Source organism: Lycium barbarum, chromosome 11 (assembly GCF_019175385.1).
Source record: "Lycium barbarum isolate Lr01 chromosome 11, ASM1917538v2, whole genome shotgun sequence".
NCBI classification, from domain to species: Eukaryota; Viridiplantae; Streptophyta; class Magnoliopsida; order Solanales; family Solanaceae; genus Lycium; species Lycium barbarum.
The window spans coordinates 111,732,037-111,788,145 of NC_083347.1; the positions used below are offsets into that span (position 1 = coordinate 111,732,037).

The 56,109-nt window shown below is 35.5% G+C and overlaps 5 protein-coding genes across 6 annotated transcripts; 4 read left to right on the top strand and 1 right to left on the bottom strand.

Moving 5' to 3' along the window:
* Positions 1-5,192: 5,192 nt before the first annotated feature.
* On the bottom strand, positions 5,193-11,165 carry LOC132620123 (uncharacterized). Its single transcript, XM_060334823.1, has 7 exons — positions 10,946-11,165; positions 10,466-10,861; positions 10,020-10,053; positions 8,256-8,322; positions 7,680-7,733; positions 5,869-7,599; positions 5,193-5,813 (listed from the first exon to the last, which is right to left on the bottom strand). The coding sequence occupies exons 1-7, from the start codon at positions 11,163-11,165 to the stop codon at positions 5,193-5,195; spliced, it is 3,123 nt and encodes a 1,040-aa protein (XP_060190806.1).
* Positions 11,166-27,509: 16,344 nt separating this feature from the next.
* Positions 27,510-30,390, top strand: LOC132620124 (protein FAR1-RELATED SEQUENCE 5-like). The gene is made up of 8 exons (XM_060334824.1): positions 27,510-28,098; positions 28,214-28,272; positions 28,315-28,616; positions 28,702-29,065; positions 29,161-29,679; positions 29,967-30,101; positions 30,187-30,249; positions 30,334-30,390. Exons 1-8 carry the CDS (start codon positions 27,510-27,512, stop codon positions 30,388-30,390), a joined length of 2,088 nt encoding a protein of 695 aa, XP_060190807.1.
* Positions 30,391-38,948: 8,558 nt separating this feature from the next.
* On the top strand, positions 38,949-40,254 carry LOC132620125 (uncharacterized). The gene is made up of 2 exons (XM_060334825.1): positions 38,949-40,092; positions 40,175-40,254. Exons 1-2 carry the CDS (start codon positions 38,949-38,951, stop codon positions 40,252-40,254), a joined length of 1,224 nt encoding a protein of 407 aa, XP_060190808.1.
* Positions 40,255-40,515: 261 nt separating this feature from the next.
* Positions 40,516-44,903, top strand: LOC132619066 (AAA-ATPase At3g50940-like). The gene is made up of 3 exons (XM_060334039.1): positions 40,516-41,047; positions 42,982-43,659; positions 44,164-44,903. Exons 1-3 carry the CDS (start codon positions 40,703-40,705, stop codon positions 44,650-44,652), a joined length of 1,512 nt encoding a protein of 503 aa, XP_060190022.1. The 5' UTR covers positions 40,516-40,702; the 3' UTR covers positions 44,653-44,903.
* Positions 44,904-45,822: 919 nt separating this feature from the next.
* On the top strand, positions 45,823-51,690 carry LOC132618395 (proteasome subunit beta type-1-like). 2 transcript variants are annotated; one of them, XM_060333454.1, is made up of 7 exons: positions 45,823-45,986; positions 46,635-46,742; positions 49,119-49,200; positions 50,147-50,276; positions 50,367-50,509; positions 50,644-50,730; positions 51,373-51,690. In XM_060333454.1, the coding sequence occupies exons 1-7, from the start codon at positions 45,940-45,942 to the stop codon at positions 51,445-51,447; spliced, it is 672 nt and encodes a 223-aa protein (XP_060189437.1). In that variant the 5' UTR covers positions 45,823-45,939; the 3' UTR covers positions 51,448-51,690. The 2 variants fall into 2 exon arrangements, with proteins under 2 accessions (XP_060189437.1, XP_060189438.1); XM_060333455.1 differs by lacking the exon at positions 45,823-45,986 and adding an exon at positions 46,474-46,522.
* The last annotated feature ends 4,419 nt before the right edge of the window (positions 51,691-56,109 follow it).

A 56,109-nucleotide genomic window follows, 5' to 3' on the forward strand; every position in this document is an offset into this window, starting at 1 on the left:
GATGAAAATCGCAGGTTGGATAGAGCTCGCAAGGAAGCCTTGGCGGCTGGAGTTGATAGAGATGATATAGACACCATGGTGGGGGTGCAGAGGTCGATGGAGGAGCAAATTGGGACCTTAGGCACAGATGGTGATCCTGCACAGTCCAGTGGGACTGGTACATCCGACTCCATTCAGGAGCCATTGGGCGGGTCGCCTGACCTCACACCACCATTGGAGGCGATCCCGGCTATCCCGATTCATGCTCCTGAGGCTGCTCGTCCGGACGCTTAAGGCGTCCCAGGGAGCTCCTTACCTCCTTATTTTGTGTATTAGATGCATATGGGGACATAACATATGTTTTTGTTGGGGGTGGGGTAGCTCATGCTTTTATCGTTATGGGGTTTTGAAAATCAAGATTTTATAGCTTTTAGGTTAAAGTATTGCAAAGCAACTTGACTTGTATAGTGATAGTTTAATTAGTTATAGCATATATACGTTCATTTGGGTGATATAAAAAAAATGTTTACATGATTCACTTGGTGACATAGTGTTTGCAGATAAGGATGTATTGGCCGCGAAGATCTGGTTGGGAAGTAATTAGAAAATAGTGTAGTAATCCATGTGCTATTTGTGTGAGGTTTTTATCATTCTTGTCTTGTACATAATTGTGATCCAGAACTTGCCCGGAAAGTATATCAAGGCGAAATCCTAAACTACACCTTGCTTCAAAGAGGATATTAGGCTTTCTTTGGATCGTCACTAAACCTTAAATTGCCTACCCTTTGCATATTTTTCCTAGTCAACCCCTTTGAGCCTTTAACCTTTTCTTTGGCAACCAAGTTACAAGCTTTAACTTTTTGTTCTTTATTGATCTATTTTTTGGCATCCTACCTCCCTAAGTGCTTTGAAAGTTTAAACATAGGCTAAAAGCCTAAGTTTGGGGGTGATGGTTGGAAAAGTTGTGATGTAAAAGTCGCTTAAAAGGTGAAAGGGTTTAAAAAAAAAGAATGAAGAAAAGCGAAGGAAGAATAAAGAATTGTGAATAAAAGTGAAGACTAGTTGGTGAAATGAAGAAAAGGATGGAAAAGTTTGAAAGGAAGTGTGCTTTGATTGTTGCAAATTGTAGTGCTTAGGGAGGTTTTGAGTCACTCTTACCCAAATTGTGCCCTACCTTAACCAAAAGCCTACATTACTACCCGAAAGCCCTAATTTATTTTGAATGAGGTGTGTTTACATTAGTGGAGAAATACTTAAAGAGCAAGCCTATGGCATCGTATTTGTGTGCTTGTACATATTCTTGGAGTGTGAGTTGTTCTCTTCTCTTTCGTCTGTTGTCCCATTTATTGTTGTGAATATGTGTATTCTGGAACTTTCTTTGGTCTTTTGTGAGGGCATGTGGATTACAAAGCTTGATGAAAGAATTGCTCCCAGACCATTCCCTTAAACTAAAATACATTGCACCACCGAGTGAAACGTTTGGTTATCACTCAACTTCTAAAAATGTGCACTGTTTTGCAAAAAGTAGAATGAGGGGTAATCATGTCTCGAATGCATGCTTGTAACTGATCACTATCACCATCGTAGCCAATGTTATCTTTGAAATACTTGAACACCTGTCATGTGTTTCGGTTGAGTTTTAGTTGCTTGAGAACAAGCAAAAGTTTAAGTTGGGGGTGTTGATGAGCCGCAGAATTACGGCACATTCGATACTTGTTTGTTAAGCTTTTGTGACTCTTCAAGCACTCTTGGTTTTACTTTTAGCATGTTTTTGTCACTTTGTAGGGAAAAATATTCAGAAAGCATAACGGAACAAAATGAGGCAAAATAGGCCAAGGACACACTTTGCACAACATGCGAACCGCATGTCATGCCTGCTGATCCACAATTGCACCGCATAGCATGACAGGCCACTGAAGAAGAGAGATGAAAGGTTGCGCAATCTGCGAGACCAACACGCGACTCATATGTTAAACTTGCAATACTACAGTGTTACCGCAAACTTTGTCCGAAATCTGGGAAGCCTGAAGTCAAGAGCACAATATGCGGCTGCTGAGCATGCTTCGCGTCTCGCATGTTTATCTTGCGACACAACATGCGAGACGCATGTTGCGTCTGCAGGGTAGTTTTTGTCTAACTTTATGCACGTTTTTGGTGGATATAAATACCCTCCTAGGGTTCTGAAAAAGACATTCTCTGCACTTATTATTGTCTTTTTGTGAAGGAGACATTTATGATTGGTTGTTGAAGCTTTAAAGAGGAATCTTGCAGTTTATTTTGTAGCTTTTCTCCCAAAAAGCTTTGTCAGCATTATGGCTATATTATTTATCTTTGTTTCTTACTTAATGCAAATGTTTAGCTAAACCCATTAGCTAAGGTTGTGGGACCAAATGTGTTAGTTATGTGATTGGGTTTCATATTTATACCTCATTTATATGTTAATGATGCATTCTATCAACTCTTCATACTTTAACGTCTCTTGATGGTTGCAAACATCATTTGCGCCTAAGTACTTTCACTTTTCTTGAGAAAGAAGGTAGAAGTTAGGAAAATGGTTAGATAGCAAGGATTTGGTTCATTAAACCCATCTAATAGCCTGAGCTAGAGATAGGATGGCTAACTTGTAGCATATTGGGTGTTTACTCTGTCCACATTCTAAGGCTTGAGAAAGCTTAGTAATGATATTTATTAATTTGGTCGAAAGACTTTTGATAAAATTAAGTAATCCATCGTTAATCGCATCTAGACATTTAAAGTGGTTGAATTGATACCCACTCTCATTACTTTCCATTCGAACCGCAACCTTAGTCCCTTTCTCCAATAGTTTACATCTTACAACAACACCTTTTAGTTATTAGTAAACAAACATCAAATCAATTACTATTATATCCCCCTCGCCCTTGAAATATAGACTAATAGTCGAGCGTTACACTTGATAAGCATATTTCTTCACTGTATTCTCTGTGGGATTCGACCTCAACCTCGTTGGGTTCTATATTTGACAACGACCGCTTACTCCTGATTTTTAAGGCGTAATTTGGGCGTATCAAAGGGTTAATGAATTTATCTATAAACTAATTTCATCTTGTAAGTGTTTAACCGGTGAAAATAATTATCTACTTGATGAAAATTAAAATGAACCACATTATTCTTTGTAATATGATAAAAAGATTAGGGGGTGGGGGGGGGGGGGGGTAGCAATGGCTTTATTGTGTCTTATACACAATAAAACTAAGTAAATAATTTAGTACAGTAAGCAAAGAGAGATTCCAAAGAGATTTGCATTGATGATGAGACAATGTGCTACTTCAAAGAGAACCAAAAGACGCTAACAACAGTCAATGTAATATAAACTGTAGTAATTAAATGAGTTAATTAAAATTATACAACCATTTAAAGCGACATTAATTGGTTATAATAATAAATATTTGAGTATTATTCCACATAAATTATATGTATAATAAAGATTTTTTCAATAAAAATGTATAATCTTATTTACCAAATATAGTGTATAAGTAAAAGTAAATAAAATAATGTATTTTAAGGAGATAAGATAATTATTTTTATTTATAAAGATGCATCATAAGTTAATTTTCATAATAAAACAATAAAAATGCAAAGACATTTTATTAATAGGTGAAAATTATTCATGGAGGAATGGAACAAACAATATATACATTGTTAGTGTAAAGAAGTTTATCACTATCAAATTTTATTTATTTATTGTGCGCAATCTGCCTTGTTTTAATATTATAAATCTCATTTTTTTAAAATGATGTGGATTGATGAATATCTTTTAAATATTTATTAGTATCTTTTTTATTATTCTATTACAGTAACTCTTTCGTATGGTAATTACATGTGCAAGTAACAGTTAATTCTAACTTTTCTGTATACATTTCGTTTCAATAAGACAAAATTGGAAATATCACCTCATTAAAAAATGGAATAAAAATGAGTATAATCAACAATGACACAAAGCATTTAAGAGGAGCACTTGCGATGGGTAACGTGGGGCCACATCAGATGTCACATAAATTGAGACACACTTGGCTTTTAGAAAAAGAGGCTTGAGTTTTTTGTCACGAGGAATTTATGTCCAAGCTTTGAGGCTTACAAGCACAAGTGTGCAATGCATGAATTTTTGTGAAATGACTGTGATGTCCTTGGTCGTCCAAGGCTTCACTCTTCCATATAATAAATAGAAATGTGATACCCTTTTTCTTTTTTAATTTGGTCTATATAAATTATAAAGGAGCCTATGTAATAAATTGTACAATTTTATATAAAATTAAATTGAGAATACATATCACTTAATCATGATTAAAATAATTATATAATTAATAATTTCCTGTTCTATAGGTCATAACTTGGGCATTCTTACCTCATGAAGGACCAAGTTGTGTGTCCCCTTAAAGAATATTATTATATTGATAAATGAACTTATATAATTAACTCGAATTTTGTGTCGCTATATTTGAATTTGGTTTATGAGTATTTTAGAGGAGAAAATGATCTCTTATATTCACTTACAATTTTAATGAAAAAATAATTTCACAACATTTTCCGGTATTTTATTTACAGATTTCCTGTGCTATTTTTAATTGACGTCGTGGAAAAACTGTTACTATAACTAAAATAACAAAACCAAATCTCTCAATCCTGACATAGCTTTGTGTAACTTATTACTCTTCACGCTAGTTTCCGTATATACTTTTTCTCTGAGCTGCAAGCAGTGGCGGAGGCAGGATTTCCATTCAGGGGGTTCAAAAAAATAAAATAAGCACGCTAGTATTGGCAAAAGAGCAGGTCGGATCAGGAAAAAAAACGGGTCGGATCAAAGTTCAATATTCATCATCCATGTAGAATTTTCAAAAAGAAAATTTATTTTTTCCAATCTGAAAGCATCATAAACTAAGTAAAAACTAACAAAGTAAAGCAGCCCAACAAAACCAATTACTTCTACGAAAAACCAAGCACAAGACAGGACATAAAAGTCCGACAGATATGCGACGAGAAACAATAATTAATAGCTTCACAAGTCACAATAAAATGCCTCAATAAAGGCTAACAAACTAAGCAAAAGCTAATAAGGTAAGAAGTTTTCATTAACAAAGGCAACTTGAAGATGCCATATTACAAAAGCAAAAGCTTGTGAGCTTTTGAAGCAAAAACAAGGAAACTAAGTTAGACTACATACGAACCATGGAGTTTTACAATTGTACTCTACGAGGTTTCATATCTTGAAATGTCTTAATAACAACATCATTAGAAACATTATCAAATATATCTTTTTCTAGATAAGGCACCAAACAACCACTAAAAAAATCATCACTCATTTGACTCCGCAAGTCATTCTTGATAAACTTCATTGCTGAAAAGGCTCTTTCAACGGATGCTGTGGCAACCGGCAGAAGCAAAGCAAGTTTCACTAAGCGGAATACAAGAGGATAATTTGAATGCTTCTTTGTTTGTACTAATTTTTTTGAAAGATCACAAAGCCCTTTTAGATTGGAGAACCTTTCATCAACATCACGAACATCAATAATGTAACTTGCAAGTTGATTCTCAAGAGAACCTATATTGAATTCATTAAAGTCATCAGGGTATAATTTAGCCATTTTCATTATTTTCCTGATGTCAAAACTTGAAAATGAGTCAATTGGATTCAAACAAGAAATTCCATGAAGCAAATCAGTCGTCGCTTCGCCAAAACGATCTTTAAGTTCTTGAAGTTGCCAATCAATAATATTGCAAAATACCTCAACACGATAATGATGTGAGACTGTATTGTCACCAAGTCTCCTTTGTGATCTTAAAGAGATAACATATGGCTCCTCAAAGTTAGGTACCAAAATGTCATGCTTGATACAAATTAAATAAAGACACCCTAGCAATAAGAGAATCCAATTCTTCATCCCTATACGCTTGCAACTTTATTTTTGCTACTTCAACAAGTAGCATGGCATTTGCCAAATCTTGCTCGTTTTTTTGTAAGCATTTATTAAGCTCATTTGTGATTGCTAAAACATCACTCATCAAATGCAACATGAACGCAACCTCATATGTTCGACTTGCTTCAAGATATCCCATTGCCTTGGCTCTTTCATCCAATAATCGTGCATCAAGAACAAGTGATTCAAGAATATTAAGAATAGAGCCAAACATAAGAATAAAATTGTTGAAAGATTTAAAATGAGATCCCCAACGCGTATCACAAGCTCTTGAAAGACCGAGTTCTTGATTCAAGCCCCTACCGGTTGTAAGCTCACCCAAATCTAATGCCTCTTGAATTCTTTCTTTTTGAGAATCTCGAAATTCATCCATACGCTTAAAAGAAGATCCCAATACATTCAAAATATTTGAAACTAATACTACAAGTTTTCCCACTTGAATACATTTTTTCGAGACCGCAACAAGAGTTAGTTGAAGTTGATGAGCAAAACAATGAATGGAATGGGCCGATCTACTTTCTTGCCTAATCAACATTTTAAGGCCATTGATTTCACCTTGCATATTGCTTTCCCCATCATAACATTGTCCACGCACATATGATAGACTTAAGGAATGTTGAGCAAGTAAATTAGCAATTGCCCTCTTTAGAGATAAAACACTAGTATCTTGAACATGAACAATGTCAAGAAGCCGCTCCATCACAAATCCATTTCTATCAATATATCGTAAGACAATAGCCATTTGCTCCTTGCGTGACACATCAAAAGACTCATCAACTAGTAAAGAAAAGTAGTCACCATTTAATTCCTCAAGAATAGCTTTAATTGTTTCTATCTTACAAGCCCTGACAATATCTTTATGAATTATTGGAGAAGTCATTTGATCATTTTGAGGAGCATGTTCTAGTACATAATCACGAATATTATCACACTTTTTCGCATACCATGAGAGAATTTGAAGAAAATTACCCCTACTAAGTGATGATTTAGATTCATCATGACCTCGAAATGCCAATCCTTGAGTTATAAGAAGTCTTACTACATCAACTGAAGCACTTAACCGGACCCAATATGCATGCTTAAATTGACTAAATTGCATCTCAAGTGCAAAATGAATAGACTGTTGTACCCGCAATAAATCTTGACATTTCTTTTTTGACTGGTTATGTGGGCTGTTCGGTAGACCAATATGTTTTCCAAGATTCTTCTTTTTCTGCCAACTCTTAAACCCAATAGTTGAAAATACTTCACCCCCACCTTGATTAGTGTTGTAGCCTTTAAATAGATAACAATACAAACAATAGACTGCATCTTTACTAACACTATACTCCAACCAATCATGATATACATCATCAAACCATTCAGAATTAAAACGACGCATTGATCTAGAAATATTCGTTTGAGGATACTCATGCTGAAGCAATCGAGGTTGACAAGGACCATTAATAAGGTATGCTCTTCTAATAACATCACGATGGTTTGGATGATAGTCCAAGATTGGGGTTCTTTCACCCGGATCATAATTTAAAGTACTCAAATCAAATTTTTGAGAAGAAGGTAATGGTATTTCTGAATGGTGGGCATTTGCTTCCTGGTTAGGTTGACTAGAAGAAGCTACACTGGATTTCGGTACTTTGGTAAAATACTTCTTTACTGAATGTTGAGACTGAATAGTAAAAAGTAAGAATGTTGTTAGAACTTAAAAAAAAAAATAGTTCTGTAGACAAGTTTTGTTCCTTGACTTACCAAGTTACTGTATTTTAAAGTGTTGTAAACATTTATACTTCTGTATATAACAAGCTGTAAAAACCAACATAGAGAAGAACATGGTTGCATAAACAATGTATATAAAGAGTACAATTAGTTGTAACAGATTGATTGAATCTTTATTTAATAATCCTATCGAGTTAATATATTAGTACTATTTATCTCCTCATTTATGAATGTATATTTGGGAAACTAGAATTATTGATAACAGTTATCAGTTTCAAGAAAAAAACTACAATTATTGATAAAGGTATGGAACTACAATATTAAATGCAAGAAGGCCGTTCTTCACACCAAAACATACATACATTCATTCATGTACAAAATGATCAAAGATGGAAAAATGGATAATCATACTCGACACTGTAGCTCTAGCTTCTATTAGTACTATTTCCCATATATATATTCATAAACAAAAAAGCAACAACTAAAACTGCTAATCTGCTTCTTCAAGGGACTGCATTAAGCTCCAATCATCGATTGGGGAGGGTAAGCAAATATATAGAATTTTAGAAAAGAAACAAAATAGAAAAAAAAAGGGAACTAAGAACTTACCGAGGAAGCCATTAACAGAGACCAGAGAGATGACCGACGGCCAGCAATGGCGAAATTATGGACAGAACTGAACAGAAAAAAAAAAAAAAAAAAAAAAAAAAAAAAAAAGAGAATGGCGAGGATAGTGGAGGAAGAGAGAAAGAAAACTAGCGGAAGAGAGAGAAAACGTAGTGGTTTTTTATTTAGTATTTGACTTTGAGCTTAGGGATTTGAGTCCAATTGGATCTGCCCACTGCCCCCTTACTACTAAACTACATCGTTTCATTTAGTGGACCTCTGAAAAAAATTGGCTGAAACAAATGTTGACAGCCAGGTTCGAACCCGCGCAACTTGTGCGAATCTGAACCCCCTGCGCCGCTGAGCTGCTCCTTTCATTTGTGTTGAGGGGGTTCAGTATTAAATATATACACATAAAATAAAAATTTGACTCTATATAAACAGCGTAATTTTTCGACTGAGGGGGTTCGGATGAACACCCTGGACTATACCTAGATCCGCCCCTGGCTGCAAGCTTGTAATTCATAAATAAAAATGCATGGTATTAACCAGCTAGTGTAGTCGGTTTGATACTATTTTATAGATAATATAATATTGTAAGTGTTATTTTATACATTTTTACGATTTCAAAGATTCGAGTAAGCTTATCTATTTTTACTTTAATTTAATCTTTGATATTATTCTTTATTCAATAAAATATTAGTACAGTCATTGAGGTAAGTATTTGTTTTCACTATCACTACGTTAATATGAAAATTAAATTATTATCAATTTTTTTTCCAATTAGATATTGTCAAATAAAGTGCGAAAAAGGTCCAAATATGCTCTTAAAGTATTTGAAATTGAGCAAATATGCCTTTTGTTGATAGTTTAACTGACATACGCCCTCACGTACAATAGTTGGTCCAAATATGCCCTGAATTTTACCGGAGAACTCAATTAACCTAATTAGCTTATCAATAAGCGAAAAAAAGGGCCAAATATCCCCCTAAAGTATGTGAAATTCTGTAGATATACCCTTCGTTAATATATGTTCAAATCAGAAACCATTCTTTTGTGTCTTTCTCTAGTCCTTCGTTCAATGCACGTACTCCGAACTCCTTGTGAAAATTTTTATTGGCACGTAGTCGCATTTCATTATTTACTAACTAGCTAGACTCCAAACTTAGGAGAAAAATTCTTCAAATTTAGCAGGACTTTACAGTAGTCATTAAGACTTCATTTACACAGATTCTTTAAATAGGGACAAAAGTTAAATAAGGGCACAAATCATCTTATTTTTGCAAATCACCCATGTAGTGACCCAAACAAATTTTAGATGGGTGCGAGCATTGATTAATTTTCTTCGTTCTAATACGTTCAAACCTGAAAATATCCATCAATTTAACACCCCTATTAACACTTAACTGAAAAAGACATACTACTTACTAGTTTGCTGGTGCGTATTTAGTAATCTGTGGGGTTTTGACTGAAAGGAGTGCTAATTTGCAAAATATTAAAAGTATTTTATTGCAATCCCGAAGCTTCTTCAACTTATTTTCCAAGAACCTCTGTTCATGTTGACTTTGCATTTTCCCCATATTGTCTTTTATTAATTGGCAAATAGAAACATGTCACCTTGACGCTGACGCTGACAGTAGTAAAGTCAGGAATTTCATTAACGAGTTTAAGATTTACTACTCCGTATAATATATGTTTGTGTAAACAAAGAGTAATTTTTGACCTATATACACAATATAATTTTTTGACGAAAGAATTTCAACTGACTAATCTTCAACAGTTGTAGCTCTGCCCGCAAATACTGCAATATATTGAAGACGTAAACTGCAAGCAGTAACCACTAACAGTTGCTACTGAATTACCCCTCCATTCTATAAGTTCATCGGGAAAATCAAAGGTTACTATTTTGGTTCTACAACCCACTGAGGCATAAGAAGTCTCTAACCAATCCATACCCATGATTATATCAAAGTCTACCACCTCTAATTCAATTAGATTTGCTATCGTACTGCGGTGGTAGATTAACACTGGACAACCCCTATAGATACATCTAACTATAACTGATTCCCCAACTGGTGTGGCTACTTCAAAGGGTTCATGCAACTTTTTGGGTTTTATCCCAAATTTCTTACCAATATAAGGGGTTACATAAGATAGAGTGGATCCTGGGTCAATAAGAGCAAAAACATCGAAGGTGAATACTGTTAGCATACTTATGACAACATCTCCACGAGTCTCTGTATCCTGATGTCCTGATAGTGCATACAGACGGTTCTGACCATGGCCTGTATTTCTAGACTTTGCTACACCACGCCCCTGCTGAGCTTGGGAATTTTGAGGAGCTATTGAATTAGTGGACTGAGCTACATTACTGTTACCTCTAGTATTCTGTCTTGGTAACGGATAATCCCGCAGAAAATGACCTAGCTGACCATACCCAAAACAACCATCCATGCCCGAATGGCATACTCCTGAATTTTCCTTACCACAAGTGTTGCAAGTAGGGTGTTGGAAACCACGGTTGATCACGTTGGCCTGTGACTGTGAGCCTGATGTCCCGAAGCTTCGACCCTTCTGATTAAAATTGGACCTTTGAGATGGGGCACTAGCTGTAGAGGAAGCAGGTCCTGAGGACCTATTCTTAAAGAACTGACGGTTTCCACCTCCTTTAGATCCTCCCTAACTGAAATTACTAATAGACTTAGCCCTCTTGTTGAACTCTCTATCTTTTTGCTTCTCCAGGGCTTCTTCTTCTTCCTGTAACCTAGTCTCGTTACCTTGCACAAATGCCAGTATCTTGGAAATAGTTATCTTATCATTCTGAGCAGCCGTATTGGTATCCCTGTGTAATTCGGGTTTAAGCCCAAGTATAAACCTTCTAGCCAGGGCCCTCATACGCCACGTGGGGAGCATGTCTGGACAATGACACGAACTTGAGATAATAGTCTTGAACAATCATGTCATTCTGCCTTAGATTCTCAAACTCTGTAGCCTTGGCTTCCCTGACCTCAATTGGCATGAAGTGCTCAATGAAAGCGTCTGCAAATGCATCCCAAGTAGCAGAAGGTTCATCCTCCCCTAGGTACTGTGATGTGTCGTGAAATTATGGCACATTCGATGCTTTTTGGCTATAAGTTTTACTTGTTTTTTAGCAATTCTTGGTCTTTTAATGTGTTTGTGATATGTTGCAGGTATATAACGTATTTTGAGAGCACGTCGTGGAAATGGGTTAAAAAGATGTTCAAGACAGACAATAACTCAAGCATGATTTTTACGGAGCAAAAGACGGACAGTATAATATTTACGGTCCGTCAATTCAATCGTAGATCCATGACAGAAAGGCCTCAGATGTGAAAGAGGAAGTCAAGGCAAAAGTACGGACCATACATTATTTACAGTCCGTAGATTGGTTCCAGCAAAGTCTCAAAGGAAAAAAGTTTGTACGGACCAGTTGCACGGACCGTATAATATTTACAGTTCGTAAAATTGGAACGTATATTTGGGCGAAAGAAGAAAATTGTACGGAGACCATTTTTAGATTCTACGGACCGTATAATATTTACGGTCCGTACATTGGTTCGTCAGGGCAATTTTGTCAAACGTATTTTGCACGATTTAGACTCTTATAAATACCTGATGTAGGTTTCTTGTAGGCTACTATTCACAAGATTTCAGTTTTATTTCTTTAAGCATTGAATACTCATAGTTTTTGAAGTCTTTTGGGATTGTAAACAATTGCAATTAGTTTCTCCTCAATTCCAATCAATCATTCATAAGCATTATGATCTCAATTATTTATTATTGTTCTTCTTCTTCTATGAGTGGCTAAATTTCCTTACTAGGGTTATGAACCCAAAAGATGAGTGTTTTGTTATTGGGTTTTGTAATTGATATGCACATAATGGATTGTTAGGGTTTATTTATTGTTCATTCTTCATTCATAATTAATGGTTGCAAACATTGATTAAAGCCATAGACCTTGATTTATTTGGGAAAATAATTAGGGTTGGTAAGAATAAATAACAAGGACTCAAAGCTTTAAACTTTGTTTAATAAATTCACTTAGGAATAAGACGAATTTACTTGGAATTATTAACCGTTTTTCATAGTTACTTTCTTATATTTGGGAAAATTATAGAAAGAGATAATCTTTATTTATTGGAAAATAGTAGAGATTCATATAGAGGTTAAGTGAATTCATATAATGATCCATTAGAAGTATATCAAGATTAATACCCATGATCATACACCTTATCTACAAGGGACACAATCTTGGTTTCTTTTACCATAAATTACAATCCAAAGCAATTAGCTAGCTATTAGTCATAAACAACCAACTTTTACAAAAATCATCGGATTAAGACATTAGACCTAAATTAAGCATTCTACGAGTTTAGTAACCTTTTCACACCATATTACCTGTGGGATTTGACCCCAACGTTGTTGGGTTACTATGTTTGACATCGTCAGCTTTACGTTAATTAAAGGTGTAATTTGAGTGTATCAAATTTTGGCGCCGTTGTCGGGGAATACGATTTTGAAATTATTAAATAGAGTTTCCTTTGATTGAAGTCTTTTGCTTATTCCATCACACCTTGTTTGCTATTCCTTGTAAACCAGGTGAACATGAATCAGAATCAGCAAAACCAACGTGCTGATAACCAAAGGGGTCGATTGAATAATCAGGCGAATGAATCAGATGTCGAGAATGTTTTCGTTGATCTTGGTCCTGAGGAGGTCTATGCATATGCTATTGTTCATCCTCGGGTTGGAGCTGCAACATCACAATTGACTCCTCTCTATACCAGTTGTTGAAGCTTGCGGGCTACTTTCGGAATTCTGCTGATAAGGACCCTCAACATCATGTGCAGAATTTTGTGGATGTATGTGCTAATCACATCCAAAACAACGTTTTACAGGATGTTATTCGACTGAGGCTTTTCAAATATTCCTTAGCTGGAGATGCAAGAGCATGGTTCGAGAAGCTGCCCCGGAATTCTATTACTACATGGGCAGAGATGGTAGCAGTCTTTCTCAAGAAATGGTACCCTCATAGTAAGAACGCTGAGATTCGTGACAAGATCTATGAATTTAAGCAGCGACTAGGGGAACAATTATATGAAGCTTGAGAGATATTTAAAGAGTATTTGCAAAAGATTCCAAATCATGGTTTTCAGGAGAACATATTAATGGAGAAGTGCTATTGAGGGCTGGATCTAGTGACGCAATCAATTGCAAACAATGCAGCTGATAGTTGTTTTATGAATAAATCTTACCGATGAGTGACCAACATACTTGACAGGCTGACTACGCACAATCAATCTTGGCACTCAAACAATGTTGATATTGTGCTTTATGGTAGAGTCATGATCCAGAATATGGTAAAGGAGAACCAAGATACCCAACAAACATTGGCTGAACTTGCAACGAATATTTCCTTGCTAACCAAGAAGTTTGATGAGACCCAGATTAAGAAGGTAAATATTTGTGAGGATGAGTCAGGTATGCCGAAAGGGATGTAGTAGACCCAAAAGGGTCCATTTCACGAGGCACCTCCTAGGCAGGTTGAGAATGTTGACTATGTGAATAATTCTCAAGGGAGTTATCAAAGACAGAACTACCAAGGTGGTTACCAGAATCAGAATCAATGAAGACCTCAACAGGGTCAGGGTGCCTACAACAATAACAACTCAGGGAACTACAATAATAATTATGGTGGTACAAAAGGGCAATCAATAGAGCAAGGTAGTTCGAGGGTTGAAGTAAGAAAGTTCTGGAAAATCAATCAAAGTCTGAAAGGACATTATCTGGGCTAACGGAGACAGTGGGTTCCCATACAGCAGCTATTCAGAAACTCGAGTCACAGGTGCATGATATTTCTAGAGAGCAGCACCCTCCTAAAAAGAGAGGACCTCCTAGTAACACTGTTCCAAATCCAAAGAACGGGGGAGGCGGTGTAGATCGTGTGTTTGCCATTAGTACTCGGAGTAGTAAATACTCCAATGTGCTGAGAAAAAAGTTGTTGAGCTCAAGCTGATAGATAAAGAGGTAGAGGTGCAGTCTGAAGCACCAATTATTGTTGATGAGAATACTACTGACAAGAAGGTTACTGATATTCCAAAGATTTTGAAGGAGGCTAATGCCAACAGCAAGCAAACTATAAAAGGGGCTCTCCGCCCTTTGACTCAGCTTTTCAAATCTAAACCTCCCTTTCCTCAGAGGTTGGTGAAGAAGAAGAAAGATGCTAAGATCGAAAAATTTTATCATTAGCTGAAGCAGTTGTCTCTAAATTTTCCTTTCATGGAAGCTGTCAAGGAGATGCCCGGTTTTGCTAAATATTTGAAGGACCTGCTGACCAAAAAGAAAACGGTGCAACATGAAACCATGAGTTTGACTCACACTGTGAGTTCCATCATTTCAACAACTACTGTTCAAAAAAAGGGGGAGATCCTGGGGTGTTCACCATTCCTTGTTATGTTGGGCACCAAGATTTTGCTCATGCTTTCTATGATAATAGGGCAAGTATTAATTTGATGTCACTTGCTATATACAAACAATCAGGTTTGGGGATGCCAAGGCCGACTAATATGAGGTTACAGATGGCTGACAGATCTATTAAAAAGCCTGTTGGAGTGGTTGATGATATTCTTGTACAGGTTATGTTGCCCGCGGATTTTGTGATTCTTGACTGTGCTGTTGATCGGGACATTCCTATTATTCTGGGGAGACCTTTCCTTGCTACTAGGAGAGCTCTAATAGATTCGGAGAAGAATGAAATCAAATTCCATGTCAATGAAGAGGAAGTTACTTTTCAGGTAAGCAAGGGGATGAAGTTACCAAGCACTTATGAGAGCATTTCGGTGATTGATTCTTTTGATGTTATTGATAAAGCGGTAGAGTTCAAGATGGAAGATAGAATAACTCCTCCAGCAAAGCCTTCGATCATTGAACCACCAAAGTTGGAGCTTAAACAACTCCCATTATATTTGAAGTACGAGTTACTTGGTCCGAAAAATACATTGCCAGTTATTGTTTCATCCCTACTGACTGAGGAGCAGATTGTGCGACTTATGGAGGTATTGCGTGAATATAGGCGTGCCATTAGTTGGACCATAGCAGACATTCAGGGATTTCTTCTAGGATGTGTGAACATAAAATCAGTTGGAGGAGGATAGCAAGCCGAGTGTAGAGCATCAAAGGAGACTGAATGAGAATATGCAAGAAGTTGTTAAGAAATAGATCATCAAATGGTTAGATGCTAGAGTGGTTTACCCGATTACTGACAGTAAATGGGTGAGCCCAGTCTAATGTGTTCCGAAAAAAGGTGGTATCACAGTGGCGCCCAATGCAAAGAATGAGCTGATTCTGATGAGGACTGTAACCGGATGGAGATTTTGCATGGACTATCGCAAGCTCAACACGGCCACTTGCAATGATTACTTCCCTATGCCTTTTATTGATCAAATGCTTGATCGGCTAGCGGGGCGATCTTATTATTTCTTCCTTGATGGTTATTCGGGCTACAATCAGATCAACATCGCCTTGGAGGATCAAGAGAAGACGACTTTTACTTATTCGTGTGGGACATTTTCTTTCAGCAGAATGCCGTTTGGTCTTTGCAATACGCTGGCTACGTTTCAGCAGTGTATGATGCCAATATTCTCTGATATGGTGGAAGACTTTCTCGAGGTATTTATGGATGACTTCTCGGTTGTTGGTGATCTGTTTGATGACTGTCTTGGCCATTTGGGTCAAGTACTTAAACATTGTGAGGAGACTAATTTGGTACTAAATTGGGAGAAGTGCCACTTTATGGTAAAGGAAGGGATCGTCCTCGGGCATAAAATCTCTGAAAAAGGGATTAAGTCGATCAAGCAAAGATTGATTTGATCTCGAAGCTTCCTCCGCCTATCTCAGTTAAGGGTGGCAGAGCTTTTTAGGACACGCTGGTTTCTATAGGCGTTTCATCAAGGATTTCTCAAATATCGCTAACTTGATGTATAAGCTTCTTGAAAAAAAGGCTAAGTTCAAATTTGATGAGAAGTTCTGCAAGGCATTCAATGAGTTGAAGCAGCGGCTGACCACGATGCCTATTACTGTGTCTCCTGACTGGTCTCTACCGTTCGAATTGATGTGTGATGCAAGTGGTTTTGCTATCGGTGTTGTTCTTGGCCAAAGACATAATAAAATCATGTATCGATCTATTATGCAAGCAGAACATTGAATGCTGCCCAGATAAATTACACAGTGACGGAGCAAGAGCTGCTTGCAATAGTTTTTGCTTTTGAGAAGTTTTGAGCCTATTTGTTGGGGTCCAAAGTTGAGGTATACACTGATCATGCAGCATTGAGATACCTGATGGCGAAGAAGGAAGCTAAGCCGTGATTGATCTGATGGGTGCTATTGCTGCAAGAGTTTGACTTTGAGGTGAAAGACCCCATGGGAACTGAGAATCAGGTTGCTGACCATCTCTCTCGGCTTGAAGAAGCTGGTAAGCCTTCAGATGAGCTAGATATCGATGATGTGTTTCCAGATGAGAGGATGTTGGCTGTGTCAATAGAGGTGGCACCCTGGTATGCAGACATTTGCAATTATTTGGTGACAGGCATACTTCCAGGGGAGATTAAAGCATAACAAAAGAAGAAGTCCTTGCGGGATTCTATTCAATATTATTGGGACGAGCCTTACTTGTTTAGAACATATACTGACAACATCATTCGGTGTTGTGTTCCCGAAAGTGAAGTGATGGTGATTCTAAAGGCATGCCATGACTTTCCTATTGGGGGTCATTTTAGTGGTAACCGGACTACTGCTAAAGTTCTTGAATGCGGTTATTACTGGCCGACTATCTTTTATGATGCAAATCTATTGGTGCGGTCTTGTGATCAATGTCAGAGGCAAGGGAGTATAGGCAGAAGGCAAGAGATGCCTATGAATTTTGTGATGGAGGTGGAGGTGTTTGATGTCTGGGGGATTGATTTTATGGGACCCTTTGTGAGCTCTAGTGGCATGAAGTATATCTTGGTTGCTGTGGACTATGTGTCGAAATGGGTAGAAGCGGTGGCTTTACCTAACAATGAGGCCAAGGGTGTCATGGGGTTCCTAAAGAAAAACATATTTACTCGCTTTAGTACTCCGAGAGCTATAATCAGTGATGGTGGTTCCCACTTTTGCAATAGAGCCTTCGCAGGATTAATGGAGAAGTATGGCGTCAAACATAGGGTGGCAACACACTATCATCCTCAGACAAGTGGGTAAGTTGAAGTCTCCAATCGGGAGATCAAGAGTATTCTAGCTAAAACGGTAAATGCAAATAGAACTGATTAGGCCCGCAAACTTGATAATGCTCTATGGGCGTACCAGACTGCTTTTAAGACTCCGATTAGGACTTCACCCTTCAAGCTCGTTTTCAGAAAAGCTTGCCACTTGCCGGTTAAACTTGAACATAAAGCTATGTGGGCCTTGAAGAAATTAAACATGGATTGGGAAGAGGCGGCCAAGCTCGGGTTGTTTCAACTCAATGAAATGGACGAATTCCAGTACCAAGCATATGAAAGTTCAACACTTTATAAAGAGAGGATGAACCAGTATCATGATAAGAAGATCCTGAAGCAAGAATTCTACAAGGGTGATCTTGTCTTGCTGTTTAACTCTCATTGAAACTACTACCGAGTAAGCTAAAGTCAAAGTGGTCCGGACCGTTTGAGGTGGTAAGTGTTTCACCCTATGGGGCGATTAAACTGAAGTCCGGAGATGGAACTCGGACATTTAAGGTGAACATGCAGAGGGTGAAGCACTATCATGGGATGGTTGATGGAGATAAAATTATTGATCGATACCGGTTGAAGCACCTAGGAAGAAATGCCGACTCAGCGAGTCCCGACCAAGAGTAAATTGGTAACACCGTCGTGCTGCGACATAAAATCAAGCGTTTCTTGGGAGGCAACCTATGTGTAATTTTTTCGTTTTTATTTTTGTAAATTAGATAGGATGTGTATAAGGTAACGTTTGTTTTGGTGCAGGATGCAAAGTGTAGAAACTGGAGTTGATCTACGCTAGAATCTACGGTCCATAGATGGAAGCGTAGATTGAGGTAGCAAAAATATGGTCCTCTATTGATGATTTACGCCAGAATCTACGGTCCGTAAAACTTTTATAGTCTATAGATGGAAGCGTAGAGTATGAGCCAGGTAAGAGATCTTTTTGTTCTTGATTTACGCTAACATTTACGGACCGTAGATGGAAGCGTAAAACAAGGACCGTCAGATCAAATCACCGTTGCAACATTTGTGCCATAACCTACGCTCCGTAAAATTTTTATGGGCATAGATTGACGGCGTAAAAGGACCAGGTAAGTTTAAGTGAAACGCGGCTAGGGTACAGAACAATTTTTATTTTGCTTCTAAGTCTACAACTCAATACAAAACTCCCTAAAACTCATTTTCCTTTTCAAACTCCACCACTATCCAATCACTACCCTAAATTCACTCCAATTTTCACTCCCCACAATCATACGTTACTTATTCCTTTCCTACACATAAACACAACTCCTCACCACAACACCCAAGCACAAACCCTTAGCAGTCGTTTGAGTTGATACAAGAAGCATTAATTTTCTCAATTGTGCTCTTTGTGTTTATTTGATTATCCACGTCTCTACGAGGTTTTCTGATTCTCTCATACCTTAGTTATGATCTAAAACTGCATATTAGCGAGATGGACGAATGCCCATTTGTCTCTCAATGACCTTGAAGTGCAAAAATCTTGAATTCTTATTGTATGGGGTATAGAATCTTGAAATTAGTTGGGGCGGGGATTTGGTTGTGATGTGTTTAACATTGGACTCATTGGGGGACGAGTAAGCGGAACCCTCATTAGGTCGGTGGGCATTTCGAGTGTCAATGTCGTAATTGACATAACAATTCGTTATGCCCACCAACTGTTCGATAAAATGCTTGAATCAGGAAAAGTGAAAATTGGGGTGAAGTCTGAGTAACCCCGACATGATACGAGCAAAATAACGGGGTTTCATGTATAAAAATTCATCTTGAGTGCATATAAGTCACTTGGGGAATTTGGGTAACTGATTATAGAGAGGGCATATTTACGGACGGATTTATGGACCGTAGAAATTTTACGGACCGTAAATTTGTGTCGTAGAATGCCTTATTGCATGACACTACCCTCTGTTCCTATTTTACGATACAACTTTCGGACCATAAAAATTTTACCAACCGTAACTTGTATCGTAAAACAGTTTCTTTAGTTCCCAAACGTACTGTCCCCAACCTACGATGAATTTTACGGACCATAGAACTCCATCGTAGAGTACTCTGTGAACATATATGCATCTTTGTTACCAACTTACGATCTCTTTTACGGACCATGTCTTTTACAGTCCGTACAAAATAAAAAAATAAAAAAATAAATTATTTGTAGTTGTAAATTATCATCCTTGTTTACACTTTTATTATTGTAGATATTAATATGTGATCCTCAGGTATGGCTCCAAAGAACACTGTCAGAAGGGGTCGTGCCCAGGCCACAGGACAGGGCGGGGGGCAAGGTCAGACCTAAATCAGGACCAGGCTCCGTGATCAGGACCATGTAAGTGATGAAGACCAGGCTCCTATGGTACGACTCACAAGGCCGCATAGAGCAACCCAATCTCCGACAAACCCCCAATCTGATAAGGGGTCCTCATCAAGGAACACCGGCTCCAGCAGTGATGGAGAGAAATCATCAAGCTCTCCTGATTTGCCAACTCAGAAAGAGGCGACTAACGTGTTGGAGGAGTCGGATGCTGAAGAGGCGGCACGCCTAAATGAGAACAGAATGAAAGAGAGGTCAGAACATTCTATTCGGTTCTCGGTCCAAGGTTCGAAAGATATATACGATAAAGGGCTGGAGCCCAAGGAAGGAGGACAGGGTTTCTGCCGGAACATCTATGAGGAAAGGCTGATCAGTTTCGAGGGTTGGAACATTTCCCCAACGTACAGGCTGTCATTGATCACCATGGATGGGGTTTCCTTAACCAACCATCTGGCACGTATATATCCTCTATTGTGAGAGAGTTTTATGCCAACTATGCCGCGGAGATAAAAAAAAAAAACCGGTACAAGCCAGCCCAACAAGAAAAGACAGTCATACGCCTCCAGAAGGTGACTATTAGGGGAGTGAAGATTGATTTCTCCAGCAAAGCCATCAACCGATTCTGCTTGGGGGACAACTATGAGCTGCCAGCAAATACTGATGAGTTAGACTACAGAATGGTGGGGAACAAAATTGATATATTGAGAGAATTACCATGGGTAGCTTCAGTGATTGCAAGAGAGAATCCAGCTTGGCGTACTAACTCTAGTGCGCAGATTAAAAAGAAAGATCTCTCAATGGAAGCCAAATTCTGGTGAAGTGTCCTACTAAACAGAATACACTCCACTCAGATAAATAATCAGCTTACTGTAAGCCATGAAATTCTAGTGGCTTCCATCATGTCCAGGTATGCAGTTGATATATGGAAACTGATAGCAGATGAGGTTCGTATGAAGGCAACCCAGGTTGGGCTTTCTTTGGTTTTCCTGTGCTTGATTACGACCCTTTATTTGAAGGCTGAGATCCAGAAATTTCCCTATTGGGACCACAGATATGAGGCAAAGCATGTCTACATCTTAATAAAGAGCCAAGATAAAGATGTTAAGGCCAGGCTGGCGGCAGCCCGAGGTGGTGTGGCGGCACCAGAATCTGTGCAATATGAGTCTGACCAAAATGAGGAAGAGGACACGACATTAGAGGAGACCCAAGAGGGTCTTGAGACTGCCACCATGACAGCACCAGGTCCCACAACGGTTCCAGAGTCATCTTTGGGTCCCACTTCTTCAACAGCCCCTGAGATTGCTACTGACCCGGTCTCCACGACTGCCCCACCTGCTATCAGAGTCACCTCCACATTTATAGCACTTCCTGGGGGTGTAGTGATTCCATTTAACAGGCAAAACTTCCATGACTCTTATGTAAAGGCAGATAGAGTCGATCGACAGATCGCTAGCTTAGTAGAGGAGTTGGAAGGGGTTATAGCACTGGAAGTCCTAAAGGAGATGGAGCCGTTAAAGGAGTCCCTTACCCAATCACACCATCAAATTCACTCCAAAATTGATAGCATAGAGAGGAGAGTCCTTGAGTTAGAAAAAGTGTCGTCAGCAGCTGAGATGAAAATAGTGAAGAAGGATATTACACAGTTGAAGGACGATGTCCTTGAGCTTCAAGTAAAGGAGGAGGAAGTGTTTGAGGATCCCCCTCAACCAGCAATGTCGATTGATTTAGCATCTTTGGTGCCAATGGTGCAACTATCGAGAGAGGAGCCTTCAGCCCAAGATAAAGGCAAGAGGACGAGATCTGGGGACGATGATGAGGAGCTAGACCCAGTTGAGCTAGAAGAGCACCAGATGAATAAAGCCACATGGCTATCTATTGTTGACTATCACTACACGAGGGCATCAAGCAGTATAGATCCCCCTGTTGAGCAGACGGTACCCAGCATTGTGGTACCTGAGGAGGCCGGGATGACTGTCCCAGCAGAGGACCCACTTCCACAAAGTCAATCTGAGCCTCCTAGCAGCACTATTGATCCAACACCCACTGATACTGATGCGGTGGGGGCACAGCAGGAAGAGCATAGCGCCTAGTGCGCCTCAGGTAGTCCTAACCCTTGTCTTATCTATGCCTACGTTGATGCACTGAGGGCAGTGCAGGATTTTCTAGTTGGAGGTAAGACTACTTGATGTTACTGTAGTGTAAATATGTGTTTAGGAACCCCCTCGGCTTTTCTTTGATAGAGTTCTTTACCTGGAGGGTTTTATTTTTTTGAAACCGGAATGTTTAGGGTGTTGTTTAGGTTGAGTAGAGTAGTTTTGACTTATTTGGTATTGTTCTGTAACTGTAGCATGTTGTTTGTGGTTTGTTAGAAATTTTGAACCCCTCGAACATTTGGAAAAATGCATACTTAGAACCAGCTATTGATTGACATGATTTGAATCTTTGTATGACATTATTATATTATTGGGGTATTGTGTGCAACGAATGAATACCTAGGAGGTCACAATTGTATATGATCATCCTTATGCCAATGTGTGTGTGAGCTGTTAGTTCTGTTCTATTTATGCATGTATAATCTAGAACTTTCCTAGTTAGTCATGTTTGAATCCGACAGTTGGTTTGGTTGTGATATGATCTTAGGCTTTCTTTGAGTAAATAGTCACTTTGCCTAAATAAGCCTGACCATATGATTGTAAATATGCCTAGTTTTCCCTTTTTGAGCCTTTTTAGCTTTTTCTTGTCTAGCCAATAATGAAACCTTACCCTTTGTGAAATGCCTAAGTTGGGGGTGAAATAAATGTGAAGTAGATGTTAAAAACATAAGTTGGAGGTGGTGGAGTTTGCTTGTTTCTTGTAGGCTACTATTCACAAGATTTCAGTTTTATTTCTTTAAGCATTGAATACTCATAGTTTTTTAAGTCTTTTGGGATTACAAACAATTGCAATTAGTTTCTCCTCAATTCCAATCAATCATTCGTAGGCATTATGATCTCAATTACTTATTATTGTTCTTCTTCTTCTTCTATGAGAAGCTAAATTTCCTTACTAGGGTTGTGAACCCAAATGATGGGTGTTTTGTGATTGGATGTTTTGATTGATCTACACATAATGGATTGTTAGGGTTTATTTATTGTTCATTCTCCATTCATAATTAATGGTTGCAAACATTGATTAAAGCCATAGACCTTGATTTATTTGGGAAAATAATTAGGGTTGGTAAGAATAAATAACAAGGACTCAAAGCTTTAAACTTTATTTAATAAATTCACTTAGGAATAAGACGAATTTACTTGGCATAATTAACCATTCTTCATAGTTACCTTCTTATATTTGGGAAAATTATAGAAAGAGATAATCTTTATTTATTGGGAAATAGTAGAGATTCATATAGAGGTTAAGTACATTCATATAATAATCCATCAGAAGTATATCAAGATCAATACCCATGATCATACACCTTATCTAAGGGGACACAACCATGATTTCTTTTACCATAAATTACAATCCAAAGCAATTAGCTAGCTATTAGTCATAAACAACCAACTTTTACAAAAATCATCGAATTAAGACATTAGACCTAAATTAAGCATTCAACGAGTTTAGTAACGTTTTCATACCATATTCCCTGTGGGATTCGACCCCAACTTTGTTGAGTTACTATATTTGACATCGCCCGCTTTATGCTAATTAAATGTGTCATTTGAGCGTATCAGACTATTCCTATGTCTCATACCAAATGTGGGACACATCTTGCAACTGGAAAGCTTTTAAATCTGCTGCCTCTGTACTAGTAGCATGCATCATATGAAGTACCTTCTGCAGCCCATCAATGAAATTATGCGGGTCTTCATCCTTCTTAGACCCTGTGAACACTAGGGACTTCATGCGAAGAAACTCTTGGGTTCTAGAACTGGTTGACCCACTACTAGCACCGGTAGGGGTCGTTTCTTATCGCTGGGCCTGATTAGCCAAAATCTAAGTGAGCAGCTGAATAGTTCCTCTAACATCCGCGTCCGAAGCATTGGGAGGTGTAGCGGTAGCATTAGTTGGGGCGGTTGTCTGAGCCTGAGCATTCTCTTCTGTAGCTGTGTCAACGGTAGCCCTCTGGCTAGTAGTTGTATTCCTCTTGTTGTACTTTCTTTTCGGAGCCATTTCTGAAATACGTAATTTGCACGAGTTAGAAGAATTCCCAAAAGTACTACTCTCACTGCATGAACTAGAGTATGAAAAAAGTGAAACAAATTTTGAATGTCTTGGTAGTCAACTGTTTATATGTGCGGGGCCCTCACACATATAAAGGCGACCCCACTAGACATGGCTTCATAGACTCCTAAGACACTTGAACCTAGTGCTCTGATACCAAGCTTTGTCACCCCGCGAACCATGGCCTAGGCGTAACATGGCACTTCATGCCTAACTGCATGTGACCAAGCGAACCCATAGGCTGGCTGAATCAACATGTGATATCAAAACATGTAATAATAAGGAAATAAGACTAACACATGCTGATCTACTACAAGTCTGACTAAAAAATATATTAAATGCGAAAATATTGTTTAAGTCTAAACATCTGAAATAAATGTCATCAAGGCTAACACATCAAAGTTTTGCTAATATCTGACTGACTAGAATATATATATGAAGCCTCTAAAGATAACTGTCTAAATGTTGGGAAGACTGAAACAGGATAACACCCCCGTGGAACTGGGGCTGACCAATCAGCTGATACGAGCAGTCCTAGTTAGTTGGATCTTCAAACTGTATATCGCATGATGCAGGCTCCCAAACAATAAAAAAGGACATCGGCACATTTGAATTGTACTGGTATGTAAAGTAACTGAAAGAAGAAATATAAGTACTGAAACTGAACTAAACAGGAAAGCAAGAATCTGAAGTACTCCCTGTTCTGAATGAAGAATCACCTGTATGACAGTAAATATAAACTGTGGCCTAGGGCCTAAATAATGTGCACAAAAACTATGGCCTCAGGCCCAAGCAATATGTATGCATAAACAGTGGCCTAGGGCCCAAAAATACATATACAACATTAAACAATTTACAAGACTAAGACTGGCTATAGTTGATAGCATGATAACTATTTCTGATTATGGAACTTGAACAAATAACTGATTATATACTGACTGAGACTCATGTGATGTCAATACATAAGTATATAATGATTACGTACTGAGTTCATGATATTCAAAGTGATCACTACGAACGAATTATGAAACTATAACCCTAGAAGATAGCAGTTCTACAACTATTCAAGAAACTAAGGCTAATCTGTATTATGAGTCAAATTACTGATAAGCATGTAGAATGAGGCGTAGGGAGAATCATAAATGCGCCCTAACGTAGACAATTCACCTCACATAAATTAGCTGCTTTAAAATCCACAATAAAAGTCTGAACTTTGAGAAGAATCCCAAAAGCTTGTGTCTCAAACCTTGAATATGGGTTTTCTTGAAAACCCTAGGTTAAGAACAATGATTCCCTAATTAGGTTAGATGAGCACATGATTTAATCCACTTGGAATAGGTTAGGATAGCTTACCTTAGTGTTCTTGATGGTGGAGGAGGAGAGCAGGTCGTTCTAGGGTGTAGGGACTTGTAAACATAAAAAATAAAACTAAAACTCGGTATTTATCGATTCTGGTGCCTATTGACTTTTACAGACTGAATTACGGTCAGTAATTCTTGGACAGTAATTTTTTATGTCTCAAAATAGAATGCCCGGTTAAACAGCTCTCCAATTACGGTCACGAATTATGGTCCGTAATTCGAATTACGGTTCGTAATTCCTGACCGTAATTTTCCATATCAAAACCAGTGAACAAATTAATAATTACGGACCGAATTACGGCCCGTAATTCTGGGCGTAAAATTCCATCTGCTGAACTGAAGGAAAATTCCAACTCCAACATCTAAGTCTAAAATCATGGTCAAAGCTTAAGTTAAAGGTCTGAGGTGTTACAATACACTTTCTTTTTTAGTTTGTCTCAAAAAGAATGATACATTTCTATATGTAGAAATAATTTAAGAGAAAATACATCATTACTCCTCTGAACTTGTACCTTATTTTCAAGAAGACACTCTAACTTTGTAGGGATCATATTACCCTGAACAATTTTGAACTAATATTATTACCTATTTTTTCGGTCAATCTCAGTTTTAAGGAAAAAGGTGATTTTCACGCACCAATCCCTGATGGCCACGTGTCAAATGCCATAAATTAAAAAAATATATATATATCTTTTATAAATAAGCAAATAAATAATTAAGACTTTCCAAACCCCTCCCCACCTACTTCTCCCCTTCCCTAACCTTCTTTACCAAACAACAACGACAGTACCGGAACTTAAGCCTTCATAAACGGAAATAAGAATCCGTTTTCCATTTTCCATTTTCCATTTTCCATTTTGTGCTATTGTTACTGTGAATTTAGGAAAATTATAATCATTTTATGCTATTTTTCTGTTCTTGATATTATGTAAATACATTTTACTATTTTTCTATTTTTCATGTCATATAACAACCACTATTCTTCTGTCTCTTAGTCATCGGAGAATGTTTTTTTGCCAAAAAATGGTGGCTGACAGTGACCATCTCCCTCTCCATTTTTTCTTTTCACTTTTTATTACCTCTTCATCATCTCCGTCGGAAAATAAACGCCGGCAGCGGTGAAACCCACAACCAGCTAATAACGAAGAAGAAGGGAGAAACAAAAGAAAGAAATGAAAAGAAAAGGCAAACAAGTAAAATAGTAAGAGAACAAAATAGAAATAGAAAAATCTATATAAAGCCTAGACATAAGTCTGCTGATGTGGCATGCCTCAAAAGCCAACATTTGTATTTATCCATTTTCTTAGAATTTTGTCTTTTAATCCTCTTATTAAAGTGCTCTAAAACTCATTAAACCCCTAAGCCTAACAGTCGCATCACTTCCAAGCGGTGAGGTCCAGCGTTTCGCATCAGTTACAAGCCGTGAAAATCGATTTTTTTTTCCACTAAAATCCCTATGTTGTATGTATGCAACACACAATCTCAACTATATGGTTTCAAACACTGGATAAAGATCCAGTCCAGTAGAAGTTGATCATGTAATGTTCAATGGCCCTATAGATTAATGACATGTGTACCATTAAAAAATACCTGGTGGAGATCCATTTTAACTCAAAGGAATATTAAAATAATTGAAAACAGTAAAATATACTAACGTTTGCCGTTAGTGTGTACACCCACGTTTCTTACCTTTTAAACTGCAAAATAAAGCCGCAAAGTGCACAATAATATTTTCTCAAAAAAAAAAAAAAAGTTAGATGGCGGGAATCTATGCCCGACTTTTTGACCCTCCAAAACTCTTTCCATTTGGAAAGATAATACATATCACTAAAAGATATGGGATTATTCATCTTTTACAAGTACCTTTTAATCTTTTCCTAAGAAATCCAAGATTTCCAGTGATTCTTCTGGAAAACAAGGTTTTACTCTCTTCTTCTCTTTTAATATTAGTTAATGTTTGATCTTGTATAATTTTGATTCCTTTATTTATTTTAAAGTTTGGTTATTTGATGTTGATCTAGTATCACGTTGATTCCTTGTTCGGAATTGAATAATGTGTTGATTTTTATTTTGAAGTATAATTGAGAATTTGGGGGAAAGCATGTGTGAAACTACTCCGGAAGAAATTTTACAAGGTAACTCTCACGGGCTAGTAGATTATGAGCCGAAACTTGGACTTGAGTTTGATAGTGATGAGAATCCACTTAATTTTTACAATGAGTATGCAAGAAGGGTTGGTTTTAGTGTTCGCAGAGAGTACCTCAATACAAATAAGAAATTAGGTTATGTGACGTCACGGAAGATTACATGTTACGAGGGTTTTCGTAGGAATGATAAACAAAAAGAACAAGTTAAAAAATCCCGAAGAGAAACTCGAACAGGGTGTCAAGCTCATATTATTGTTACCCGTCAGTCAACGGGAAAGTACCGTATTACTAAAGTTGAGTTGGAACATAATCATTCTCTTGTTCCACCGACAATGGTCCATATGTTGCCATCTCACAGAAAGATAAACGAAGTTCAGGCTCATGAAATAGATTTAGCAGAGGATGCTGTATTATTTTCTAAAGCGACATTTGATTTTATGAGTCTTCAAGCTGGCGGCAGAGTAAATTTGGGTTACACCAAGTTAGATCAGAAGAACTACCTCGGAACAAAACGACAAAAAGCTATGAGACAAGGGGAAGCAGGTAAATAAACTTACACACAATGTAGATAAGAAATATATGACAACTTCTTAATTCTACCAGATTCTAATATTAGAAAAATGGTAACTATGTTTTTTTTTTTTTTGGTTTCGTCCAGGAGTGCTATTAGAATGCTTTGAGAAGAAGAGAATTGACGACCCATCTTTCTTTTCTGCGGTACAGTTAGATGTTGATGACATGATCACAAATATATTTTAGGCAGATTCAAAAATGATAATAGACTATGAGATTTTTGGAGATGTGCTCTCATTTGATACCACTTACCAGACGAATAGAGAGCACCGACCCTTGGCTAGTTTCGTTGGATTGAACAATCATAGGAAAATGGTTGTTTTCGTAGGTGCTTTAATGTATGATGAGACTTCAGAGTCATTTCAGTGGTTGTTTGAGACATTTTTCAAAGCAATGTCCGGAAAAAAACCGATAACAATTTTTACAGATCAAGATGCTGCTATAAGTAAGGCTATCTCACTCGTGATGCCTGAAGTTCATCACAGTTTGTGCGTCTGGAACATGGAGCAAAAATGCAACTAAACATCTCAATCAAATTTATAAAAGGTACGCTTCCTTTCGTGGTGATTTTAGACGATGCATTTATGTGTATCTGGATGAGGACGAATTTATAAATGCTTGGAATAGCATTCTTGATGAATATAACCTTCATGAAAATGAATGGTTGCAAGGAATATATGCATTAAGAGAAAAATTATTTGCGGCATACGAAAAGAAATTTTTTTCAGGTGGTATGAATAGCACACAATTGAGTGAAAGTTTGAATGGTGATTTGAAGGATTACTTGCAGTCTGATTACAACATCGTGCAATTTTTTAAGCATTACGATCGAGCAATTGAGGATAAGAGATATAATGAGTTGCAAGATACTTGTGATGCATCACAACGATTTCCGGTATTAAAAGCACAAGTCCCTATTTTGGCTCATGCTAGAGAGGTATATACATCACATATTTTCAAGATGAATATATGAAATCTTTGTCAATGAAAGTGAATAGATGTGAGGAGAACGATTTATCCATCATGTATAAGGTCAGCAAGCATGGACATGCTCGAGAGTATTTTGTGAAGGTGACAGAGATAGGCCATATATCTTGTACTTGCTTGAAGTTTGAGTCCATGGGTATACTGTGTTGTCATATAATAAGAATTCTCGATATGGTAAGAGGAGTTAGTAGAAGTCCAACTGAGTACATTTTAAAAAGGTGGACAATAGATGCAAAAGCCGAAGATATTAAAGAAGTTGATGGGCAATACATAGAGATCAAGGATCCGAAGTTGATCACTATGAATCGTTATAGAGTTCTTTGTCCTATATTTGTTAGATTGGAGGCAAATGTTTCTGAAACAGATGATGGCTATAAGGAAGCAATAGCGTGTGCTAATGAGCTAAGTTCAAAATTGAAAGAAATCATGAAGGTGACAGCTCCATCTCTTTGTACTAGCAGCTCAGGAAAAGATTTATTAGAAGCAAATAATAGTAAAGATATCCTCACACAAGCCAAAGGCTTAAAAAAGAAAGATGGGACGCGACGTAAAAAAGGGCCAAAGGTTGTCTTGAGGCAAACGCAAATAGCAAGAAAGCTCGAGGAAACAAGTCAAGTCACGTTAACCAGATAGGATCGAGAGCCGATGATAGAACTCCATCTGATAATACAAATATTTTCAATCAGGTATATCAAATTTTATTTTTCAATGATTAGAATGTCTCATATATATATATATATATATATATATATATATATATATATATATATATATATATATATATATATATGAGACATTCTAATCATTGAAAATGTTTACTCAGTTACATTATTTTTTTTATTAATTGGTAGGATTCGGTATCAACGGGAACCATTTTCGAGAATTCTGATTTAAGTGCTTCTCAAAATATGACGTGTGCTAGCTTATCCCATAATTCAGTGTTTTCTCTTTCGATGGAATATCCCAGCTTTACTCAAATGCTTACGGTAATAGTAATGAACTGCTTTTAAAAAAAAATAGTCATATATATAATTTCATTTTCAATTAACTTCATGTTTGTCATTTGCATAGGAACCTCTTTGCTTTAATGTTGATGCACATTCACAAAGGTCTTATTCAGTTCCTCCTGATCAGGTTCATATTGGATGAAGTTTTTACTTTTATTTTTTAAAGTACACATTTAGCTGTTAACATTTTAAAATTGTCTACATTTTGCAGGCAAACCTTTTTGAGAGTCGAGGATCGCAAAAGTTTCAAGATAACAATACATTATGATCTCTGTTAATTTTGTTCGCGTTGACTTTTTTTTGGCACTCTATAGATTGAATGTTATGTATATTTAATCAACTTGAGTATCGTTTATACTCAATTTAATTGGATGGATAAAGAATGGTATTCTTACTTTCACCAATACTTGCAAAAAGGGTGATAGAAAGAGAAGGATATTGTGAATCCTCAGTAACATACTTGCAGCATTGCAAAATGATGAAACTTAATTTTGTTTTATATTTTAGATTTGAACCTTTTATAGCCTTAGTATAAGTCATTTGGAGCGTTCGCAATCTTGTGAGATGCCAAATATTTTGTGGAGTAGGGGTGTCAACGGTTTTTAAGAACCGATCGAACCGAACTGTAAATCGTGATATTGTGTTCCAACTTCTATTTGTGACTCTTATATTATAGTTTAAAGATATTATCAAATTGTACCGATACAAAAGAGAAATCGAGACGATGGGATGGGATGGGATGGGATGGTTTCGTAAAATCTAATTTTGATATTACAATAGCTAATAAATCATACCCATGACACTCCAATCGTGGAGTTGGATTAGTTAAAAAAATAAATAGCGTTGAGTACTATATTACTATGAGATAATTCATTAGTTTTTCTTTCTCTAAATGAGGTATCCATTGATTAAGGAAAAATTATTGGTAAGAAATTTGACAATATTTGACACCAAGTACCGAGAAAAGATTAATACTTGTATTTGTATTTTAACGTGCTATTATAAAATTTCTTTTCAAAAAGATAATTAAGAGAAGACCATTCCCATGGAATCCTTTAAGGAGAGGATGAAGGATTCCCAAGTATACATAATAACTGTTTGGTGCACTTTCCTTCAGTTTCCAGTTTAAAATAAGGAACATATTTGCAGTTTAAAAGGTAAGAAACGTGGGTGTACACACTAACGACTATTTTACTATTTTTAATTATTTTAATAATCCTTTGAGTTAAAATGGATCTCCATCATGTATTTTTTAATGGTACACATGTCATTAATCTATAGGGCCATTGAACATTACATGACCAACCTTCTACTGGACTGGATCTTTATCCTCAAACACTCGCTTCAAATGTTGAGTTGCAATATCCATTTCTGGAAAATTCTTAAGCAAGTATATCCTACGCAACGCTTCCGACAACATGGTTAGTGATGAGTCATGAGTGTTTAATTGATGGAAAATTGATTGCAGTATTGTAGTCCCTAAATTCATGCGGGAGAGGTTGTATTTGTATAATTATTCGCTTTGGCCAAGGAAAAGAAAGGAGATATTTAGCTTTTACAATGCAAAGGCCGGGGAAAAGTAAACCACCCTACAAAACTCCTTTAATTTGTTTTCGATGCAGCTTTAAATGTCAGAAACCTACTTTACAAGCATGTGAAATCCAGCATTAGAAGTGAGGACAGAGTTTTGGAAGCTAAGGTTAAAAGGTGAGTAACTTATACCCCATTCGTTACTTAAGATCGTGTTCTACCCTCTATTGAATTTTATTGAATTACTGGTTCTTTTAAAACGGTAAGTTTGACGAATAATTTAACTAGGTGTAAAAACTATTATTATTAGGGGTGATTATTGGTCGGCTCGGTTCGGTTCGGTTTATCAGTTTGTAAATATGCTTAAACGATAACCAAATCAATAAGATATTTGTTATTGATTTCTGATTAATCAGTTAGCGGTTCTTAACTGTTTGATTTTCAGTTTAACGGATAAGAAGTGCTTCTCTTTAATTCACTACACAAGATATTGTCATGTATGTCAATGTGTCACGAAATTTCGATGAATGATCAAACCATTCATTAGGTGAATGATCAAACCATATATGACAATTAAATTAAAGAGGTGTTCAGTTGAATTAAAATACTAATATTTGCAAGGGATTAGGCAGACAGTGCCCTTTTCAAGCATAAATGTCTAGGCAGAAGCAAATTCAAAATGTTGTTGCAACTTGCAAAAGGCTCTATATATAAAATAGAATTTAGGAAATAGGAAATAGGAAATTAGGAATACGATTTATAGTTAAAGACACTTTTACATAATTAGAGATAAGAATGTAATTTTAATATGATTTTATTGGGTTATCGGTTTAACGATTAATTAGAACCTAAAAATCGGAAACCGAGCAATAGTCTAATAAAAGTTTTACAAAATCGTTTTAAAACCGTTTACCCAATAAATCAATAACATTTTTTTCGTTTCGATTTATCGGTTAAACCAGTTTTTGCACACCCTCATATATAATGGCAATAATGAGGGTGATGCATAAGAGATTTCCAGAAGGGTATCCAGTTAATTAGTTTGTAGTTTGTTTGACAATTAAAAATAATTGAGGTTTTTGTCTGTGCTAGAGAGTAGAGATGATTGAAACTCACATCGTAAGCTATTTGAGAAGATTCAAATATGCCAATAATATAGAAGAGTACGAAGTCTAATCTTAGTATGAGGAAAAAGAACTACAATTATAGAGTAGGTGGTAATTATTTTTAATTGTTAGGATTTAAGTGAAATTGATTTTGGTTCCTTCTCTTCTTTAAGATTTAAACTATTAACGAATATTTTATATTTCAGTTGGTGAAGTGCATAATCAAATATCAGACAATTATCATGTTTCTTATTAACTGATATTTTTCAGTTTAAAATATTAGCTAGCTACTTAGTGATTATTATCTCTAATATATGTTGTAGTTGCTAAATTAAATGTATATATCTCATAAAAGCATGCTTTAAATGGCAAGATAAAACTTAAATAAGCTTCATTGATACTGATATATAACTAACTATACAATGCACAGAAGCGTGCAAAGGATATATAAATCAAATTGGAGTATATGTTATTTTTAAGTTTTTTTCTTTCTGATAATAAATTTAACGAAGCGCGGACAAATCTACTAGTAATTTTAATAAACGAAAGGATGTTCATTTTTTTATTTTTTATTTCTCTCACGCTCTTAAGGAGATTGAGCTACACTCACTATCCTAGGTGGCTTAAACGGTCTTTTTAAATATAACGTACAAGATCAACGGGGTAGCGATGTATTTTCTCAGTAATATAACTTAAAACTTCTCATTTTTACCCTTAATGAAATGATTTACAGCCACATAAATATTCATGACTTGTTTTAGATCACATATTTCAAAAGTTTCTTTTTTTTCTTAAACTATGTGCCTAGTCAAACTATATCTCACATAAATTGGGACGGGAGAGTAGATAGAGTGAAGATTATATTTAGAACACTGTCTTGCTCGGCATGACTTGTAAATAAGGTAAGTTTTGCCAATCCAGCAACATATGTGAACAATTTAAAGATAAATTGAATCCAATGGTTCGTCAATCCAATAAGGCGGCTGAACAGTTTAAACAGAGACAAGCTAAAGATCAATGAGAAATAATCCTATTTTTGTATTTATAAGTACCCAACCAAATTTTAGACGGGTCGAAATATGACTATTGATTAATTTTATTCGTTCTAGCGCGTTAAACTTGAACAGATCCATCAACTTAACACCCTATTTACACTTCAGAGAGTCCCTATTTAATTTAGAGTCAAGTCAAGAGAATAATAAATACACTAATTTTCTGGTGCTTATTGAGTAATCTGTGGGGTTTGACTAAAAGGAGTGCTAATTTACAAAATTTGTAAAGTATTATGTTGCAATCCCGAAGCTTCTTCGACTTATTTTCCAATAATCTCTGTTAGTGTTGACTTGGCATTTTCCCCTATTATCTTTTATGAATTGGCAAATAGAAACATGTCATACCAATAGTAGTAAAGTCCGGAATTTCGTTAAGGCATTCAAATTTACTATAATATCTGTCACTGCACTCAAAAAGTAATATTTGTCCTATAAACACTCTATAAAGATGTTCAACTGATTGTTCATCATCAGTTTTAACTCTGCTACGTAGACACTGCAATTGATTTATTGGCAAAAGACGTAATCCAATTATCTTTATTCATGTTGGCTCTGCATTTTCCCTTATTATCTTTTATGAATAGGCAAATAGAAATATGTTATGCCCATAGCAGTAAAGTCAGGAATTTTAGGGTCTTCAAGATTTACTATAATATGTATGTGTGTGCGAATGTAATATTTGACTTATACACATAATTTGTTTTAGCGAAAGGTGTTCAACTGATTATCCTTCGTCAGTTGTAGCTCTTGTTAGAATAAGGATGATAATAATAAAAGAAATCCAAAATAAACTTGCTTGGCTTAGAGGCACGTTAAGACGTTTCTTGAAGATAGTTGGAGTCTCTCCTACGAGCAAACAGAAGAATAAATAATAACTCTATCTTCGGGATTCAACTAAGCCACAACAAGTATTATTCAAGAAAGTTGCTCTTCTATTCTTGAATTGGTGATTTCACCTTTTGATCAATGTCTCTAAAGTTTTTAGGGGAAAATGTTTTCTTCAAGTGTTTGCCTTTTCCAAAAGAATGAAACACTATTTATAGGATAAAAATTACATAACATAAAAGTTTTCATTAAATAGGATTTAAAATAGGTTCATGAATTTTTCTTAAAATACATCCAACTTTCATGTAACTTTCAAGAACCTACAACGTAAAATACTAAATGAAGAATGTATTTTCAAATTCACATTCATTTAGTTTGAAAAACTTTTATCAGATGAAATGTTTCAAAATTAATTAAAACATTAACTTAACAATCCCCCACTTGTTTCAAGAAATTTTGAAAATATTTTTGAGACATTAATCTAGTAATATGCATCAATAATGGTGTCTTTTGGACTTGAACCATTAGCTAGTGAATACATTCTAAATCATTGACTACTTAGTGAACGAATCTTGAACTGAGTAGATCATTAAATGAAGTAGAAAAAATTATCAGTTGTTACTTTATTTTCAGAACTGTTTCTTCAATTCAAGAATAGAAGAGCAACTTTCTTGAATGTTACTTGTTGTGGCTTAGTTAAATCCCGAAGATAGAGTTGTTATTTATTCTTCAGTTCTCAATAAAATCAGATTTTATTGATTTTTGTGAAAAAGAAGGCATTGAAAAACAATTGACTACATCTTATACACCACAACAAAATGGTGTAGCAGAAAGAAAAAATAGGACTTTCATAGAAATGGTTAATTCTATGCTTTATGGATCTGGTATGCCTGGAAATTTGTGGACTGAAGCCTTATTTTCAGCCTGTCATATTTTGAATCGAATACCTTCCAAGAAACTTGAGGCATCCCCTTATGAACTTTGGAAGAACCGAAAGCCAAATATAAATTATTTTAAAGTATGGGGTTGTTTGGCTCATGTTAGATTACCAGATCAACATTTGGCTAAGGTTGGCTATAGAGGAGTAGATTGTGTGTTTATTGGTTATTCTCAGACCAGTAAGGCTTATAGATTCTTAAATCTTGAGATTCCAAGTCCTCACAATTATTGAATCCTTACATGCTAACTTTTTTGAGCATATATTTCCTAAGAAAAAATCTTTAGAACAAGATGCAAGTTCTTTTACATCTCCTCTTAAAAGGAAAACAGTAGAGTCCGTGGAAGAAAGTCATCTGAGGCGCAGTATAAGATCAGCCCAACCAAAGAACTTTGGACCTGATTTTCAAGTTTATTTGGTTGAAAAAGATCCTGAAAGTTACGCTGAAGCAGTATCTTCCCATGATGCTCCTTTTTGGCGTGAAGCTATTGATGATGAAATACATTCCATCATGTCAAATAATACATGGATTTTATCAAATCTTCCTCCTGGGTGTAAACCTATTGGTTGTAGATGGATATTTAGGAAGAAATTAAAATCTGATGGTACTATAGATAAGTACAAAGCTCGCTTGGTAGCAAAAGGTTTTACTCAAATGAAAGATATTGATTATTTTGATACCTTTGCACCTGTAGCTCGGATGACATCTATTTGGCTCTTGATTGCTTTAGCAGCAATTCATAATATAATAATTCATCAAATGGATGTGAAGACTGCGTTTTTGAATGGAGATCTAGATGAAGAAGTTTACATGAAACAACCAGAGGGGTTTATCATTCCTGGTCAGGAACATAAAGTTTGTAAGCTTCTTAAATCTCTTTATGGATTAAAACAAGCTCCAAAGCAATGGCATGAGAAATTTAGAAAAGGCCATAATTTCTAATGGCTACTCAATCAATGGTGGCGATATATGCATATTCAGTAAATTTCAAGAAAATTCTGGAGTTATAATCTGTCTCTATGTGGATGACATGTTGATCTTTGGAACTGATATTGAAAGAGTTAAAGAAACAAAATCATTTCTTGCTTCTCAATTTGAAATGATGGATCTTGGAGAAGTTGATGTAATTTTGGGCATTAAATTTGTGAGATCAGCTAATGGTTTAACTCTTACTCAAGCAAGTTATATTGAGAAAGTTCTGAAGAGGTTTGGTCATTTTGATGAAAAGTCTGCTCCTACACCATTTGATCCTAGCATTAAACTAGTGCGAAACTCTAGTGACGTTCTTAATCAATTGACGTATTCTCAGATTGTTGGGAGTCTTATCTATGCCATGCATTGTACCAGGCCAGATATTGGTTATGCAGTAGGAACTTTGAGCAAGTTTACCAGTAACCCCGGAGTTGAACATTGGAATGCCTTAATTCGTGTTTTAAGATATCTAAAGGGCACGATTAATAATGGCCTACATTATTCTACCTTTCCAGCAGTTATTGAAGGCTATAGTGATGCTACTTGGAATTCTGATCCAAATGACTCTAAATCTATTACTACTTGGATTTTCACTTTGGCCGGAGCAGCAATCTCTTGGAAATCAAAGAAGCAGACATGTATTACTCACTCAACCATGGAGTCAAAATTTATAGCTATGTCTTCTGCTGGAGAAGAAGCTGACTGGCTTCGAAGTATGCTAATAGATATTCCTATGTGGAGTAAGCCAATGCCACCTTTGACTATCTATTGTGATAATAAAGCTGCTATTTTTCGGGCTTCAAGTGATTGTTACAATGGCAAATCGAGGCAAGTTCGTCTCAAACACAATCATGTGAGAAGACTATTGGAGGATGGCATAATATCGCTTCAATATGTGAAGTCCAGATTTAATCTAGCAGATCCTTTGTCTAAAGGATTAGGCAAAGAGTTAGAAATGGAAACTTGTAAAGGGATGGGAATAAAGTCTGTCGTAAATTAATTGTACTTTATGGTAACCCTACCTAATGATGTAATCTTAGGTTCAAAGGGAAAAACAAGTAAAGTTACAATTGTGGAGCACATCAATAAAATTTCCATTTCTTCAAAGAGTGAGTAAATGTGCACAAATTGAGATTCTATTCTCTTAATAAATCTATAAGACCGATCTCGGTTGGAGTTAGTATGACGACTCTTGATAGATTTACCAATATTCCTACTGTAGAGGAGGATGAGATTATATTCTCTTAATAATTCTATAAACCGGTATCGGTTGGAGTGTGTAGGAACCCTCTTGATAGATTTACCGACACTTTGCTGTAAAGGAAGATGAGATTAAATTCTCTTAATGAATTCATAGACTATTTGGTCGGAGTATGCAAAGTTACTCTTGATGAATTCACCGCGCTTGCAAAGTTACTCTTGATGAATTCACCGCGCTAAGTGCGAAGTGAAGGCCGCTTCAATAAGATTTTTAACAGGGAAATCTTAAAGTACTTAGTTTAAAGGATTCAGGACACATGACCGTAAGGTGTCAAAGGATTACGATTTTCACCGGAACATAGTAATGTGCGTGGAAATTTTTCTACTTCATTTAATGATCTACTTAGTTCAAGATTCGTTCACTAAGTAGTCAATGATTTAGAATGTATTCACTAGCTAATGGTTCAAGTCCAAAAGACACCATTATTGATGCATATTACTAGATTAATGTCTCAAAAATATTTTCAAAAGTTCTTGAAACAAGTGGGGGGATTGTTAAGTTAATGTTTTAATTAATTTTGAAATATTTCATCTGATAAAAGTTTTCCAAACTAAATGAATGTGAATTTGAAGATACATTCTTCATTTAGTATTTTACGTTTTAGGTTCTTGAAAGTTACATGAAAGTTGCATGTATTTTAAGAAAAATTCATGAACCTATTTTAAATCCTATTTAATGAAAACTTTTATGTTGTGTAATTTTTATCCTATAAATAGTGTTTCATTCTTTTGGAAAAGGCAAGCACTTGAAGAAAACAATTTTCCCTTAAAACTTTAGAGAGACATTGATCAAAAGGTGAAATCACCAATTCAAGAATAGAAGAGCAACTTTCTTGAATGCTACTTGTTGTGGCTTAGTTGAATCCCGAAGATAGAGTTGTTATTTATTCTTCCGTTTGCTCGTGGGAGAGACTCCAACTATCTTCAAGAAACGTCTTAACGTGCCTCTAAGCCAAGCAAGTTTATTTTGAATTTCTTTTATTATTATCATTCTTATTCTAACAGTTCTCTTACAAAAGGTAAGAGATTTTAAATGAAGTAACAGTTCAAGATTCGTTCACTGAAGTAGAAAAAATTACCAGTTTTTACCATTCACTGTTACTTTATTTTAAATGAAGTAACAGTTTGAAGATAGTTGTCTCTATGGCTACTACATCAACATTGAATGGTGTTCCATCTCTACCTAATCCTAATTTTGAAATATTCGATGGCAAAGACTTTCCTAGATGGCGTGGAAAGATGGAATTCTTTTTAAGACGATTGAAGTTGGCATATGTTCTTGAACAACCTTGTCCTAATGCTCCTGGTTCCGAGGTAGCAACTGACGAGACTACTTTGATTAAAGAACAAATTGCCAAGTGGAAAGATGATGATTATTTATGTAAGAATTATATTCTTGAAGGAATGTCCAACAAATTTTATGATCAATATTATACCAAGTGCAAATTTTCTAAGGATATTTGGGACGCTCTCCAAAATATCTATTTGGCAGAAGAGGCGAGTTCAAAGAAATTTCTTGTTTCAAACTATATGGAGTTCAAACTGGTTGATGATAAGTCAATCACTGAACAAGTGCAAGAATTCCAACTTATAGCTAATAAAATTGCTATCTCTGGAATTGCTCTTGATGAAAATTTTCATGTTGGTGCTATTGTCTCGAAACTTCCTTCCTCTTGGAAAGAATACAAAAGCAAACTCTTACACAAGAAGGAAGATTTGACTCTTGAGCAATTGTTGCAGCATTTGCAAATTGAACAAGAGACTCGATATCGTGATAATAATATTTTGAAGGAACCCGTCATGAAAGCTCATGTGGTTGAAGAAAAATCAACCAAGAAGGAATCTGTTAATAAGAAAATTCCGAAGGCAAAGAGAAGTACGAATTTTAAGCGTACTAGTACCAATTCTAAGTCGGTTGAATGTTACCACTGTCACAAATTTGATCACTATGCGCGTGATTTTAAAATTCTTAAAGCTGAAAAGAAGAAAGAAAAGGCAAATAATCATGGAAAAGATGAATTTGTAGCAATGGCTACCGAAGCATTTGTAGTAGGAAATCAAGTGGAATGGTGGATAGACACTGGCACAACTCGTCATATATCAGGTGATCGAAATGCTTTCAAGACCTATGAATTAGTGGGGGACGATAAAGTTTTGTATATGGAAAACTCGTCCTCTGCTAAGGTTGTGGGAAAAGGAACTGTTGAATTGAAGTTTACTTCCGGAAAGATAGTCACGCTGATGGACGTATTGCATGTTCCTGAAATTCGGAAGAACTTGGTGTCAGGTACGCTTCTTTCGAAGCATGTTCCTAAGCCAAGCAAGTTTATTTTGGATTTCTTTTATTATTATCATTCTTGTTCTAACAGCTCTGCCCATAGATCCTGCAGTTGCAATATTGAAGATGTTAACTATAAGCTGTAATGCAGATCTAGCCCTTAAAATATGAATTCACGTGAACCCAGTAACATCTTTTAAGACCCTGTATTTATATTACGAAATTCAATTTTTTTTTTAATATATTGTTGACTGTGAAGTTTTTACTTATGTTAACTTACGTTAATTTTACGAACCCGATTGGCCTCTCCTCCCACTGCAAGAAATTCTAGTCGGCACATTTTTTCAAAGTCTACGCAGTCAATACCAACTACTACTATTGTTTGTCTTTTTCCAAGTTCCTCCGCCAAATTCTTCCTCAGTTTTTGTTATTTCCTTCACGTGATTTTCCTATAAATTTAGCATTTTCCTCAATTGCCATTGCACCCTATTTTCCTTCACCTTCAAAGAAGAGTAATCAAGAATCCACATATTGCTTACTATTTTATCACAAAATAGGCACATAACACCAACACTAATAGCAAAACTTGAACTCTCATTAGCCAAAAGCCCTTTAAAACATGTCCTCTTCATCGGCAGAATCGAAAATGGCCCTAACCAAGACTGTTTTATCGACAGTAGGCTCTGTTGCTGCGACAGCTATGTTGGTCCGTACGATAGTCCACGACTATATTCCCCCGGAACTCCATGAATATCTCTACTTTGGACTCAGAAATATCTTCACTAAGTTCTCAAATCAGCTGACGATGGTGATTGACGAATTTGATGGACTTGTCAACAACGAAATTTATGAAGCTGCTGTGATCTATTTGGGCAACAAGTTGTCCCCTAACATCCATCGACTCAAAGTCAGTAAGCCTGAGAAGGAGAAGAATTTCAACATCACGATGGAACGGAATGAGGAGGTAATGTCTTGCATATGTATATAAGGAAAAAGGGGCAAATATATCCCTCAATTTTGCTACAAAAATGGTGCAAATATACCTTTTCTGGTGACAGATTTTTTAAAATTATTTAATTTATTTTTTAATTAAAAAAAATACTACGTGGCTTTAAAAAAAATCTACCCTTTTTTTAGTAGACGTATTTTTCTAAAGCAACATGATAATTTTTTTCTGGTGAGTCGGGTATGATTCGTTTAAGAAAATTGGTAGACTTATCTTTTTTTAAAGTCACAGAGATGTTTTTTTAAATGAATCAGTCCCGATTCATCAAAAAACAAATTACCATGTGCCGTTAGATAAATATGTCTACTCTAGACCTTTTTTTAAAGCGACATGACATTTTTTTTTTAATTAAAACATAAGTTAAATGATTTTTTTTTAAAATTCTATTACGAAAAGGGTATATTTACACCATTTTGTAATAGTAAAGATATATACTACTTTTTTAACAGGTGTATATCTACCCTAAATGGCAAAGTTGAGGGGTATATTTGCACTTTTACCCTATATGTAACGATAGTTGCATGTTTAATACTATTTGTTATCATAAAAAGTTTGGCCTAAACAAAAAGTAGTTTGCTAATGTTTAAAGTTAAATGGATAAGGCATCGTTACCCTGAACTTAGGCCAAAGTTGTTACAATACACCTTATCTTTTCAGAGTCTTATTACCTCTTGAACTTTTTTAAAACAGAATAACTATCACCCTAAACGCTGACGTGACAAATAGAGTATATTTCACTCTTTTTGGTAGAGTTAGAAGTATAAAAATATGACACGTGTCATTTTTTAATTGGATTTTTCACATTTAATTACACCTAATTAATTATCATTAAAGTTTAAAGTTTTTTTCAAAACTGTTTTTTTTTTTTTTTACATCTGAAAAAAAATCTAGTTTTCCAGATTTAGTTTAAAAACGGGTTTTCCACATTTTAAAATAATAATTAGTTTTCCATTTTTTTTTATAAAAAATCAGTTTTTTCACACTTTGACAAGAACAAAAACTTTTTCCATATTTTATTTAAAAAATAAAAGTGTCCTAAAAAAATGAAATCATGATAATCTAGATTTAAAAAAAAAATTAAAATCTAGTTTTCCATTTTAAAAAAGAAATCTATTTTTTCCATATTTTAAAAAAATCAAAAAATTTCATTTTTTTAAAAGAAATTCAGTTTTTCAATTTTTTTTAAAAATTGCCACGTAAGAGAAAAGAATTATTAAAAAAATAGCAAACAATAAATATACATGTGCAAGGAAAGTGTATGTCACTCTCCTATAACAGAGTAAATATCTAGTTTCAGGGAGGTAATTATTCTGTTTTAAAAAAGTTTAGGAGGGTAATAGTACCCCTGAAAAGGTAAGGTGTGTCGTAGCAACTGCGATCAAAGTTCGGCGGTAATAGTGCCTTATATCCCTAAAGTTAAGTAAGCACAAGAGACATCATAAGGTATGTGTTTTTATGTGTAGATACGCTGATCTAATTTCTAATTTAATGATAGATCAGTTGAATTTGAATTAGAATTAAGTTAAATGAACATAAGACATACTTTAGACACATCATAATGTGTTTTATGTGTAGATTTGCCAGCTTAATTTGCTAAATTAGAAACGAAGAAACTATGTATGTATAATATAAATAGGGGTATGTTCTCCCGATCAGATCTATGTTTTTTTTTTTTTTTTTGCCCCTTTTAATAGTCCACCATTGGAAAAGTGACTTTTCCAATTTCATGTTTTGATTTGAAATATAGTCCATATTAATGAGTTTAGGTAAGTTTTCGCATTTATTTTGTACGGATTTTACTTTTTAGCTACAGAATTTGTCCGATGTGAATTCACGTATTTTTAATCTTAAGATTGTTTTTAAATTTTAATCTCAAGGTTTTATTCCAACAGGTGATAGATGTTTACAATGGACAAACATTCAAATGGATTTGGCTCTGCAAACACACAGTGTCTAAACACTTCTACAATCCCAGGGACATGAATTCCACATTAAAATCTGAAATCAGGTCCTTTGAATTGACATTTCACAAGAAAAACAAGAACCTTGTCCTTAATTCTTACTTTCCATACATCATGAAAGAAGCAAAATTACAAAAACACGAAAACAAGACGATCAAGATTCACACTGTGGATTATGAAGCCATGTGCTGTTTACGTGACATGTGGAAGCCGGTGAATCTTGATCATCCCGCCACTTTTGAGACAATCGCAATGGAATCGGACCAGAAAGACATGATCTTGAAGGATTTGGAGAGATTTGTGAAGCGGAAAGAGCATTATAGGAAAGTAGGGAAGGCATGGAAAAGAGGGTATTTGTTGTATGGTCCTCCGGGGACCGGGAAATCTAGTTTAATTGCTGCGATGGCGAATTATTTGAACTTTGATATATATGATTTGGAGTTGACTGTGCTGAGGAGTAACTCGGAATTAAGGAAGTTGTTGGTTGGTACGGCCAATAAGTCCATTTTGGTGGTAGAGGACATTGATTGTACCATTGACTTGCAAGATAATTTGGCTAATCGAGCTGTTGTTGTTCATTCAAATGGTTTTAATCAGCAAGAAAGCAAGGTAAATTAGTCTTCCATTTCCTATCTTACTTTTCCTACTAAGTATAAACTGAGATTAATAGTTGCAGTGTGTTTCGAATAGGAAATGATTAAATAGAAATGTTTGTATACACAATAAAATATTGGGGCTATAGGGTAGTATAAAATTTGTAGTCGGGGCGTACCCAAGTGGAAAACAACGGGTTTTGATCCTCCTTGCTTTTCCAAGTTTAAGGATAACTAATCAATTAGTACCATAAATTGGGTAGGATGTAATGGCCTTTTTATTTTGGTTGCAGTAGTTTGACGTGACATGAGTGTGAAAGGGATTGGAATGCGTCCCCTCCCTAAGGATTAGTCGAATTTTCCTTTTTGCAGATTTTACTAACATGGAACAATAATTTCACCCTCCATTAATTTCTGATTTTCTTGAACAGCTTAAGAGTCGATTATTGGGAAAATTTGGATTTAGTATTAGTGTATTGTAATACTTTCCCTTACTAATATTTTTTTTTTTTTATTGTAGGTGACCTTGTCAGGTTTACTGAATTTTATTGATGGACTATGGTCGAGCTGTGGAGACGAAAGAATCATAATTTTCACAACAAATCACGTAGAGAAACTCGACCCTGCACTATTACGACCTGGAAGAATGGACGTGCACATTCACATGTCATATTGCACACCTTGTGGCTTCAAACTTCTTGCTGCTAATTACTTAGGAATTAAAGATCATAAATTGTTCAAAGAAATTGAGGAATTAATTGACACAGCAAATGTGACACCAGCAGAAGTGGCAGAGCAATTATTGAAGGAAGATGAAGTTGAGGATGCACTTAAGGGGTTGATTAATTTTCTTCACAAAAAGATACAAGAGAAAGAAGAGGAAAAGGCTAAGAAAGTGGAAATAACTCAAGTGGAGTCAGTTGATGAGAAGAAAGAAAGTGAAGAAAATGGGATTAAAGAAAATGAGGAAGAAAAGGGATTGCCAATTGGGGAAGTAAAAACTACATAGAAGGCAAAAAAGCCTTTCATAGAATATGACACAATATTACCTTATAAATCATGAAGGAGTCTATCTAATCGATGGGAGTCTATCTAATCGATGGTACAGTATTACTTGATTATAATTATAATGTAGTATGTCTTCTCTCCTTAAGAACCAAGTATTGACTATCAATAGCCTATCATTTTCTTCTTTTATTGTCAGTGCATGTAAACAAAGTCTTCTCTCCTTAAGGACCAAGTAGTTTGTCCCCTTAAAAATATTACTCTCATCGTTTCAATTTATGTGAACCCATTTGACTGGACACGACATTTAAGAAAGAGTGAAGACTTTTGAAACTTGTGGTTCAAAATAAGTCTTGAGTATTTGTGTGACTGTAAATCATTTCATAAAGTGAATTTGTTTCCAAATTAGGAAAGAGGTCATTCGTTTTGACACGGACTAAAAAGGAAATAGGTTCACTTAAATTGAAACTGAGGGAGTATTATATATTTATACTAATTAATTTCAAACGCGATATTTAACGACTTCAATCTCATACAGCTTAAGTTATTTTCGAAAATGGCTAGACATGTAAAAATTCGTGAACTTAGAGCACTACTTAAATAGGAATTCATACTTCCACCGGTTTGCTCATGCCAATGCCCCGAGTAGAGTCCACATCTTGCAAGTCAAGGGTCATTTGCACAAATGTCCTTATTTCAGGGTGGTCTTTAATTTTTGTCGCTGAAAACTTTGGTCTTTAATTTTTTACCTTCCAACACTTTTCGCGCGACATAAGTTTATATTTTATTCCCACAAGTTATGCCGGACATCGCAAAACTTTCAAAACTCAATATAAAAATGACCAAAAACACATCAAACTCCACAAAAAAGGCACGTTATTTAACTCAAAAAGGATAAAGAACATATGCCCTGAAAAGCATAACTCCCGTTTATGAACACCACAACAAATTATGAAAATATTACACAACTTATGTTGCATAACTTAATTCCTACAGAACTTATGAGAAGCAAAACAAAAGTTCAATTTCCAAAGATAAATGTCACAGAAGTTATACCGAGTGAAGCAAGTTAGATTATTTTCATTAAATGAGCAACAGGGACAATCCGTACAATAACAAGTTTTTTGACAAGAAAAGAAACACAATTGGGCCTCACTTGGAGCCCGTAAAACAGCCCATTTACTGCACCCGAACTCAGTTTTCTTGCTGAAGAGGCATTTTCCATCATTTTCTTCTCTTTCTTCAATTGCAATTGCAATTTCAATTTGAATCCTCTTTTGCAACCCTAACGATGACGAAGCAACAAGCTAACTGGTCTCCTTATGACAACAATGGAGGGTAAATTCTTAATTACATGTTGATCTCGATATTTGCACCATATGGCCTTTTTCTCATGCCACTCTTTAAATTTTGTCCTCATTAGTTTAGTCATCTAAATTTTAACTCTCAAAATAGTTGCATGATTTTTTTTTTTGTTTTCGGACGAATTCAGCACGCCAAGCTAATGTCAATTGTATAATTTTAATAGTGGCCTCAAAAAATGTCATTTTTGCAAATGCCCACATTTTGCAGAGATTTTTTTTTTTTTTTTTGGATAGCTATTTAGAAAATGACCTTTTTTTTAAAAACAAAAACAACTTATGGACCTTTTTTATCACGGTCTAAAGATCTCATTTGGAGCAAACTGAAAATCGTATGCGAAAATGTTAGACCATAGTCTAAGATTTTGTAAGTTATTCAAATGCTAGACGATAGTATGATATATTGTGTCTGTAAAATTGAGAAATATATAAGCAAACATTAGGTTCGAATCTAATGTTATCTAGAAGGATAATAATTTAAAGAGGGACAAAATCTTATGACAACAATGGAGGGTAAATTTTTAATTACATATTTTTGTTACTCTTATATGCTTTCCTCTTTTACTATGTTGATTTTGATTTCGATGCTAATAATATAATATCTGATCTGTATATTGTGTTGCAGAACATGTGTTGCGATAGCAGGTGCAGATTACTGTGTAATTGCTGCTGATACCAGGATGTCCACTGGCTACAACATTCTTACTCGCGATTACTCCAAGATCATTAAATTGTAAGTCACCTTTTTTTTTCCCTCTCTAGTTTACCTTGTGCTTCTTTCATTACCCGAATTATTGTCTTTTTGTTCTTATGTTTGATCTCATACGTACGTTATATCGTTGTAATTTTAGTGTTCTATAGTAGGATAATCATACTTCCTCCGTCCCAATTAAAGTTTAAGCAAAAAACGAAGACTTTTGAAATGTGTGGTCTAAAACAAAGCTTAGATATTTGTGTGGCTATAAATTCATTTCATTAAGTGTAATAGGAGAATTTTAAAGTTAAGCTGTTTCTAGTTATAGAAAGGTGACATTGTTTTTGAGACAGACTAAAAAGGAAAGTGTCCACATAAATTGGGACAGAGGGAGTACTTTTTTTATAGGGTTAATAGCATTTTGGGTTCCTTAGTTATTGTAAATTTTGATTAGTCCTTATGAACTTTGACTAAGCACATTTAACCTTCAATTACTTAAAATGTTTACTTTTGATCCCTTTGCTTGTGAAAAATCACATATTCCTGAAGTATTAATAATTTTAACATTCAATTACGGATGTGTTATATTAAACTTGTATTGTTACTCCATACTTGAAGGTCATGAGCTTCTAAAAATATTCTAAATATGACATATTTCCAACATAGAGGTACCAAACTCACATATTTTAACTAATTGAAAGTTAGATGGGCAGAGTCATATGTTACAAGGACCAAAATTAGAATTTACTCATAACTGTGGGACAAAAAATGTCATTATCCCTTTCTTAAAACCACCTCACCTAATTTCCCGTGATACTTGCTACCTCCCACCAACACATGTACCGAGTAACTGTCCATCAAGGCTTGGACAGATGGTAAGAAATCACTAGTGTCCGCTGAGATTTGAACCTGAGATATCATACTTATTAAGCTAATCCTTCATATAATATTATTATAAAGTTTATGAGGATGTTGAAATGTTTGTACCTGAAAGAATTGATTTTTGAAAAATTATCCCTGTTTAATGATTTCCTAGATTTTAGGAGTATACTCCCATTACCTGTGTAAAGTACAAGAGTACAAGAGTACAACAAACCCAGTGTAATCCCACAATAGTGGGGTCTGGGGAGGGTAAGATGTACGCAGCCTTACCTCTACCAGGGTAGAGAGGGTAGAGAGGCTGTTTCCGATTGACCCTCGGCAACCCTCCTCCTTTATCCGGGCTTGGGACCGGCAATGTGAGCGAGCTCACACAGGCGGAGTTCCATTACCTGTGCAAAGCATTTAACTATTTTATAGGGCGCGTTTCTTAAGTTTTTGCCCTGTCCATATTAGAGTTACTCCAAGATCATTAGCTTGTATGTCCTCCCTTTTTTTTCTCTACTTTACCTTGTGCTTCTTTTGTTCCTCGGATTGTTGTCTTCTTGCTCTTTTTTTGAATCTCATACATTACGTTATCTCATGGCAATTGTAGTGTTCTGGAGTAGGATAATCTTCCTGATTAAGATGATCTTACATAGAATTCAATATAAAGCCTATGAGGAAGTCGTTTCACTTGTACCTGAAAGAGATGAGTTTTGAAAAATTAACTCTGTTTAATGATTGCTAGATTTTAGGAGTCTACTCCCATTTCATGTGTGAATTTTTATCCCTTTTATAAGGCGCGTTTCTTAAGTTTTTTCCCTCTCCATGTCTGAATTACTCCAAGACCATTAAATTATTTGTCCCTTTTCTCTCTGTTTTACCTTGTGATTCTTTAGTTCCTTGATTGTTGTCTTTTTACTCTTTTTTCTTGATCTCATACATTACGTTATCTCGTAGTAATTGTAGTGTTCTGGAGTAGGATAATCATACTTATCAAGAAGTCTTACATAGAATTTAAAAAGCTTATGAGGAACTCATTTTGCTTGTACCTGAAAGAACTGATTTTGTAAAGTTAATTCTGTTTAATGATTGCCTAGATTTTAGGAGTCTACTTCCATTTCCTGTGTAAAGTATTTATCCTTTTATAGGTTGCAATTTGTAAATTTTTGCCTTGTCCATGTTTGAAGTCCTGACTTGTGTCCATGCTCGGAAAAGGGGATCCAGGATTTTAAACCAGTGGCGGTGGGTTCGAATACCACTGCTCCCACTATGTCTTTCAAAATCTATGATGAATTATCAAAAGCAAGGGTAACACAACCACTGCCAGAAGGTTGAATCATTATCAATTGGTTGCAGTCTATAGGATTAACAATTGGATATCCCTACTCTGTATTGTTACATGAATAGTTGAAGTGGATAAGCACACATTTCTGAAAGCCAAAAAATTCACCGCATTACATCATGCTTCTTGGTTCCTTTCATTTTGTTTTAGACTAACATTTATTTAATGAAACATCCTACTTTTATTAATGATTTTATCTGAATGTGCAGAGCGGACAAGTGTGTGCTGGCCTCCTCAGGATTTCAAGCCGACGTGAGAGCCTTGCAAAAGGTTTTGGCAGCAAGGCATCTGGTAAAATGCTGAAAATTCCAAAAACTATTGGTTCCGTTTTATACTTTGATATGCAGCATGTTAGGTGCAGTTTCACTGATTTTCTCCGTGCTTCAGTCTTGTGCAATATGACTTTATTATGTAAAAAAATAAGCCAGTGGAGAACCAAATCTCCGAGCAATGTATTATTCTCCTTAATTTTTCTTTTGATTGTTGATGCTGCTTTAGCCTTGATGTTCTGCAAAAACAAAAACAGCAGACACTGTCTAGCAAGCTTTGAAGTCTTTGATTGTAGTTTCTGACCTATAATTTGAAGTTTGCCTAAGTAGTTGTGTTACTAAGATTGGCAATGAACTTAAGGTTTGGGAACATGTGAATGGAATAGAGAGAGGAAAGAGGAGAAATAAACTGGTTGTGCTAAGCAATGTGGGTCAGGGAGAGGGGGAAGACCAGGGGAAGCAGCAGAAAATAATTGGATTTTGGGCTTATGTTTTATGTTGTTTTTAAGTGAAGTCTACTTTCTTTAAAAGGAAAGCTCATGCTGTGTATAGTTTTTTATCAAGAAGCTTTAAGGTATATTGTATAACCCAAAAAGCTAAGATGCGCCTTCTTTCATTCATCGTGATAACTCTTTTTTGATTTTCCTAAATAACCAACATAGTTATCTATGCCTCACATTTTTGTAGCAGTTTTAACTCTATACGATAAATTGTTTTCCAACTCTTCTTATAATTATGCCAATCTAGATGTAAGTCATTCAATTTTTAAAGGAATATTATGTGTTTTCTCTCTTTCTTTAATCAGTAAAAGAAGTATTATGTGCTTTCTCTATTTGTGGCTTTAATATGGAAATGACATTGAAAGTATTATGTGTGTTTACTTTTTCAAATTGTCTGCTGTTTAGACATTGGCACTTCCTAATATGATGTTGGAAATGATATTCTGCTTTTATTTTTTTTGAAAATAGACCTATCAGCATCAGCACAATAAGCAGATGAGCTGTCCAGCTATGGGGCAGCTACTTTCAAACACCCTATACTACAAACGTTTCTTTCCTTACTATGCATTCAATGTTCTAGGCGGCCTTGACAGTGAAGGTAACAGATTATGGGAGGCTGAGTCAAGGTTTTATTTGTATACATGGCTGAAAAGAAGCTTATTTTTATTTTGTTTTTAAATTCTCGTAGGAAAGGGCTGTGTTTTTACGTATGATGCTGTTGGATCCTACGAGAGGGTTGGGTATAGTTCTCAAGGTTCAGGTTCAACTTTGATCATGCCTTTCCTGGACAACCAATTAAAGTCTCCTAGCCCTCTCTTGCTACCTGCCAAGGTCTGGTTCAACACTTTAGTTTTGCCAATTTTTCAAGTATATTATCTTGTGCATGTGCTGTCAACCCCAACTAATAATAGCGAGAAAAAAGAAGAATTCCATTTCTTGCTAATAAGTTCTCATGACCTGCACAGGATGCTGTAACTCCACTTTCTGAATCAGAAGCCATTGACTTGGTGAAGACATGTTTTGCTTCAGCAACAGAAAGGGATATATATACTGTAAGTCATTTATGTGCTGTGATATCTATGCTATGAGCCTATGACACAATAAGATTTAAGAGCTATATCTATGAAACTTTTGGGTTAGTTAAGTGCAACTGTGTTTTCCAACTATTCTTTCTTCTCTTCTCTTTTTTTTTCGCTCCTCATTGATCACTTTTATTTGTCCACTGTACTAGAAGTAAATGTTCACATTTACTTGTCCACTTTAGCATATCAAGAGAAAACCAACTTTTTTTCCTGTTTTACCTTATCATTAACTAATACCTAAATCGTTTCCCAAGTCCATTGAAACTATACGCCAATTAATATAGATATTATAGTAAAATATATACCTCGTTTATTATTTCTTAAAGGGAGTGCAAAGTCCACTATGGACAAGTAAAAGCGAATGGAGGGAGTATTTTCCATCGTTGGCTTTGCTTACTAGTATGGAGTGTCTTACTAGTAATCATAATGACTCGCAAGTGATATCTTAAGAATACTCTCTTTTTACGAGGCAAAGCTTTCTTAGGTTTTACTTCCCTATCGATCTGGTACTCAACGGATGATTTAATCGTATAAGTGCTGCCGGGAGAAGTTCTATTTGAGAAGTTAACTTTTATCATTATCCTGTTTTTTTTAATGTGCTGCATATTGCAGGGTGACAGTCTTGAAATCGTTGTATTAAATGCTGATGGTGTTCGTAGGGAACAAATGGATCTCAGGAGAGATTGATTTCTTTATTGTCAGATTCCTGTGATTTAGGTTTGAGTTAGTTCGGAGGGCTTGAATCGATGCATCTGGACAATGAAATCCGAGGATGACCCCTTCTATGGCTCTATGCACAGCAGTTGTTAATTTGTTGATCATCTGTGTATGTACTGTACTGTAAACTGCAGTTCCTGGAATGCTATGCTGAATTACAAACAACTGATTGTTTAAACTTATTTAGTTTGAAAACCTTACTCTTTAGATTGATTTACTGATTGAACTAGATTTACTGGCCTTTTTCACCCAAGTGAATTTCCCCGTGCTACCGATCTTCGAGAGCATGCCTATTTGGCAACTTTTTGCTAATATATTTAAGTAGTACTAGTAGCTAAGTTCATAACCGGGGAAAGAAAATTTAAATGAAATTCATTTGATCCCTTTTATCACAACACAACACACAATAACAACGCTAATAATATAGTGAGAAAAAAGAAAACTGAAATCATGCCACAGATTGAAACAACCCATTGGCCATAAATAAACAAAAAACCCACATATAAAAAATATGAATTAAAATATTATCTCTTTTTGTAGACATGCAAAAAAAAAAAAAAAGGAACCTTTTATAGGTTTCACTGCATGGTTCAGAACCTTCCAAATCGTAAAACAAGTGCTGTATAGCATTTGTCCCTTTTTGAATTCTCCCTTTCTTTGCCTAACCTAGCAAAAAGAAAAGTCCCAATTGAAAGCTACCCTTTCTCAAAGACATTATATAATTTATTTTATGCTTTTTTGAATTTTATATTTGATTGAAGAGTCATCCTACTTTTTAATTTCCTTCAATGGGCACTTACAATTCTATATAATTGTTCTCCAATATTATCACAAATCTCTTCCTCTTCTCCTTCCTCTCTTATACTTTGGTATTTTCCATTCATCATCTCTTCCATATATACAGGTTCTAGACCTCTCATTGTTATCTTTTCCAATTCTTTTTTCTTATAGGTTCCGAGACTCTACTGAGACACTGCTCCTTGAATTTTATTGCTAATGCGTACATGTTTTATTTCGGTTTTTGATGTTTGGGATCCATGTATGCAGTAATAAGTGAAGTCCTTCTTTCTGTTTTTACCATAAACTCAACCCTTCGTCGTGGTACCCATTTAGTCCGATCCTTCTCCGTAGGGGTGTACAAAGTAAACCGACAAATCGCACCAAACTGATAAATCAAGTCAAATCGAAAAAAAAAAACCCGACTAGTGGTCTGGTTTGACTTGGTTTGGTGTTGGAAAAAAAAACCCGACCATAATTGGTTTGGTTTTAACTAAAAAAAGTCAGACCGAACCAAACCAACCCGACATTACATTTATTCAATTTTTAAAATATTTTATACATAAAAATATTTATTTATAATGTAATTTATAAATATTTCTTAAATTTTTTTTCGTAGTTTTTTTTTTATCTATTATCATATTATTCAAGCTTGAACTTAGAATTTTGAATGTTAATAAGTTTCATATCCTATAGATGTTAGTAACTCAAATAAAGTCCAAACCAAAACTAACTCAACACTAATGCTAACAAAAGAAATTTAATTTACCACTAGGAATGACAATAATGTTGGATATCTATTCTTTAGTTTTGCATAATTGACTTAGAGAGTAAAAATACATAACTTAAGATTTTTTTTCTTTGTCATGTAATTAATACTTATTTTAGCATGACTTAGTATTTTTAGATTATGGTTATTTTCTTTTATGGCTTGTTAATTAGCAATATTTATTTTAACTGATTATATTAGCTTTTGTTGAATATTTTAATACAATGTCCTCACTCTTCTCACATTTTGTGTTATTGTCTTAAGAAACACTTTAATTATATAGTTGTATCTTACTAGGACTAAATAAATATTTGAAGTAAAAGTTATATGTTTTATATCAAGACCATCCCGAAAAAAAACCTGAAAAACCCGAGAAAATCGAATAACATGAAAAAACCCGAGGTTGAAAAATCCGAATTTTATTGGTTTGGTTTGATGTATAAATTTAAAAACCCAACACAATTGGTTTGATTTGATATTTAAAAAATTCGAACCAACCCGGTCCATGTACACCCGTACTTCTCTGTCGTTTTCCTTTATTGGTTCTACGTGTTCTCATGAAAAAACAACCTTCCTTTATTCTGATTTGGCTACTTTTCTACAGTATTGATCACTTTTTCTTGTCACAACATATCTTTTTTCCTATATCTAGAACCCACTAGTTCAATTAATTGGGATTTGCACTACCTAGACTAGGGTTGGGCATAAATACCGAAAATCAAAAAACCCGATCGAACCGAACAGAACTTCAAAAAACCGAAACCAAAAGAACCGAACCGAACTAGTTTGGTTCAGTGTTCGGTGTCCACCTTCAAAAAATCAAAACCGAAATAGCCCAAGAGAAGTTTGATAAAACCGAACGCCCACCGAAATTTAATACATTGCCCAAAAAAATTAAAATAGTCCAAGCTCATTAAGTTTAAGCCCAAAAAAAACTCAATTGTAACAAGCCCTCTTTTGCTTTTGTATCCCTAATTTTCCACTTCAGTTGAGAAAATCAAATATTTTAGTAAAGGAAGGTGACTAGGATGTGTCTTTAGGATTAATGTATGTACTTTATGTATTTTCTTAGTTATTCTTACTGTATGTATATAACACCTAGTAATCCTATATCATAGTTATGATTTTTTGTTCTTGTGTATCATGTTTGTTTGATTTTGATTTCAATTTATCAGTTTTATGTTTTATTGCTTTTGAGAATATGCATTAGTGTAAATGGAATCGCTTCTAATATCATATCAAAAAAACCGAAATCGAACTGAACTTCAAAAAATCGAAATTGAAAGAACCGAACAGAACTAGTTTGGTTCGGTGTTCGGTGTCCACCTTCAAAAAATCGAAACTGAAATAGCCGAACCGAAGTTTGATAAAACCGAACTGAAGAACCGAACGCCCACCCCTAACGTAGACCCACTAAAGGTGATTTAAACATTCGATATCCGAAATTCACTAGTTAGACTGACTCAGATTCGTGCACAAATAGACCTATTAGAGGTGGTTTAACCATTTGCTATCCGGAACCCACAAGCCCGATCAATCCAAATTTGCATCGCGTAAGATGATTTAACCATCTACTATCCGGAACCCATATGCCCACCACAGGAGCGAAGCTAGCCCTTCGGGCATGGGTTCGGCCGAACGCGGTAACTTTTGTCCGAACCATATATTTGTATTAAATTTTTTGTCAAATATGTACAAATTATTAATTTAGAATCCAGTTTCTATAAAGAATTAAAATCCCGAACCCACAAGCTTCAAATCCTGACTCCGCCTCTGCCCCACCAATCCAGATTCGCACTGTGTATGACCCATTAAAAGTGACTTAACCATCCTCTATCCCGAACTCACAAGTCCGACCATTCCAGATTCACGCTGCATAGGGTCCATTAAATGTAATTCAACCATTTAATATCTAAAACTCACTGACTCGACTAATTCAGATTGACTGACCCACGTAAGGTCAATTAAAGGGGCAGCCCTGTTACACCATCAATTAATTCTACAGAGTTATGACTTCTTTTAGGCCTCGTTTGTCCATAGATACAAAAAAAAATCACTTTTTTTTTTTAAATTTTGGAGTTGGAGTTGTGTTTGATCATAGTTTTTGAAATTGTAGTTTTTGGTGAAACGTAGAAGTAAAAAAGTGATTTTTTTTTTAAAAACAAGTTTTTTGAGTTTTTGGCCAAACACTGATTCCGGAAAAAAGTGAAAAAAAATTCCGGAAAAAAGTGAATAATTTTTATGGCCAAACGGCACCTCAATGGAACTAATTCAGGGTCAAGCCAAGAAGATGTCCAACAACTAGTGGACCAAAGGAAACATACTTAAAATAATTTCTATACAACTATATGTACAAGTAAGTATGTTTTGGTTTAACATATTCTAAGAATCAAAAAAATATTTAGGACCCAATCGACTGGAATACCTTGACTGGAAACTACTTTTTTTCATAGTAATCTCAAAGACTCAAACTAGCATAAATATTTCTAGAATCAAATCCGAACTGAGGAAAAAAACACACACACACAACTTAGCTTAGCTAAGACAGAAAACAATAGAATAGGGAAGTGAAAATTGATAGGATAAAGTTCTCACCACGGAAGAAACCAATCCCCTCCATCACTATACCAAAAAGCTTACAAATTGAAATAAATAAATAAATCTAATTAGCCTCACAAGAAATTCTTTTGCCGAAGCACGCTAGAGGCGCGTGCCACCTGCCACAATCAAGAAGACGGCGTTCCACGAGCGTATTGCTGAGTGGACTTTGCATATGTAAGATTTAGTTAATTTGTTCACAAAAACAATCACATGATTCAGTGCCTGTGCATCACAATCACATGGAAGTTGGAATTATAAGGTAACCAATCACTTTACTCAATAATTTATCTGCTTGATATCTCAAGCAATAACCAAGACCTACTTTCAATAACATAAATTTTATTATAATTATACTTGACATCCTTATAATAAATTAATAACGTCACTATTAATATTCTAATCCAAACTAAGATGATTGGCAAAATCAATTGAAATGATCTTAACAACTTCAACTTAAAATGTCTTTATTTTCCACCCCAAAACCA

What these genes read in the sequence shown, in the direction of transcription:
- LOC132620123 (XM_060334823.1), bottom strand. Translation starts at nt 11,165, where the DNA reads ATGCTCCCCACGTGGCGTATGAGGGCCCTGGCTAGAAGGTTTATACTT. An exon ending in GCTACAACTGTTGAAGATTA is followed by an intron (nt 8,323 to 10,019) that starts GTCAGTTGAAAT and finishes TTTTCTGTTCAG; the next exon opens with TTCTGTCCATAATTTCGCCA. An exon ending in TGGATTCTCTTATTGCTAGG is followed by an intron (nt 5,814 to 5,868) that starts GTGTCTTTATTT and finishes AACTTTGAGGAG; the next exon opens with CCATATGTTATCTCTTTAAG.
- LOC132620124 (XM_060334824.1), top strand. Translation starts at nt 27,510, where the DNA reads ATGTGTGAAACTACTCCGGAAGAAATTTTACAAGGTAACTCTCACGGG. An exon ending in CCTGAAGTTCATCACAGTTT is followed by an intron (nt 28,617 to 28,701) that starts GTGCGTCTGGAA and finishes TGGTGATTTTAG; the next exon opens with ACGATGCATTTATGTGTATC. An exon ending in TTTTGGCTCATGCTAGAGAG is followed by an intron (nt 29,066 to 29,160) that starts GTATATACATCA and finishes ATCATGTATAAG; the next exon opens with GTCAGCAAGCATGGACATGC.
- LOC132620125 (XM_060334825.1), top strand. Translation starts at nt 38,949, where the DNA reads ATGGCTACTACATCAACATTGAATGGTGTTCCATCTCTACCTAATCCT. An exon ending in TCGGAAGAACTTGGTGTCAG is followed by an intron (nt 40,093 to 40,174) that starts GTACGCTTCTTT and finishes TTGTTCTAACAG; the next exon opens with CTCTGCCCATAGATCCTGCA.
- LOC132618395 (XM_060333454.1), top strand. Translation starts at nt 45,940, where the DNA reads ATGACGAAGCAACAAGCTAACTGGTCTCCTTATGACAACAATGGAGG. An exon ending in TACTCCAAGATCATTAAATT is followed by an intron (nt 46,743 to 49,118) that starts GTAAGTCACCTT and finishes CTGAATGTGCAG; the next exon opens with AGCGGACAAGTGTGTGCTGG. An exon ending in CTCTCTTGCTACCTGCCAAG is followed by an intron (nt 50,510 to 50,643) that starts GTCTGGTTCAAC and finishes TGACCTGCACAG; the next exon opens with GATGCTGTAACTCCACTTTC.
- LOC132619066 (XM_060334039.1), top strand. Translation starts at nt 40,703, where the DNA reads ATGTCCTCTTCATCGGCAGAATCGAAAATGGCCCTAACCAAGACTGTT. An exon ending in CGATGGAACGGAATGAGGAG is followed by an intron (nt 41,048 to 42,981) that starts GTAATGTCTTGC and finishes TTATTCCAACAG; the next exon opens with GTGATAGATGTTTACAATGG. An exon ending in TTAATCAGCAAGAAAGCAAG is followed by an intron (nt 43,660 to 44,163) that starts GTAAATTAGTCT and finishes TTTTTATTGTAG; the next exon opens with GTGACCTTGTCAGGTTTACT.